The sequence below is a fragment of the Leptinotarsa decemlineata genome, unplaced genomic scaffold, assembly GCF_025532065.1.
Source record: "Leptinotarsa decemlineata unplaced genomic scaffold, Ldec_3_MD MMD2_P_RNA_scaffold_1, whole genome shotgun sequence".
NCBI lineage: Eukaryota > Metazoa > Arthropoda > Insecta > Coleoptera > Chrysomelidae > Leptinotarsa > Leptinotarsa decemlineata.
The window spans coordinates 1462704-1534792 of record NW_027412523.1 but is presented as its reverse complement, the minus strand read 5'-3'; the positions used below and the strand labels follow the sequence as shown (position 1 = coordinate 1534792).

Below are 72089 nucleotides of genomic sequence, written 5' to 3'. Positions count from 1 at the left end.
AATCTGTTATTTGAGGTAGTCGGTAGACATGCACCAGGTGTCTCGCATTACCGTTTTCTTTGATTCGGTTCGGTAGCGGAAATCCTAACAGAATTTCACGAATGTCCCAATACCGGAATAAATGACTGGCAAAGTGCCGAATATTACATTCGAGGAACGCCGTTCTTATTTAAAAAATGAAATGTGATCATACATGTAAATACAGTTTGATAAAAAGGTCTGTACTAGTGCGTTATCAATGATAGTAGAGCGAATACATGAACAATAAAACGTGTAACTTCCATTTTGAGCATTTAGAAACTTGCGTTTCTAACAATTTAACCATACCACAAAGCCCTCTACAGCTCTGAGAAATGATCCACTATGGTCCGGTCAAATCATACTAAAAAAGAAGAGTGAAGGTACATACATTTACAACAAGCTGCAAATGCGTGTAATTATTCAAAACATAGTTAAAAATAAGATTTTTAAATTCCGAATGATTGCGATGCCAGGAAAAAAATTTATTCGAGGTCAAAGGTCGAAAATCTCGAAAAAAAATTAGTTTTTCGCGATTTTCAGGAAAACTGTAAGTTTCATCATAAAATAACTACAGATAAAAATTGTAGATCACAAAATTCTCTACAAAAAATGTATCGATACTTTTTTCTTAGAGCCACCGTTTCTGAGATACGACGAGTCAAATAGTTGTAAAAATTGTAATCGTCATTATATGCATAAGTATGCCATGTATATACATCTCTGAAGTTGCAATTTAAGTAAACATATTTTTCTATTGGTATACATAAGAAATATTAAAGCTGCAGAGCAACATCTTCATCTTCCGATATTCTATTTGATGAACTTATGACAGTTCCTACCAGTCAACAGAAATTTCTTGCAAAAACTCACAACAAACCTCGGTTCATTTCAATGTTGATAGATAAGTTTATTGGCGAAAATATATTGGTTAAACAGGATAATAACAAGGCCGACGTACTGATTATTGAAACAGCTATAGAGCAATTTAATTTGACGAATACAACTATTGTTGTTGGTGAAGATGTAGACTTACTCGTACTTCTTACTGCTCGAACTCCACCTGAAAAAACTATTTTCTTTCTAAAGCCATGAAAAGCTCAAAGTCAAACCGAAATATATTCGTTAAAAAGTTAATCTTCTTTTGCAAAGAGTCAAAATCATGTACTATTTCTACACGCAATAACTGGCTGTGATACGACGTCTGCATTTTACAGGAGGGGTGAAGCAACAGTCTTTAAAATGTTTGAAAAACAAGATTTAGTTCAATGTGCTGAAGTTTTTAAAAAAAGTAATTCGACTCAACAAGAAATTATCACCAATGGGATTCAGCTTCTTTTTTCTATGTGCAAAGCTCCGAAAAAAAATAAGTATCGATATGCATGTTTCGTAAAAAACACTAAAATAAAGAAACAGGTGCAATTAGCTTGTCTTCCTTCAATCTCAGTTGCTGCTCATCAACATCTTTTCCGGGTATATTACCAAGTTCAAGTGTGGCTTGGTTATCAGCTAGACCCAAAAGACTGGGGTTGGAAGTTGATCGACAATGGATTAGAACCTATTCAGACTTTACTCCCACCTGCGCCGGAAAAACTGCTGAACACAATTTTTGCAATTGTAAAAAGGGATGCAGCGCTAAATGTGGTTGTGAAAAAGTTGGACTTTTGTGTCAAGGCCAGTCATGTTCTAATGCTGAATCACCAATAGTGGAGGATTCATTTGATACCAACGAGGAAACATGCGATACATCACTCTTGACGCAGTTTACCTACACCCAGGATGAACATCAAGAAGAAGAAGAAAATCAAGAAGAAGAAGAAGACCAAGAAGAAGAAGAAGACCAAGAAGAAGAACGACAAGAAGAAATATTTGAAGGTTATGACTCAGATGAATAAATTTTTACATTTTTTAAATTTCAATCGCTTTTATAATTTCCAACCCATAATAATATGGTTTATTATGCAAGTTTTCAATTTGACAGAATCACAACAGACATGTGGAATAGGCCTACTGGGGAAACCACGTTAAAAAAACGCGCTAAGTACAATACCTCATAGGTGGCGTGGAAACGTGTGCATATAATGACGATTACAACTTTTTGACTCGTCGTATCTCAGAAACAGTGGCTCTAAGAAAAATAAGTATCGATACATTTTTTGTAGAAAATTTTATGATCTATAATTTTTATCCGAGGTTATTTTATGATAAAACTCTCCTTTTTCCTGAAAATCGCGAAAAACCAATTTTTTTCGAGATTTTTGACCTTTGACCTCGAATAACACGACTTTCAGGAAAAAAAAAATTGTGTGGTGTTCCACAAGGATCAGTTTTAGGACTCATCTTATTCTTATTATATATCAATGACATTGCAAATTTGAGCATTTCTGAAAATTTCACTCTCTTCGCTGATGACACGACGATATTGTGGAACAACAAAAAACTCAAATGATTTACACAATGCAATATCTACTGATATGAAAAAAACCAAGGAGTGGTGTGATGCTAATTTGCTATCCTTTAATATCACTAAAACAAACATTTTATCATTCAGATGTGCTCTTGACCTGTCATTTGGTGATAACTTAGTGATCAAGAACGAGAACCAATCTAAATTTCTAGGTATTCACATTGATAATAAGCTCAAATTTATTGAACATATCAAACAACTTAAAAGTAAAATTTGTTCTGGATGTTATGCAGTGAGAGTATCTTCAATAAATTTGGGAATGAAAAGTGCCAGAATGGTGTATTACGCCCTCGTTGAATCCCATCTACGTTATGTAATACCGATTTGGGCAGTATGCAATTCATTAGCACTTCTGTTTGTATTAGTGCAGAAACGAGGTATCAGGGTGTAAGATTAAACCTCGTGATTCGTGTAGACACAAATTTGTGGAGCAAAAGATTTCAACAGTGCTTACTTTGTTCATTTTGGAATCGGGTTGCCTCATTTACAAAAATATTTCCCTATTTGAGGCTTCATGCCATTCTTATAGCAGCCGTTCCACCGCGTTGAAATTGCCAATTCCTTTAACAAATTTGGTCAGGAATTCTATTTATTACAATGTGGTCAAGATCAGAAATGAGACATGCAAATTCGATCAACAAAATGTTTAGAATAAGAGTTAAACATTTTTGTTTATATAAGGTTTTTGTTTATATTCTTCTTTGTTTGATTGTCTGGTGCAATGGGTGAGTTTTTTATGTAATATTATATATTTACTTTTTTGTAGGTATTTTTATATTCACATTTAATATTTCTATATTTACGTTTGTATTTTTTTTCACAAGCTTTGTCCACAAGATTTATTTTTAATGACAATAAAATATATCCTCATTATTATTATTATTAGTATTATTATTATAAAATACATAATTAGGTTTATTTTCTAATATGTGTGATTGATGACTTGTTTATTTTGTGGTAATTCATGATCACTTCAATGAAATGAATAAAAACACTTTCGTCTAATTACCACTAATTAATTTTATTTATACGACCGGTTTCAGATTTAACCCCATTATCAAGTATAAAACCGAAATGTGAAGTTTGAAAACTCGGTTATATCGGGAGTTTTCAGGTAAGATGTAAGGACAGGTAATGGGGAATGTTCCTCCTGACGAAAATCAAGTAGTTTTCATAAAAGAGCTCTAAAACAACGCATTTTAAACTCATCATTTCAACCTTTTTCTTTAAAAAATTATTTAAAAAGAGAAATGAAATAGTGCATTCAACATTTAAAGGGATTCGTTTCTATTTCACCATTTGGCAACATCTGTTATAGCTAATAAAGGACAATGAATCTGTTACCTGTATGAGACATACAAAGATAACATATTTCAGAGGCGTACTGTTCTGTTTACTTATGTTCCGAGTTCCGAGACATTTTGTGACATATGACATTTTGTGCACCTAACCTATCTTCCTCTATATAAATAAATAACAAAACAACTGTTGTTTATGTGGCTTGTGGAGGTGGTATTGAACTATAATTTATATTTTGCCTTAATTGTTGATTTATAAAGATAATTTTTCTTTTTTAAAGTAGAATATCTACGTATGTATAAATTATTTCAAGTTGATATAGGCGCTGTTGCCAATATGTGAATTATAAAACGAATCCCTTTGAAAATTTAAACCCAACATTTGAAACATCAATTTGAATACTTTTTGAAGTGAATTTGAAAAACTCATGAATTAAACTCCACTTTATTTTGTTCAAACTTGCATTTGCTGTAATAACCCAAATTGAGGAACATTCCCCATTATCATTAGGTACTTATGAAAGCTGTTGATATTTTATATTTCGAGAAATTGGTATCTGATTGTTTACAGTTTTCAGGTGGTACGTAAGGACGGGTAATTATCATTACTTATGAAACCTTTTGATATTTTGTATTTTGAAAAATTGGTATCTGATTGTTTACTGCAATTTGCTCAATTATTTTTAGTTCATCTTGTAAATTCTTTTCAGGCCTAAACGCGGACGTAAGAGTGGAAGTTCGGACTTCCATTTTCTAATATGATATAAATTGATTTCAAATACCTGCAAGAATTTGTAAAAAATTAAAAAAGATTAGCTGAAAAATAACAGTTGTATCAAGCAAAAAAACTGAAATTACAATGAAATAAAATACAAGCAACAATTAAAAAATCAAAAAATTAAAACTATTAACACGAGATGAAAATTAATAAGTTATTAATTTTCGTATTGTAACTTCAGTTTTTTGCTTCATATAATTGTTATTTTTCAGCTGATCTTTTTTAATTTTTTACAGATCCTTTCAGGTATTTCAAATCAATTTATATCATATTAGACAATGGCAGTTCGAACTAATGAAATGAATCATGAGACATTTATCATCTTTTGAAGTTGCCGTCCTCGGCGTTCTCGATCATCACTCATATGCCCTTCAAACAATGCCCTTACTGATACTTTCACGCTTCCTCTCTTGAAATGCCGCCCTTCAATCAACTCAACATATCCTTGAATATGAACACTTCCTCCTTGAATATGTTTCTTGATTTGACCTGTCACTGAATATTTATGTATGAAAATTGAGCCTCATTGTCCTAACGCTAGACGGAAATGCAGGGACGTAATAGGGCAAATAATGAATGCTAATGAGTTCAGTAAATCTTTCACTAAGATTGATTTTGAAGATATCTCGGCCAAAAAGTGTGAAACAAAAATACTCAGACCGTCGACTTTTGAGATGAAAACTGTTGAGAATATTATCAAACTTTTTGGGAAAGAAAGTTTTTGGCTTTCTACTACTCTATCTTGATACAAAAAAAAGGGGATGAGGGAATCTTCCAAAGAAAGGAAGGAAGTAATCAATTTGAAAATAAGTAACTCTATACATGGATGTGTAGATCATGCAAAGAAGTAACTTTCAGACACAAACTGAAAGAAAGTCCTCCTGAAACAGCTAATTTCATATAAACATTGAACTACACGAAAGAAAAAAATTCTTTCGAAACAAATACTTCTATATGAACACTGAATTATATAGAAGATGCTTTTCTCTACTCAGTTTGTATTTCAAACTGTGGAATAAAAATCAGATATCATTTACATGAGTTCTACTTTGAATGAATGGTAATAAATTGCACTTACATGAAACACTGTCACCCTCACTGGTATACACCGATGTTTCGCTTTAAGACTTCTGTATAATTCAGTGTTCATATAGAAGTATTTATTTCAAAAGAATTTTTTTCTTTCGTCTAATTCAATGTTTATATGAAAGTAGCTGTTTCAGGAGGACTTTGTTTCAGTTTGTGTCTGAAAGTTACTTCTTTGCATGATCTACACATCCATGTATAGAGTTACTTATTTTCAAATTGATTACTTCCTTCCTTTCATTAGAAGATTCCCTCATCTTTTTTTTTGCTATCAAGATGAAGTAGTAGATAGCCAAAAACTTTCTTTCCCAAAAATTAATCACTCCTAAAAATATAACCCCTTCAATTCAAATTATCAAACTTATTTCTTCCAAACTTGGAATCCTGAATTGGATTAGACATCAAGCAGAACTTTATTGAAAAGTCATCGGTTACTTTTTTCAACGCTGTTTTTTTAATTTGATGCTGCAGATCATGTTATAAAGAAAATTTGTACAAATTCTTTTCATTGTGTGGTTATCTTAATTTTCAAAAAACTGAATTCACATGTTTATTAACAATTTGGTACTTGAAATTTGATGCTTTGATTGAAAATAATTTAAAGAACTAAATAAACAGGCTTCAAAAGCAACACAAACTAAAAAATGGAAAAAAAATTAAGACTGTGTTCAACATCGATAATAAGTCCTATAGATTGGTGTAACTAATGACTATTAATAAGTCTTCAATCAAAATAACTCAATTTACAAAAAAATCAATTTTGTTTTAAAAAAGCGTGGAATGCTTTAAATTATATTATTATTATGGCTCCAACCTAACCTAACCTAACCTAACCTAAACTAACCTAACCTAACCTAATCTAACCTAACTTTACCAAGTATTTATAACAATGGATATTCAGCACCCTACTAACTATTTCAATCCCATTTGTTTCAATATAAAATATATAGGCATGCGTAGACAGTGTGGTTATCTCACTTTTTCTCACACAGAGACTGTGAGAGAAAATTATTCAATCCTGATGACCCTGATCAGAATAATGAAATAAACTTATAAAATTATTGTATTGCCACCGATTCTTGATTTTTTTGTGGGAGCTGTCTGCTTCTTATTGGTCCATATCCTAATCTGGTTTCGTACCAATGATTTTGTTACCCCCAGAGCTGGTTCAGGACCTATATATGAAGTTGATGATCCGCGTCTAGCGTATTCATCAGCTTTATCATTACCTGTGATTCCTGAATGCCCTGGCACCCAGTACAAAGTTAATTTGTTCCTGTTTGCAAGTTCATTCAGTTCTTCATGGCATTCCCAGACCAGTTTTGATGTCACCTTCGAGTTTGTTAGAGCCCCTAATGCGCTCTTGCTGTCTGTTAAAATATTGATCCACTCATTTATTTGAGGTCTCAATTTAATAAGCTTTGCACACTGCAAGATAGCATACACTTCCGCCTGAAAGACGGATGTGTATAGTCCTAGCGGATTCTTGATTAGTATACAAAGTTTAAAATACATCTTTCTGTTTAAAGTTAGTCAAAATCGAGTCCAAAGGAGTCAGTTACAAACAAACATACAAATGAAAAACCGTGTTGAAAAAGATCGCAGTTTTTGCTTTCCTCCGTTCAGCTTTTTACAATAATTTGAATGTAATATTTTGGATAATTATGTGCTCTCAATGATTCAACGGCAAAACTTTATAAATAAAAATGGTACGTGCGCTAATATTACAGCCCAGTTGTTTAATTGCCAAAATCCGGATAATCGTGTTAACCGTGAATGAGTTACCAGCTTCGAAGTCAAATTTAAGAAGATAACATTGGTGGCGGATAAAAATAACCTCTACATTAACAGGCACTGATACACAAAGTAATTATTTGTGACACATGACTATGACTATGGATACCGAGTCTAGTATAAATAATTATACATTCATTCGAATAACTTGAAGAACCAATATGTTCCGCCCGTATTAAATCACCTCTTTTACAGATGAAATAAAGATGATTTCGGAATAATGCAACGTGCATCATTGATTGCTGAATTTAAATTGAATTCCTTCAAAAATAAAAAGCAAAAATTGTTTTTTTTGAAATTTCCGTCATAGGAACTAACATTCCGAGGCAGAAATTGTATTTTTATATGAATGCAAATAATATTACTACTTTGGGTTTTATTCTATGATTGAATATATTTTAATGTTCCTGAATTGGGTTCACTCACCTGCTGGAAAATAAAGACATGTTCGAATTTCGGTTATTACAAAAAAAATCTAGTTGATCTTGACATTGCCTAGCCCGCCCCTGTATAACGTCTGTCAGGAAGTCGGACATGCATATAAAATTTCTTGGTGGGTGATCTTACACTGAAGTAGCCTTCGCTTTGCCACATATCCAGGCGCCATGGCTATATATGTTTATTTTCCTTCAACATGCAGAAACTGGCACAGGAAGGATGTCCTTTCTTTGGGACCGGCCCACACCGAAGATTTTGATGTTTCCTCAAGATGACATCGCTTTCATTTCAATAATGGTCTCTAAGGAAGTTACTTGTCATATATACGGAATAAGCAAAACTTTGGTTTCAGGAATTTCACGGATCTTGAATAAATGTCATTTTTGTGGAGTAAAATCCGTTTGACCTTCTTTGCCTATTTATATTTTCCACAGTCTGAAACAAGATGATCAACGTCCTTTTCTGGATGTAATGATGGAGAGGTCGTCAGAAAAAATTGATATGACTGTTTATTGAAAAAAAAACACTACAGTCCTCCACTACACATCAACTCATCATGCGAGTGTTGAAAAAATTATAATGAATTGTCTTTATAACAGGGCTAAAACGATTTGCAATTCAACTGCAACTCAATAAAGAAGTATCATTGATAAACCATCAACTCAACAGTAGTTGACTCAACCACCACCGACCCTTCAGAACTAACATACATTCCGGGACTATCTGAAAATATAAGATGAATTGGAAATAGATATGATGGTGAAACTTCTTACAAACCACCAAATAAACTCACACATAAAAAATCTGCAGAAGAAAAAACAAAAAAATTGGAGCAGAATCGGACCTTTTTTTGTCCCCACAATAGGTTAGGTTAGGTTAGGTTAGATACAAAGTGAGTGGGTCTATTCGACCCTCCAACGCAACCCGCAAGGGTTTTTTGTGGCTCACACTCGACTAGATAAACCCAGATTTTCAACGAAGCCGATTAGTTTGTATGGTGAGTTGTCTTACAAGTCAGATGGTAAGAGTACAGCTCTGTCGAACTGATTCGATCCCCAGCAGGACAAGAACAAATTATGTGCTCTGCTGTTTCATCATTTTCCAAACAGAGGCGACATACACTGTCTTCCGACAGTGATTCAAATGACAGTGACCTGTAAGAAGGCCTGTTAGACATCGTAGTTCATCCCTACTGTAGTCGAACAACTGTTTGGTATAAAGCTTCGAAGCGTGAATAAACGCCTTGGAGTGAGCCAATCCTGGAAGAGTCTGCCAGATATCCATAAATCTTCTTGCCATCCAGGTGTTCAATATCAGTTTGGCAAGGCCTAAAGCAATGCCAATGACAGGTTCTGGTCCGATGAAGCTACTTGCAGCAGCCTCATTGCCTTCCAGGTCAGTATGGCCAGGAATCCAGACCAGAGACAATCTGTTGAGTCTTCCTATTGAGGAGAGTCGTTTTTGGCAATTTGCTACCAATTTGGACTTTGCTCGGTAGGAACCAAGAGCTTCCAACGCCGCTTGACTGTCGGAGAATCTGTAGACTAGGGAGTAAGACACGCACTTAGGCCACATGTGACCCATTGTACATCCTCCTGAGGAGTTGTCCTCCTAGGTCGTCGTCCATCCTGTCCTTTCCAGGAAGGTGGACAGGTCGCTGGGAGACATTTCCTTTATATCGGCAGTTGTAGGCCAAGACTCGCCGAACACACACTCTCTTATTGACGATAACTCCGGGCACTCGCACAGGACATGCTTGACTGTCTCATCTTCCTGTTCACACATCCTGCATAGAGGTGTGTCCACTAGCCCCATATTATGTAGGTGTTTCCTTAGCTGACAGTGGCCAGTCAGAAATCCTACTGTAAGGCGTAGATTTTTCCTGGTCATCGCCAGATATTTCTTCGGCGCCAGCTTCCCAGGGTCGCCCAAGGTGATCCTGGCAAGATTACATCCTTTGATTTCATCCCATCTCTTTAAAGATTGAGCATGGGTGTAACATTTGACTAGTTCCGCAATTGTCGAAGTCATCAGGCCGTGGGTGCCACTTGGTCCTAAAATTCTAAGTCCAGCCGCTTCCTTGGCTAAAGAGTCGGCAATGCGATTACCTTTACACCTGTCGTGCCCACCTCAGGATAATGTTATTATCTACCGAGGCTTTGGCTAAATCTTGGTGGCACTCTAGTGCTAGCCCTGAAGTAACACGGTGTCTGTTCAAGGCTAATAGTGCTTGTCTGCTATCAGTGCAGATTGTTATGTTTTTGCCAGAAATTCTTTTCTTGGTTATTTCTTTTGTGGCGATTGAGATACCAGCCAGTTCTGTTTGGACCACGCTGGTATTTCTTCCCATTCCCCACTTAATCCTTAGGCTTAGTGATCTGGAGTACACTCCACATCCTGAGCCCTCTTTGGTTTTTGAGCCATCTGTATAAATCCGTGTTGCATTTGTAGCATTTGACTCTGTGTTCTGCTTAATTTGTATTTTGTAGGGTTTATTAAACACAAACTTGGGTTCAATTGCATCACTTGTTGCTTGCAGCAGAGGTTGCGCAGTAAGCGCTTCCCGCCATAGGCCCAGCCTTAATCGACCCATTCCTACTTCTAGGTTTACACTAGCCGTGTGCGATCGTACCATGGCCATTAACGCAACCTCCTTAACGTACAGATCCAGAGGGGTCAGACCCTTGATTAATTCCATTGCCGCGGTTAGTGTTGTTCTCATGGCTCCTGTGATGTTTAAACAAGCCAGTCGCTGTATTTGATATAATTTTTGGATGGCTGTTGCTTGTAGAACTTCCGGTCCCCATGCAATGGCTCAATACGTTAACATAGGTATTATTATTGCAGTGTAGATCCAAGCGACTACACGGGGTGAAAGACCCCATGCGCGTCCCACTGTCCTCCGACATTGCTTATAAGCCACGTATGCTCTTTTTGCTCTACTCTGTAGATGAGAGTTCCATGTTAGCTTCTTGTCGAGGATAATACCAAGGTATTTCACCTTTTCAGAGAAGTTTAGTTGGCTTTTGAAGATTTCGGGAGGTTTTAAGCCCGTTAAACTTCTTTTCCTGGTGAAAAGGACCATCTCAGTCTTCTTGGGATTGATCGACAGTGAGTGTTCTTCACACCATGTTTCTATTAATTTGAGCCCATCCTGCGCTCTATCGCACAGTGTGTTTACAAATTTGCCGGTCTGCAAGATAACTATGTCATTGTGTAGAATCCATTTTTATTAAGGTGATTAATTAGGGTATCCAGAACTATGTTCCAGAGAAGGGGTGATAAGACCCCTCCCTGTGGACATCCCCTCATGACCAGTCCTTTTACTGTGATGTCTTCTACATTAATACTTATTGCTCTGCTAGAGAGCATCTGGAGTATCCATTCTCCTACTACCAGGGGTACATTCCTGGAGTGTAGTTGCTGGGTAATTGTTGGAAAGGTTGTTTTATCAAACGCTCCCTCAATATTTTTGAATATACCTATTGTGGATTCTTTGTTGTCCAATGATCTCTCGATTCTGCCAACCACATGGTGAAGGGCCGAATCAGTAGATCTTCCCGGGGTATATGCATGCTGATTTGGATGAAGTGGGTTGTTAACAAGTACTCCATCTCTTATATACCGCTCACATAGCCTCTCCATGGTTTTTAAGAAAAACGATGTGAGACTAATTGGTCGGAATGCTTTTGGTAGGGTGTAGTCCATCCTACCTGGTTTGGGTATAAATACTACTCTTACTTCTCTCCACTTACTGGGAATATACCTCAGAGCTAGAGAGGCTCTGAATATTCCAACCAGGTGTGGCATAAGAGTGTCCAGTCCCCACTGAAGTAGGGCTGGTCTTATACCGTCAGGCCCTGGTGACTTGAAGGGGGAAAAGCCCGATATAGCCCATCTTATTTTGTCCTCATCAATTACTGTACTAGCATATTGCCAGTCATATTATGAGGGTGTTATTGGTACATCCGTCCAGTTCGCCGTTCCAGGAAAGACAGAACCTGGGAAGTGAGTTTCCATAAGAATCTCAGCACTCTCCTGGAGGTTGGCGGCTTTGTCGCCATTTTCCCTCGTCAGGATGCCGATAGTCTTATGGTGGTCATGTCCTTCTGTAGCCTAGAAGCTAGTTGTCGGAGAATATCCAATAGGACTCTGCTGTGATGATTTGGTCCGGTTCCAGAAAGTTACAGTGAATCACAGCAGCAGCTGATCACCATAAAGTAACCATGGTCTTTCTGATGGTGAGTTTTCGCCTTTGGGAAGTTCCAGGGTAGCTCAACGGTGTACAACCACTGTCCTAAACGTAAGAGGATCCACTTCTTATCACACGTGACGATCCTATCCAAAAAAGGATCCTTTTGGTTGTGCAAAATCTGAGAAGAACAGACCTCTAAACGTGACAATTTCTGTCGATCGTTCAAATTCTGGGGCACCCACTTTTGACCTTTCCAATACGTTTTAAACCATCAAAAACCGCATAGGAGCTGACGCCCAATTCTTCAACCATCCCGCGCATCGTTTGTGATGGATAAGTCTCCACCAAGGTCCTCAAATCCCTGTCCTGAATTACTGTAGGTGGACTACTTCGGGCTTGGTTAGCTTTTCGGGCTCTTTCGGTAGCGCTTTGGTTCACTTTGAAATCGTTGAGAAAAATTGGCCGAAAAAAGCTTAAATACATCATATAGTAATAGCTGAAAAGAAGCAAAACATTAAAATATGGAGGAGAATGAAATTCTCTATCGATCACTATATACCGCGATACGGTAGAAAAAGTATTTACTGAGATATAAAAACACATGATGTTGAAACGAACAAATCTTTTTAAACAATCTAATAGTTGCTGTTGAACCATCCACTTGCGTTATTGGCTGAACGTATGTCCCTCCGCCAGGAGATAGTTTGCAAAGGTAGAATTGATCTTCACATTCAAGAAACTACCCTTATGTTCTTTCATCCTTCAGGAAAATATTCTTTCTGTTCGGCCAATGTAAATTTTTGGGTAAGAACCACAAGTTAGTATATTGAAACAAGTGTTGGTGTTTTGTAAACTGTTCAGTGAAAATCTCATTATAAAGTGTTACTCGAAATTTCTTTTGTTCATTATTCTTTATAAACGTAACGAACTGTTCACATGAATATTGTTTTTGCAACTTCTCACAGAGAGCAAAATAATGTGATTCAGCAGCAATAGCATTCGCACTTGCTACCAATACTTAGTTTATAACTGTTTTTATTATTTATATTCAATGGTGGTGGATGACCTTGTTATCTTAGCAAGGTTAAAGTCGGGAAGGGTAGCTTGTAATATCCTCCAAAGCACGATGGACGTTGTTCACAGTTGGTGCCTGAGGGAGCGGATGTCTGTCGACCCCAGCAAAACTGTGATAATCCCCTTCACCAGGAGGAGAAAATTGGACGATTTAACGCCACTTTCTCTCAATGGTCATTCCATTTGGAACGAAGGTGAAATATCTTGGCATTGTTCTTGATAAAAAAAACTCACCTGAAACGGTCACTTGGAAAAAGTTTCACACAAAGCCAGACTGTCTCTATGGACATGTCGAAGGATTCGTGGTTAAACTTGGGGGGTTAGGTCCCAAACAGATCCATAGGATTTATGTGATGATTGTCAGACCAATGATCACTTATGGAGCAATTGCCTAGTGGCCGAAGACTTCACAGACTTCACATGGAGATCCTTCTAGATCTACCTCCCCTCCACATTTTCCTGGAGAGAGAGACTAGATAGACTGCATACAAAGTTGTGCACATCGCCAATTGCGCAAATCAATATAACGCAGAGTACTATGATTGACACTGTGAGTCAAGGCATTCTGGGAACGACCTTTTCCCGAGTACAGAGGACTGGATTCTCCGGGAGAAGGAAATATTGAGAGCAGATAGTTTTTGGTTTACAGATGGATTAAAAACACCCTTAGGTTCTGGTGCAGATGTTTTCAGTCGCAGACCCAGGACAGAGATATTAAACTTCCTAGGGACCTACCCGACTGTATGTCAACAATTTGATATCTTCCGTTAAGGTATGACTTCATCATGTCCAAGCAGACACCTCTCACTCCGTAGAAATATAATAATAAAATAATTTGGCCAATAAAATTTAGTGATTTACCAAGTCAAATGCTGAAGATAGATCTGTAAAAACGCTCACATATTTTTCTTGGTTATCAAAGGCGTTTTTTATACTATTTGTGAGAAAGTTTATTGCATCAGACGTCGATTTTCCTTTCCGAAATCCAAATTGATGAAGACTCAGAAGATTATTTATATCAAAGTATTTTACTAGTAGTTCGTAAATTATTGTTCGAAAATCTTTGAAAAAGTTGGCAGTATTGCTATCTGTCGAAAATTTTTTGGTTCAAATGTAACACTTTTTTAACCTGATGAATGCTCTAGACGCGGATCATCAACTTCATATATAAGTCCTGAACCAGCTCTGGTACGAAACCAGATTAGGACGTGGACCAATAAGAAGCACACAGAGTACTGGACAAAAGTACCTGGCAACAAACACAGTAGAACCTTCATTGGGGAACCATCCAAGAAAAGAACCGAAGAACTACTTCAATATAGTAGGGATCGGCTCAGAATAATTACAGGGTTACTAACCGGTCATTGTCCGCTCAGAGAACACCTGAATAAAATGGGGCTGTACAATGCAACGAAGGGATAGAAACAGCTCTACACATCTTATGCGAATGTGAGGCACTGAATCACAGGAGGCAGGCAATATATGGACGTATGAAATTACGTCCAGAAGAATATGACGAACATCCAACACGGAACCTGTACAAACTAGTACAGGGAACGAGACTGATGGAATGGGTGTCATGAGAAGATGGGAGAACAAACGCAATAAGTCCAAGAGGCTGCAGTGTTTCCTGGAGACTTGGATTAAATGGACAAGTCAGACAGCTCCCAAGGTACAAAAAAAACACTTTTTTTATGAATTGGCAGGATTCTACCAATTTTCACTTAGACAGGTATTGATAATATCTGTTAAGGGTTGAGTTATACATTCAATGGCACTTTTTATGACTAAAAATTCACACCGTTTATATCTTCCGTTTTATTATTTTTTAAAGTTATGATTATTCTCACCTCATCTGTCGTTACAGGCCTAAAGAACATCGACTTATTTGTGTTCATTTTTGTATCCATAAAAGCAATAGGGTCAACATCAGATTTGGGATAGTGCAGTAGAGTTGTGTTCATGTTATTGATGATGAAGTCATTCATTTGGTTAGCTGTTAGTTTTTCTGGTTCATTTAAGAATTTGTTTTTTCGACCTGTTTCGGAGTTAATGATTTGCTACACTGTTTTGCTGTAATTATCTGTTTTACTTAATATACTGTGGTAATGTGTTTTTTTAGCCTCCAATGATAGCTGGTTGTATTTAGTTAAATCGAAAAGGAGAAAAATTAAGAACTAAAAACATAATTAATTCATTTATGACAGAACGTTGTGAAAGGTCGTAATTTTTCATGATGAAAGGATCCTTGTCAACGTCCGTCGATACCAAACATAACTACAACAGACGCCGTTGTAACACCAATTTCCTTTCGACCCTGCGACCGCGACCCCCGAGAGGCGACGGACGAAAACCGAAATTTAATTATGTGAAACAATTAAGGACTTTATTAACCGATATTTTATAACATCCTGTTCGAGTTAATAGGCAATTTATCATAAAATGGGCTCCTTCACGACGTTTCTAATAAACGGACAAAACGCCGTGGCATGAGCCGCAGCCGGATATGCTTTATCAAAATTCAGAATGCCCTAATGGCCCTTACAGTGACGGGGCAGATAAGGTATCAATTCTCGTCGATCTCCGGTCGATGGCAATTTATTGACTTCTCTTCCCTATTTCTGTTGCAGGCAGATGGTATTCGAAACTGTTCAGTCTGTTTTTTTGAATCTCGTATGCAACATATTGGTCTTCTCCCTCGCACCTTTAGAAAAGGGTCAGATATAGGTTGGGTTGAATTTGGAGGAACAATATTTCATAAGATTAGATGCGACTTTTACTTTTGATACAGAGAAACAGTTACCTATAGGGCCCGCTTTTATATTTGTTGAGCGGGATAAGAGTTTGCTGTCAATGTCAGTGTCAAACGTCTAACTGTGGATTTGTTCCAAAACAATCACTTTTGCCAATCATTAGAAATGCAATACTCATATCGACTCATTTACTTGTGTAGTCAACCCAGGAAATGTTTTTGATTTTCATTGAAAAAAAAATCAGAATAAAATATTTCAGAATTTACTACTTCGATATAGTCCATATTATTGATATTTTACTACTATTGTAGACTAGGTAAATGAAAGAAGTTGACTGACGAGTGGAAATCGAGGAAAATTGAAATACGGCGCTTTAAGGGTCAAAATAGATATAGTCTAGTTCTAGTCCGGTAGTTGAAATTTATAGGATACAAAATTGCAATTTCAATAACACAATAAGATATAAAAGAAGGCATTTAGTTTTTCGTTAATAACTTAATGAAATGAAAATAAACAATTTTGAAAGAGGGGGAAATTTACAATAAAAAATTTCGATACAGAAATTTTGCAGTATGGCCCTCTATTATTACCTACAGTACCTAGATATAGGTATAAGGGTTAACATTATAATATATTTTCAGTTTATTGTAATTCTTTGAAAACATTAGGTGGTACGAAAACAGAAAGTTTTCTCATTCTATGATGATCTACCACGTAGTAACTAACGGCTACATCCATCAATTTATTAATTCAATCATAAAAAACTGTCCACTGTCGAAAGTGACTAATATAATTTTTTGTGGAGAAAATGCCAGAAAGATCAATGGAAAAACCTTTTACTTTTCCTTTCGACGACAGCTGCTTCATGAAAAAATAGATTATTACCATTATGACATTATAGTTATTTATTAACCGTTAACCAGCCCCCACAACAGGTGGTTAACGTAAAAGCAGACTTTAACCAGTATGATAGTAGGTACTAATATTTATTGAAATCTGTTTTCTATTAACCAGCCACTACGACTGCTGGTTAACAGAAAAACTGATTTTAATCAGTCATACTGGTTAAAATATGCTGTTGTTTTTCGTTAACCAGCTGTCGTAGGGACTGGTTAAAGGAATAACAGATTTTAAGAAATAACAGTACTGAAGTCATACTGGTTAGAATCTGTATTTTCGTTAACCAGTTGTTGTAGGGGCTGGTTAACGAAAAAACCATATTTCAACCAGATGACAGTACTGTCATTTATTGAAATCTGGTTTCCTTTACTACAACAGCTAGTTAACGAATACACAGATTTCAACCAGTATGACGACAGTACTATTATTTATTCTATAAAATTATCCAAGCATTGTTTCGTCATTTGGAATCTCAGAAATTCTATCCCTATAAATATTTTATTAAGCTACTACTATGCCTATGTTCACTCAAGTCTAAATTATTGCTTAGTCTGCTACGGTAACAGCAGCAAATTGAATGGCCTGTTGATTGCTCAAAAAAGATACTAAGAACTATGTGTTTTAAAAAATATGGTGATTCTTGTGAGCAGCTACAAATTTTAACTGTGATATCCATGTATATTTTAAATTGTGTCACTTACATTAAGAATCATTACCATGAGTTTCAGCAAAAAGATACTATCCGCATAGCTGCTGGTTATACCCTCAGGCAAAATTAATTTCAAAAATAGCTTTAAAACATGCCTACAAAAATGCCTTTTATTCACTTGATGAATATTTTCAAACTGATCTGGCTGCTTGACATCGCGATTGTTTGCTTGTTAATATTCTACTCTTTATACTATGTATTTTTTAAATTGTTTTATATGATTATCTCCTACATCTACTATTAATTTAACTTTTTTTATGTATGTTCCATATTTTATCACTTGATATTTTTCAACTCCAATCTTTACTGTGTATATGACGATTTCCATGCTTGTAAAAAGTCTCAGGAAAAATAAAGTATTGTATTGTAAATCTGTTTTTACGTCAACCATTCCCTAAGACAGCTGGTTAACGGAAAAACAGATTTGAACAGATATCAGTACTGTCATCGATTACATTAATTCGCTTATTTGATTTAGTCCCAGCCATAGGAATCTTGTTTAGATTGAAAGGGAGGAATTAATTTTTGGAAAAGAAAGGATTTAGCTTTGTACTTCTCCATCGTAACACAAAAAAATGTGGGAATCTTCCAAAGAAAGAAAGAACGCAGACAATATGAAAAATAAACTCTTTTCAAAGATGTGATGATCATGCAAAGAAGTAAATTTCAGTTAGACAGCACATTTTTAGTTGTGAAAAAAATATTGGATTCGTCGAAGTAGAAATGAAGTTTGCCCTTTCTTCTTATTTTCAGATTATGGAAAGTGAAAAACAATGTGGGATAATCAGTGTTCTTTATTTCTTTGCCATATCAGTTGAAAAATCGTAGTGAAGAGATATTTTACACGGCATATATTTTTGATAAATTTTTTCATTCTCATGTTTTTTGCAAGTAGGTAAAAAAATCCGTTCATTATGGTATCATATTAAAATATATCTTACTCACAAACTTCCAACAATTTTTTAAAACACCACTTACAGAAGAAAAAAATAAGAGAACAGTGGTCCTTTCAAAATAAACTCCTTTCCACGAACCATCTGCTACATTTTCAGACGATTGATTTTTCCATTCAACGAACCAACGAACGCCCCTGCTCCGGGGTGATATAACGGGGGTAACTACCCTCACTATATATTTGCCGGCACGCCGCAAACGTACCGCCATTCATCAGTCGGTTCTCTGACTAGACCGTTGTAGTCTTAGTGTGCGTGCGCACGTGATTCGATTGTTTATTAGCGACTGTCAGCGGACACGTGCTGTCAATCAGTGGTATACGCACGATTGATTAGGTGTATTGTTTTTTTTCGACAATTAACACGCTCCGCTCGAGTTCATTTTCTGTTGGACAATTTATACATAATAAGGTGAGTTATTTCTTTTTATATACACAATAAAAAAGGTCAATCGCGTATACCAGGTATAACGAAACTTTTCTGACGTTTGATTTCAACTTTTTCGTTATTGTATTACAACAGAGGAAAGTCTTAAACTTGAACTTTGTTATTTTATTTGAATTCATTGTTAAATTAACTGATTTAAGATGTGAAATACTATTATATTATTGACTCGATGCTAAAATTTTGAAGGTTTGTTGTAACTGTCAATTCGTGGATTAGTTTTAGCAACCCTTATCTTCAATGCTTTAGTATTTCATCAGTTTAATCAAAATTTCAGTATTTTTTTACTAATCCTAAGTTTAATTTGCAAGACAAAGTTACTTAGGGTCATTATCGAAATTTAAGTTATGTAGCTGCTTTTATAGAGATCGCCAATTCAAGAACTTCATTTGGGCTGCTTTTATAGAGATCCAAATGAAGTTCTTAAATGGTAGTGTTATGTTTCTTCAAAATTACTTGAATAATTTCAAATATGGGTAGGTATATGAAATTGTTTCATTAATTTTAATTTTATCATTGTCTTGAATGTTTTATATTTCATCAGTTTGATCGAAATTTGAGTACCTATTTCGGTAACTATTCGTTTTGAGGGCACCCAGCGATTTTGAAAAAAATTTTGAGTGGACCCTCGTATTTGATGCGTAGAGTACGAATCCGAAAGAAAAAAGCAGCGCTCTCCCTTATTTACAAAGTGACGGCCCTTCAAAGTTCAGAAAAGAGCAACTTTCCAGCTTTCTTTCTAATTTAAAAACGAATGCTTCTTCTGGTGCCATTCTTCTATTTCTAGGTTAGTTACTAGTGACATTTAAGAAAAAAGCGGTTGGTATTTGTCGCCGCCTACTATTTCAAATTCGGAGATACACCACCAAAAACCAATTTACAATCTAAAGAATGAAGGCAAAAAACATTCGAATTACTTTAGGAATATTGACAGCATCAGTCGTACCAACTATGTCATTAACCTTAAAAACGTAAAATACTGACATATATAACCAAAAAGCAGCTCCTTACATTTTTTAACATTTTTATTGGAAACATTTCTTCTACTAGTCCAAAGTTTAAATTGCATAGAAAAAGAAAATTTAAGTTATGTAGGCGCTTGACGATTCAAATAAAGTTCCTAATGGTAGTCGTTTTCTTCAAAAAATCTTGGATAATTTCAAATATGGGACACTTAGAAGGTATATGAAATTGTTTCTTCAATTTTGATTTCATAATTGAACAGTTTAATCACTGTCAAGGTTTGCCACAAGTACATCTGCTAAACATATATAATAAAGCGATAATTCTGTTGAACAGATTGGTTTCCTCAGTATAATAAAGCAACGTAAAACAAAGATTATACGAATAAACAAGACTGATGATATTACGAGAATAACTAATGAGGTATCTATTTGGTTGATTATCTTATCCCTTATCTTTACCTAGTGGTAATGCTGGACGTACAATGAGCTAAGGAGCTCCTACGAAAATATGCTCATAACCAATTCATTTGTGTCAATACACAATACTGACCGTACTTCATTTCCATTAAAAGATTTTCACAAAGCATTTGTGTTTCTAAATGACTATCGTTTACTAACGGTGACCGTTCAAATAGGTCTGATGCATTTATTAAAAGTAAAAATATCCTTGGGTCACAGAAATATTCCTGAAAACATCTCAAATCGATACTAGTCAGATTGAAGTCAACTTATCACCTACCCAAAGGTTCAATAGCCCAACTGCGTTTTCAAATACATTAACTTCACCTGTGAGGTGACTATAACCAACAATTTAATTGTGTAAGACCTCAACAATTCGTATCTCATTGTTTCATTTGAAATAAAACTGAGATTATGGCCTTGACAACAAACCAATCTATATCCTCCCGAATCGAGTCTAGTTTGAATGCCTTCTTGTTGAACTCTGTAGAAATGCTGTTTTTAGAAAATGCTGTTTTTAGAAGATGCTGGTAAGTCATGAGTTCTATTGAAAAGATTGCAGAATCAATCATTTCGTTGGAATCTGAAGGATAGTTCATTGATTTAAACAATTAAGTATATGAACGACAACCCTCACAAAGTTACTTGTGCAAGCTGAAGATTAAAGAGGTCTTACTATCCCAAGTATAGTCCCGTCGGTTGTTGAATGGCTTGCTGCAATGCTAACACATGGGTTGAAACAGAGCTTTCTCATAGTCAAATGCTCATTAATTTATTTATTTGTAATACAATACTCTACAGGCAGAGCCCAATTACAGAGCAGAATATAACAGAGTATAATAAATACATCATAAACAAGTGACTGCAAAGTCTACAAACACTACAAACAATACAAACAAGTGACTATAAAAGACTACACATTTTATATGAACTCTGTTCTTATCGCCAAACCTCTTTGTTCACATATTTTGTTTTAATTGTACTCTAATCTGTATACGTTGTGAATAAAGTTATTATTATTATAGGTGATAGGTGACAAAACAATTATTTTAGAAAGTGGGATTTTATACCTGACAATTTGCAACTAAATATATCTAAATTATCCCTAACAGAGTTTGTCACTTTACACATGGTAAGGATCGGAGAATTCTCCAGAACATTTGTGCGAGATTTTTTTATATAGTATAATATTCGGGTGCCTGGAACAGATTCTAGGAATGCAAATATTAAACTTTTCCAGTAATGCTTTTGAAAATTTTATAGATTACTACACCACTATAATATTCACGCATTTTTTCGAGACTGAAAAAGTTATGCTTTTGTAGCAATTCTGAGTGGGTTGTTTCTATTGGAGGATAAATGCTATCAGTTTTTAGGCTTAGCAGTTTTGAAAATCGTCGTTGAATTGCTTATACTGATGCACAACTGATGCGTATTCTAAGTTTGATCTTATGAAAGCATAGAATAGAGTTTTTAAGGTCGAAGTTTCTTTGAAATCACTATTGTTACGTGCAATTAATCCGTACAAAAGACAGGAGGAGGTCACAACATTATCGATATGCCTATTAAATGAATATTACTGGAGTTTTTTCCCAACACCAAATCGTTATTTTTACCCCCGACACGTGTTTCGATCACCAAGTGATCATCTTCAAGAGGAAGATAAAACCAATAACTACTCAAAACTAAAGCTACTTATACTAATCAGGTACATCATACAGGTAGGTAATCAGTAATACCACCCATACAAGTGTACCACCCTAAATTAATTTTACAATTGGCCTTTCTATTATTTACAATATCTCCTTATGTATGTTTCAATGTTACAGCTATATATAGAACAATTTTCAGCTATATAAAATTAGTTTCACAATATTGCCTATCTAAATATATTTACAATGTGTCTTTTTGTAGTAATCAGTAAACCCAACAATATTATTTCAACAAGCTATATAGTATGCTATTTGGTATTGGTCCGTTATCGTTATTCATAATATTATTATGTTTACTTATTTCCACACTCTCATAGGCATCTAGTTGCCTGTTGTTATTAACTTGTCTAACTAATCTTAAAGACAAGTTAATAACAACCTGACTTTTCTATGGCCTGTCGAAGGCCATAGAAAAGTCTGTGTAAATAACATCAGTTTGGGCCCTATTGTCAATAGATTCAGCAATATGTTGGGTTACAGTCAGAAGATTGGTGACCGTTGAACGATTTTTCATAAAACCGTGTTGGTTTGTACTTATATTGCAACTTACATGCTGATATATATATGCAATATGAAGCCAACACTTTCCTTTGATATCTTCACAATGTCGGCTAACTTACGCAACTTCACTTTTCGATCATTCAAAACGATTTTGTGGATTTTTTTATGTTTTCTGGTGTTACTGGTGTTAGCTGGACGTCTATTGCGTTCTGCATCATCGGTTTCTTAACGACTAGGTACGTTCAAAGTCAACAAACCAACGTTTAATTGTTGTTTCTTATGAAGCGGAGTCCTTATAACACAAACTTATGAGTAGAATATAATGAAATTCCAACAGCTTTCGTTCCAAGGTTAGTACTAACTGAAAAAACGGTGAAAGCAATAAGCCTAGCTGCATCTATGTGTTAGGCCCGATACTTTTGAGCCAAATATGATTCAAATTCAAAGTCTGCTTAGTTCTGGCTCTAGTTCAGATTGTATTAGGCAGTTTTTGTGACTCCCCAGTACAAGATATTGAGCTACAAAAACATCAACCTTCATTAATAAATGTATCTGTTCAGTTGAATATTTTCACTAAATTTGTATCTTTTTGTGCAAATGCAGTTAGGTAATTTCTTTTAAGTTATTTGTATTTTCCAACGGAACGTATGCGTTTATTAAAATCATTCTTGAATGTGAGTAGCAGGTAAAAGAATGGCTTGTGAATTGAAAATTGCAAATGAGACCTAACGAACCATGTACCCAGTCTTGAAACATATTTATGCTTTAGCTGTCGGTATGAATATCCAAATTCCCATGGAAAAGATAATAATACCTTACAAAGCACGGAAATGGATCTGAATATGCATAACATTTTCAAATACCTCCAGCATGAATATTCTCGATTTTCTGACGTCGCATTAACTGCATACATTTATGAGACTTTCTTATGAGGCAGCGACTGACCTATTTAGCATCCCAAATTAACCCAGTCACGTAAAAGCAGTTAATTCGCGGACAATGCGATTCGAAATCCATTGTTTTTCATCGGTAACGATGCCACAGTAAAAGGTATCATCAGTCGATGACAAAACAGGAATTTTGCACTTAAATGAACGAAACGGAAAAATGATAATGGCAATTGAAAATCGGTGATAATATGTTTCCTTTTCCTGTACTATGGTCAACAAGGCTTTTATATAGGCAAGGATACGGATATCCTGTGTATCGACGTCCTTTATACATGTTTTTATTACGAATGGGTGTAAATAACGTCCCGCGTTGGGTAGTGTTATTCGTATCAGTACTTTCGAGTTGAGATAAGGTACTGCTTGCTGCACCTCTGCGGAGATAAGAGCTGACACAGCCGGAAGTACATTCAGCGGTAAGGAGTTATCTTTTGATAGGTACAAATTTGCTTTGCTTCTGCCGATATTTTGTTAATTTTTTTGGTAAATTCGCCATTAAGGATGACAGTGTTCCATGTTAGTGAAATGTTATGTCAGAACTTTCGATAATGATAATAATAATTTTATTTTCAGTTGAAAAGCATAAATATATAAAATACACCGGAGCAGGAACTGACAAAAACGTCATAATTAATATATGAAAGAATTTCCAAGATACGAACACGGTCATAAGTTACGAATACCGTTGTAAACACATATAATTATGGCATAAATTCGTTAATACTGTAACAGTTTTTTTCAATAAGTAATGCTTTAAGTCTGGATTTCAAAATATTGATATTTGGTAGAATGGTCATAACTTTGCATCCCAAATATAAAATACTTTTTTAGTACAGGTTAGTTTTATGCAAAACGGGCACAAGAAGATTTCTTTCTGAATCTGGTAACTTTCTGATGGTCTGTTCTATCGTGTAGAATTTATATGAATGACATCTGATTCAATTCGATAACGAATGTTTGGAGTACAAAGTGAATGGGCCAAAGTGATTTTCTTATAATTCAATGTTCATATGAAAGTAGTTATTTCGGAAGGGCTTCCATTAATATTTTGGTTGGTTTCGGGGTTCTGTCGTGGTCGTCTTTGGTTATAACATCCAAACGTTTCAACTGCAAATGCGGCATTCATCTTCAGTGACCAGTGTTTCAGGATTATATACCGAAAGGTCCACAGGTTATGCCAAAACCGTGTCCTTTTTCAATGAAAACTGATTAATTTTTTGTCATTAAGATGTTACAAGAATGAAGGTTTTTTCATAATCGAATAAAAATGTTACCACAATCTTTTTTTCTAATACTAGATGAATCGAAACATTTTTTTTATTCTTCCAAATGTAACATTCGACATTCTATTCAAGATATGATTTCTCCTTGGAAAGTTTTTTAAAAAATATAAAGTTCTTCAAGTAATCAATATAAAAACAAAAGATTTCTGTAATTATAATTTGTTTACGAAACTCAATTGTAAATAATGTTATAAAACACAAAAAAAAATTATTGTCTTTATTTAAAAAACATCGTCAACTTGGTTTATTCTGGTACGGAAACATCTTTGACTCAACTTTCCTATGTTGGTTCTTAAAATTCCAAATAGAATATTCCAATGGTAGCAGTTTTACATATAACATATAATCTAAAATATAATACAATTACAATAAACCACCAAATGAAATGAATAATGTGAAACATACAATCACAAAATATCCCTCACTTTTATTCAGTTGAAAAGTTCAGGTTTATCTTCTATTCGCGATATTAACGTCCATAATACCTCTTTCGAGAAGGATATTATTGTTTACATCTCGTTACTCTTTGAATCAATACTAATTAACTTATCTATACATTTTATGGGTACCGCTTTTTTGAAGAGTTCAAACTTTGACATTGGACTCATTAGTAATCTAATCTATGTATATTTGAATATTTTTACTGCCACACCAAAACGACAACAGGATGTGAGTGTATCAAATACTGTTATGAAGTTAAACCCCGAATACTGGTCAATACTCAGTTCTAAATTCAAAAGTTGTCAGTTATAGTTTTGAGGCTCATATCCATTTGCTCATATCCATTTGCGAATGACTCGTAACGTAACCGCGGCCGTGTTACGTTACACGTTACGGATAGTACCGTTACTATGTTACGTTACGGTTTTTCTATCCGTACTACCTGTTGCATTTTTTGTTCGAATGCCTGAAACGGTTGAAACATCTAGCAATGCGCCATTATACAATGTTACGAGATATTGTCTCAGTTTTCACTAACCGTAACGCAACATTTTTGTGGTTACGTTACGGGTAATTTGTTTCTAATGGATACGCGCTTTGACAGATATAGTCACAGTATTACCCAGGGTCTGCTTTATATCTGTGGGGACGTTGAAAAAAAATATAATGGTATTATATACCGAGGCTTTGAGCAGCTTGAGTATATTAACTTCCCTTGATTTTACTGACAAATAACCAAAAGAAGGTTTTCAATTATCGATAGTCACAAAACAACTAGTTTTCGTTGAAGGTAAAAACGATTTCCACCGTATTTCAATTTAATGCAAAACACTAGACAGACACATGGTAATTGTAATTTTTCCCCCCAATTGCGATGATTTTCACATCGTACGCGTTTCACACAATCCCATTGTCGACATCTCCCCATTCCCAATGTATTATTAAAACATATTCATTTGGGTAATAATCCCTTTGTCTATTGTTACACAGATAATAAGGCATTCTGAACATGCATTCATTCATTAAGAACTTCCTCGCTCACATCAAGAGAAAAAAATGAACAATAAGACGTCATAAACATTAAACATTTCCTGAGAATTGAAGTATGGATGACTGCAAATGGTTTTATACAGTGTGTGAAAGCCAAATGGAATAAATTCATTATTTTGGTTACGGTACATATTTTAACAAAATTCCGAAACACGTCAAATTTTAATTATAATTTAATATACTTCAACGGAAAAATGCTACCCCTACCTTCAACCCCCGTAGAATGACAGGTACAACTACTAATTTTCAAATGGGAAGTATAGGCTTGTGATACATCGATTGAAAGGTCTCTTCATTTTCTATTCAAAAATGTTATCGCTTTCAAGTTCATTGCTACAATCAAGATAAAATAAATTAAATTCATGTGGTTACAGAAATTCGATAAAATACACTCAAAACTTATTGCAATACACTCAAAACTTATTTCATGTTGAGGTATTGATAATAAGGAAGTAAGCAAAAACCATAGCAATGTTCTTTTTGGATGGTATCTTTTAAAAAAACTGTAAATAATTTCCGTGGCAACGTTATTTTAAAACGCGTTGTCAACTTGTTTTGTATGTTACATTATTAGTTTCATTATTTTAATTTAAGTTTAAAGTTAGTTAACTTCAAGTCTGACAAATGGTTAGATTACCGGAAAACAGTTTTACAAATGATTGGTTACGGAGATAAAACCCGGACACAATTTGCTTCGTTTTTACGTTTTGATGGAATCAACTGCGCAGATCATTGTTCAATGAGGTCACTATTATTTTTATTTTCTACAAACAGGTTGAGAAATCAAAAAATATTTAGATAAATATTTGAAACAAGAACCTGATGGTAGACTGGAGAATACGAAACATTGAAACGAACATTTTGGGTCGCCAAATCAAAACGTTTTTGGGTGAGAAATATCTGATATTTTTTAATATTGTTGAAAAATCAATGGAAAATGAGAAATTGATTGTGTTTGACTTATGGTATTTCGGAAAACGGTTCTAATATCGTTATTTTTTTCGCCAGTGAACAGAACTGCAACTCTTTTTGCCGTTGTTTAAAAGTCACCTATAGGTTAGTTTAGGTTAGGTTAGGTTCAAAGTAAGTGGGTCTATTCTACCCTCCACCGCAACCCGCAAGGGTTTATTGTGGCTCACACCTATTCACGCCCGATCTTATTTGATCGGGATTCTGCCAGACGTCCATAAATTTTCTTGTCATCCAGGTGATCAATGTTTATTTGACAAAGAATAAAGCGATGCTAATGACAGGTTCTGGTCCGATGAAACAATTTGCAGCACCCTCCTTTGCAAGGGAGTCAGCAGCCTCATTGTCTTCCAGGTTAGTATGACCAGGAATCCAGACCAGAGACAATCTATCAAGTCTTCCTATCGAGGTGAGTCGTTTTTGGCAATTTGCTACCAATTTAGACGTTGCTCGGTAGGAGCCACGAGCTTCCAACGTCTCTTGACTGTCCGAGGAGGAGGAGAGGAGGTAGATCTAGAACGATCTCCATGGCTGCTGACGGTGTGGTACTGATAGCACCACTGATGGCCAGACAAGCCTGGTATGACAATCATCACATAAATCCAATGGATTTGTTTGGGACTTGAACCCCAAGTTTTACCACAAATCCTTCGACATGCCAATAGGGACAGTCTGTAAAAATTTTTCCAATGGAGCGTTCTAGAAAGTCACCTATACATTCGCATTGATAAAATAGACGCAGAAATACAAAGCAACAAAATTATTTTTTGTCGAATGGATGTCGTTGATTTCAAAAATCAGTTTATAGAAAACCAAAAACTATTTCTCGATCAGTTTCAGTAGTTGACAAAGTAGTCGAAACCACCGACATTATGAAATTATTTTCTGTTTCTCCGAGATACTTCAACACGAAAAACCTGGAAAATTATAAGCAATCGTAATTCCCGCGTTTCTCAACACAAAATTCCTTAGAAACGCCTCATGAATATCCCCTTTGTTAACTACTTCGGCATCTTGCTTTGTATGAAAACCACTGGCATTCAGTGTGTGAAATACCGACATCCGCAAATTGAGCTATTTCCAAATTGATGGACAGACAAGCCCTTCTTGGCAGCGGTCCAGAAAAATCCTCTCTCGTGTGTCAAATACAAATAACCGTTTATGCTCCCAACGGAAGTTATTATGAATGGGTTATCTGTATGTTGCAGCTATAAAATATCGTTTACGTCTTTTATTTTTATTTCGTCATCCGGACTGCATCCGCAGGTGTAAGTTTTTGCGAAATGAGTAGGCGATTGCGTTGCGAAAATTTAGGTATTTGTTGTGTTTCATAGCGACAATTCCCGTTGCTACAATGAACACGATAGGATCGGTTCATATCGGAGAAGTTTCCTGGTTTGTCAATCAATCTGACAGTAGCTATTTCAAGAAAAAGTAGCTCTTGAACCCACTTCTATATTGTCTGAAGATTTCTGCTTGTTGTTCTGCTTGTCATCTGATTTCTATGGTGTTGATTATCTTCGGAAAAACAAGGGATATTGAAAGCAAAGAGGTTCGAAAGAAAGAAAAACCCAATATTTGCGTTTTCCGTCAAAATTTGGCCCAACTTAAGAGGAAGATCTCCCAAAACAATATCATCACCTGCTCTCAACTGTTTTTGGGTTCCTAGACTGTCATCCTAGACTGTCAAAAATCTCCAATTTATACAATGTGCGAAACCTCTAATTCTGTTAGTCATAGATATATTCAACTGCCAGATTATACAAATCAAAAGACATTTCTTAGCTAACTGACAGTTCTGTTTTATTTATTTTCTTTTATGTAGATTCACAAATTACATTATTTAAGTACATATTTGTAAATGCCACTGTTACTCCCTGTTCTGTAATTGCGATCATCCTGTATAATAGTGTATGAAATGAGTGAATAAAATAAATAAGTAAAATAAAGAACTGAATGAAAAAATCAATTATAAATTCCACTGATAGGCCGTTTTTTTTTTCAAGTAATTGAAAATGAAAATAATAGTAATGGATGAAAGTCTTTGCAATATTATTTTTTTGTAACAATCCTGGAGGTGAATTGTAGAGTATATATTATTATTAGACCAAATGTAATAACCTTGATTTGTAAAAACTAGCATTTTATTAACAATAAATATTGCTGCCGATAAATCCTTATTTAACGAATAAAGTAAGTCCTCTTCAGTTTCAGATTAAATAATCTCTATAAATGAAAAAATCAATTATAAATTCCACCGTTTTTCTCAAGTCATTGAAAATGAAAATAATAGTTATGGATGAAAGGTCTTTGCAATCTTATTTTTTTTCAACAATCCTGGAGATGAATTGTAGAGTATATTATAATAATGATAATATTTAGTAGTTCAAATAGTTGATATATTATTATATTGTATTGTATCGAATAGAATTTGCTTCGCTCTCGATTTCACTTCTGGATTTTCCAGTTTTGATTGAATATTTTCAAATTATCCACTTTCTTCTTTTTATGTTTCACATCGTCCATTTTTCTCTAATTTGATTTGTAGTTCTTGTCTCACTTTCTCTCGACTATCCTGTGGGGTGGTATTTAACAAAATTTACGGTAAATACATAATATTCCGAATTCCAAACAATATATGCCATCGACTCTATGTATATTCATTATTAGATCAAATGTAAAACTAGCATTTTATTTACAATAAATATTGCTGCCAATAAATCCATATTGAACGAATAAAGTAAGTCGTCTTCAGTTTCAGATGAAATCATTTCTATAAATGAACATTAAAGTATCTATATCTGTGATAAAGAATTCAGTTAAAACGTCAATTTGACACTATTCGCGAATGCCAAGGAGATATATTTCAAGAACACCTACTCTTCTTGATAGAATTTTTACAGAGTTTTTACACTAACTTTTTATTAAAAACTTGTTTCGTCACATGGTAGCTTCATCAGTTACTGGCACATTAAATTGTTCTACAATGCCTTTTATATAATACGCAGTAGGTAATGACAAAAAAATTTCAAGAATAATTACGAGTACAATTTTTTGAATAATGGTGAATTAAAATGACCAGCTTTCGTAGAATTTCTACATATGCCTAGAATTCTCTAGCGGGCTAAAACTATTCATGACAAAACTTCAAAATAAAAATTATCGCTGCATTTCTGGAACTAGCGGAAACGCCATTCCGAGTAGGAAACACCCCTTCCTGTGTCTGTAACTACCCCTAACTACCCTTAGTTGCGGATCTAAAGAGCCGAAGCGACATGCTGAAACACAGATATCCTGTTGTTGTGTGATATTTTATTTATGGCATCCAATTTATTCAATTCGGATGTTGGCCGGTGGTTTCGACGAATTAAAATAATTGAGAGGAAGTTCCTTGCTGATTCCAAAGAGATATGGGGTTGTTTTTCAAATGGTTACATGGTGGAACTACTTCTTTTGTTAGGTGTCATATTTATATGAACATGGAACAGGATATGGAACATGGACTGCATTAGGCTTAACAATAATATCACTCGTAAAAAATAATAAAATGATAATTTTCCCGATTTGAAAGCAAAAACTGAATTTTCTTCAAAAATAAGACCAATGGCCATATCAAACAATTTTGCCAAGAAAAAATTCAAATCCAAGTTCCTTTTCAAAACTATTTTAGGTATTAATGAGAAATTTTTTTTAATCACTCAAAGTTTTATACAAAGTAGAAACTCTGATAAAAATAAAATCCACAGTAACAATTTTTCTGTACCACCAATAATTTGGCATACGTAAAAGTTGATTTTTTTGAATTGAAGGGGTTATATTTTTAGGAGTGATTAATTTTTGGGAAAGAAACTTTTTGGCTTTCTACTACTCCATCTTGATACAATAAAAGATGAGGGAATCTTCCAAAGAAAGGAAGGAAGTAATCAATTTGAAAAAAGGTAACTCTATACATGGATGTGTAGATCATGCAAAGAAGTAACTTTAAGACACAAACTGAAAGAAAGTCCTCCTGAAACAGCTACTTTCATATAAACATTGAATTACACGAAAGAAAAAAATTCATTCGAAACAAATACTTCTATATGAACACTGAATTATACAGAAAACACTTTTCTCTATTAAGTTTGTATTTCAAACATTCGTTGTGGAATAAAAAATGAATGGTGACAAATTGCACTTACATGGAACACTGTCATCCTCACTGGTATACATTACGATGTAATGTAATTCGAAAGAATTTTTTATTTCGTGTAACTCAATGTTTATATGAAAGTAGCTGTTTCAGGAGGACTTTCTTTCAGTTTGTGTCTGAAAGTTACTTTTTTGCATGATCTACACATCCATGTATAGAGTTACTTATTTTCAAATTGATTACTTCCTTCCTTTCATTGGAAGATTCCCTCATCCTTTTTTTTGTATCAAGATGGAGTAGTAGAAAGCCAAAAACTTTGATTTTTTTATCTCACAGTATCTGAAATGACGATTTTGTAGCTCTTCTTTCATCCGATGTTGATAATATTACTTGAAATCACGCTATATGGGAAATTTTCAAGGTGAACAGAGACAAAAATATACAGAATAGATATGAATTATTGGGAAAATAGTTTTTAAACCTTCACTTCTACATATTTTTACAAAAAGTTTTCTTCCTTCCTTGGGAAGTTCCCCCACATTGTACTCGGCTTTTTTCTGTATTTTTTCAAATTTGTACTGAACATTTAACTTCCAGTTAAGTAATAAAATATTGTACATTCGTAACATTTGAACTTAAAAAAATAGTATATAGGTCATTCTATAAATACTTCGCTATTTTTCAAATTCTAATTTTTTCAAATTCATACTGAACATATAACTTCCAGTTAAGTAATAGAACATTGGATATTCGTAACAATTGAACATTAAAAAATAGTTTTATTGGTCATTCTATAAATACTTCAATAATGTATGTTTCATTTTGAGCTTCCGTTCAATTTGTTTTTTAACGTCAAGATTATATGTTTACAAGATGAATAATTCTAATATTTTGATTATGAAATCAATAAATTCAGAAACTTGGACAACCGAGTAACAGTTTTTCTATGATATAATTATTGAACCAAATCATTTTTCATGAAAATGTTGAATAACTAATAAACTCTCACAAAATAAGGAATGTTATTGAAAGGTGCATCACAAGTAATCCAAAGTTATTGAAGTTTCAATCGATGATTAGAAAAAGATCTTAGAGCTATACGTAGTTTTAATATATCTGTAATCCCATGCAGAAAAATTGTGATAAAGAATTATTGAAAACTATGAAAATATTTGTGAGATTTACAAATGTGAGAAGCAATAAACACGTAGTTCATGCATGATTTGAATGTCACTTTACTCACTTATAGAAAAGGCTTTTTTGAAATGAGTGAAATCGCATAACTTCCCCATTCCTGATACACATATGAAACTTTTTCTCCTGTAGCATAGTTGCGGGTTTGTCCCAATTCAGTTAATTTTGACATTTATTCAATGGTAACTACAACCTCCTTTTTTTGAAAACAAATTCAAACAAAGACTGGTGTGGATCGGATTTTGCTATTCTTGAAAGTAATTTTAGGTGTATTGCTCTATTCTGGATATGGGGAAAATTATCATTTTCCGTTTTATATCTTATGTAAATTTTCCTACATCCTCTGGTTGAACCTGTCCGGAAGTCGTTATTAACAGTAAATACTTCCAAATCACGCTCATTACTTCCAACAAAGATAAATTAAGGATATAGCTGATTAACATAAGAATAAGGCAGATGCCATGACCGCCATTTTTGCTCCACTTGCCATACCAATTGTCTTCGCCACCGTTTTCTCATAACGAAAGTGATTTTCGGTAGCATTGTACTACAAATAATGTCGTCCTTCAATGGATATTCCCAGGCTGACTTCCTGTACAAAGAAAAGGAGGAGAACCTTGTGGGTTTTCGAGGTTATTAAAAAATTGTACTACTTCAAATGTTACTTTTGAAATATAGGTAACTAGTTTTTGTCCGCGGCTTTGCCCGCTTAGAATTTGGTGATGTAGCATTTGATATGTACCTGTATTCATTCATTAATTATTTTTGGACTAATTTAATTTTTGTTATATATCTCTCTATATAATATAGGCCCAAAACTGTTCCTTGTGGAACGTAAGCATTATTTTTTCGAATTTCTTAGCAAATGTTGGATATTTTCAATTCAACGATATCCAAATATGTAAGACTTCAATTTCCTGTTTTAATTTATCAAAATAATGGCGAAAGCCATTATTTTGATAAATCTAGTTGATGTCCAACTCACCATTATGAAGTTGCATAATCTCCGCCAATCGTGCATCTCGTATTTTAATAATTAATTCAGTGTAAGCAACAGTAACATTTTGATGAATGCGGAATTAGTTGCAGAAAACAATCTATCCCATTTTTAATTTTCCCAAAACGCAGTATTATGTAGTGTTTAAACGTCGTTCATATTGACTAATAGTTATTGGGTTCCACAAGTTAACATCTCAACTCGACAGAAATGTCACCTCAATGACTGACACATTCAGCAACAGTACAATAAATCAAAATAAACACGAAATTTATGTGCTGGAAACCCCAGCCGGAAGGGAACATAAATATTCCGTAAAAGTTTCTATTTTCGGAAGAACCGAAACCGTTTTATCTCCCGAGGAAAATGATAAACTAAAATTAAATGAAAAGAGGTAAAACCCCAAGCCAGCTGTCGAACGTTCGCAGCTGGAAATCCGATTTTATGGCGGCAACGCAATCTGCCATCTTCCTGTTTTTCGACAAGGGTGGCGGATCACTCGAAATAGTTTTAGAGTGTGCTAAAACCGTTAGTACCCATAATAGTCTAGTCCAAGAATATTTATTCTCGATCCCGGTTTATAATAGACCGTATCGAGTAAGGATAGCATTTGGAGCACATGTATTTTTTTTTTAAGTTGGCTACTCTGTATTTGTCATCACTGTCAGTTGTCATGGGAATCGTTCGAGACGTCACTTCAAATGACATCACTTCAGATATGAAATAAAACTCAAAAAATGTATAAGTATAGGTTAGGTTAGGTTAGGTCTGAAGTGAGTGGGTCCATTCGACTCTCCACCGCACTGAATTAAACAAATATATGAAATCATTATAGAGTGTAGAATTTCAGGGCCTGTGATTTAATCAATTATTCAATAAGTCAAATATACTTTATTATCTGAAGATAAATACATCTCATACATAAAGTATTATAAACATAAGTAGGGGAATATAAAGTCTATATAAAAAAAACATACGAAACAACACGAGAAATACACAGACGCATACTCGACTAGAAATACCAACCTAATAAATGGGGGTTAGTTACAATCTGTCACGATTCAAGAGAATCATCATGATGCTCCTGAACTGTATAACAAGTAGTATTTCCACTGCTTTTTCGCATTTGTTGAACACTGTTATTTATTTTAATTCGGGCTGGTAGGTGATTCCGTTTGATCCCACTGAATATAATTGAGTCACTAACTAGGGAGCTAGCAGGAATAAGGAATATGCAGGTCTACGTTTCTGTTGTGACTGCTGTTTAACAGATTATCTGCTGTTTTGCATTTCTACATTGTCTTCAATAATGCCTGTCACAGTTGCAGACGACGGGTCCGCAAACCTGCAGACCAACGGCTAATGAATCCAAAAACTGCAAATACTCTGTTAGATGAGAAATACTCTGTTAGATTTTACCGTTTAATCTATGTACTGTCTTTGTAACTTTGAACAGAGCATGAAAGAGAAGAAGAGATGGTAATGGGCCTGAGTCACTTTGAGGTGAAACTAACCATCTGCTGGGACGAAGTCTCAGGGTGTAAATGACGCGCAGAAATGCGTACTTTGCACCTTGTTGGCAACACTGATGACAACTGACACAAATGACACATACACAGAGTAGCCAATATAGTAAAAATAAACACGCATCAAATAAAATATTTATTTGATATGGTCATGACTGATACCATGAGGTCATTTTATTTGGAATACATTTTAAAATGTTTATGAATGAAATATTCTAAAAGTTATAAATACTTAAGTGAAAAATGTTGAATAATAAATTCAATTTTCAAGAATATTTTTTTAAAACGGGTTTTCAACTGAATATCTTATATAGTTTTTGAGATAATTGCAAAAACCAAAAACTTTTATTTTCACTTGATTGATTATAAATTTGTGCCGGCACTTATTTGGAATTTTCATTAAGTTTTTAGATGCCATTTCGAATCAAATGACACTTTGATGAAGATTCAAGTTTTTGATAAAAAGCACTTGTGAACTAGACTATAACGATGTATCCTGAGGTATTTCCTGACAAAACACACACACGGCTACATGCTTGGTACGAAAACAAGAATCGGGGAAGCGGGTTAAAATGTGCCCTTGCATTTCACAAACAAATATAACGATATTTTTGTTTATTATTTCTGTCATGAATGAATGAACTTGTGAATATTACTATATCGTTTGGAAGGAAATTATACTGAATGTCCCAACGAAATATATTCAACATCGATATCTCACATTTTCTTCTCGATCCATATAGGCGCTCCTATAGACAGAGAGGTCGAGTTGTATTTTTATAGATATTTTCTCTGCATGATTCCTTTCATGGATACGTAACGTAACGTTTTCATTTAAAATAATTCCATTAAAAAAATTACCTCCGTTAATCATCATACAGAAAAATTACGTACACATATTTTTTTGGATAGACACTCAATAATTTTAAAATATTACTTTCAGAGTTCATAACAAAACCATGCATGCAAATCCACATAGATTGTGAAAAGAACTCTTCCACCTACCTGAGAGAATGTGTGGTTTATTTGCGATGGTAATTTCACACTGTACGTTAGATTTGGAAAAGTATGTCCATCGCGTTCACCACATTTATGTCCATCAGAATTTCATTCGTGTAGTCTTATAAAATTGTCGATGCATGAACTTGAAGACGATTACTGACGAAAATAGTATATTCTTTTGATCTTATTTCAAAATCCACAACAGAAAAATATGAGTTTGTGTACTTTCTCAAAGTGAACATTTGAAACATTTATTTCAACAGTGTTTAAGACATTTCCACAATCATCGACATCAAGCTGAAAAATTAAATTTTCAAAATCTACGATATTTATTATGAAAAAAAGTTATCAAAAATGTTGTTGATAATCAACTGTACATTTAGTATTTGGTAAACCCTTAAATAATAGGGACATTATATTATTGATATATGGTCGCTATACAAATGGAAGGGAATTCCTAGTTCTGGTTTTTTGGCAACTAAAAAGTGAGGATAATTCAAAGATTACCGACCGCTGCACTTCGATATAATAACAGAGGGCAGATGCCAACTTTTAATCTGCCTCTCCAATTTTCTTGTGTCTAAAGCAGGTAACAGTCATGACAAAATCCGTTAATTCGGATCTCAGAAAACAGGCATTTGAAGTGTGCCTTTTGAAGGGTAACATGCAAAAATAGTTCAGGGGCCCACAACAAAAGCAACAGCGATTGAAAATAATAATGGAAATGTCTTTTTGAATGGGTGACATTATTTTATTGAAAGTAGTTGTTTCGGTTGGATTTTTCATTCCAATATGTATCTGATACTCTTCTGTGCGTGATCTACACGTCTTTCTGAAGAATTTTTATTGAAGTTGATTGATTTGTTTCTTTTTCCTGAAGTTTTCCACATATTTTGTTTGACGATGGTGAATTGATGTATTGCTAAAATTCTTACAGAATCAAGCGAAAAGAAAATTGAAAAAAGACGCTTGCAAGGTCATATTATTTCAGTATTTTATAGATGTGGCGACTTCGACGACATTTTTTTCAACAGGAAATAGAAAATTTTCAAAAAAGTTCAAATAATTCTACGCCAACAAAATGACTGAATATGTGGATTTGTGTTGTCGGTTCTGCCAGTGCCGGTTCGTTAGCTCGATCATCAGGAATGTAACTATAAACCTTGGACAGCTACAATTTGTCAGCAGCTTGTATTATCAAAGGTTGTCTTATGAAATAAGCTGAATTAATGGAAGCATAATTTGTTCATTCAGCTTTTCTTTATACTGGCTGCTTCGAAAAGCATTCCAAACCAAAATTCTTCTCAAAAGACGTTTCAAACTTTGGTTTGATAAGAGTAAATAGAGTAGAAATATCTAGATGGCATATCGTATAGTCTGAAGTTGTTGGAAAACACAGTGTAAGTACCGTGAAAGCTATTTTTCGGGTTTCTTTGTCGTGGTCTGTAGGTTTTTATGTCTGACGTGGTGCACGTGGTGTTAAAATTGTTGTTCCCGTTGTGCCTAACACAGAAACTACGATTTTGTATTATTATTATTGGTGTGTGGCTTGCTTTCTCTAAATTGGATTACTCGACCTCGTTTGTGTACAACTGAGAACAGGTAGATAGGTTTCAATAATGTTCATTTTCTCTTCTTTTTTATTGAAATTATACCATTGTTTTTAAGTTTCTATTGTCTCTCTATACATTGCTGGATAGTAATTTTGAGTTTTATCGATTATTTCGTAGTTTCTGCTTCGTAAACAACCCCAACTCCAACTCGGGCACTAAAAGACGAAACATCGGCCATGAAAACCTGAAAACCACGGCCAAAAACCCGAAAAATAGTTTTCACACAGTTATCCTCTGCCGTGAAAGTTTACATACAGTTAAAGTTTATATTTCCGTCTCCAACCTATCGTCAGATAAGCTGATATCTTTCTACGAGTGTATCTTGTTCAATAGACGAATGCAATAAATACTAAGTAGATTCTTCAGTGAATTGTGAGGATCAAATTCTCAGTTTCAATTCATCACACTTGAGCAGAGTATGTGTTGTGTTTAAATTGTGGAAAGTTACAAACTCAAAAACAAAAAGAATGAGTATGAAAAATATCAGTCTTGGTTATTATTCCATACGATATTTGTTACATTTTTATGAACGTTTTTATAGTCGCTTTATACAACAATCTAGTGTGATCACCCTAATCAATAAAAGTAAAAGTTTATATCCCTAAACTTATGAAGCAGTATTATGATATGGGATATCGACCTGTGGAAAATTCCACAAATCCTCGTTCAACGATCTAAAACCCACCCTGCCTTCCAAGTAAAACCGTGTAAACGGATCAATAAGTCCACTCCCTCTCCTATTGGTCTCCAGTCACTCTTTTTCCTTGATTTGTGCTTTGCTCTCACTGCCGAAGGGTGATCCTCCGTGTGATTCTGTGTTCTGAATCATTTTTTTTTGTTGCAGCCGGTACTAAAAGTCTTTCAAAATAGGGTACTACAATAGAGAACGTAAAATGGCTCTAGAAGCTTCCGCATCGCCAATCAGATTTGCACTCAGCCCGGAATGGGGTATACTTCCCGTCATGAGGGACTTACAAGATGAAGAAGATATCCTACCTAAAGGTGAGTAGTACAAGTTCTACCTAACATAATTGCAGTTTCGTCCTAATTGATTTATGTAACTAGGTTTCCTTTATTTTCAATGCACTTTCGATATATATCAGACTGTGCTATCATCTTCATGGCTCTACTCAAACTGAACGTTTTATCTTCTTGTTTGTTCTTTTATACGGTTAGATCGCCTTAGTGAATTTGTTATTGTTGTTGATGGTTCATTAATTAAGGCTTGGGCAGGTATTTGTCCTTCCACTTCATCCAAATGCCTCTTTAAATTTGCCTGTACTTGGGTTATATCATGTAATATCCTTTGTGTTGGTGTTTCTCCAGGTTCATTATTTCTAGGAATGTGTATTGTTATCGAGGAACAAATACAAATCAAAATACAACAAGACCTAACATTCAATATACTCCACAAAACAATACACATTTCTAGAAACAATGAACCTAGAGAAACACCAATACAAAGGATGTTACCTAATGTAACCCAAGTGCAGGAAGAATGGGAAGGACAGATACCTGCCCAAGCCCTAATTAATGAACCATCGACAACAATAACAAATTCACTGAGGCGATCTAACCAAATAAAAGAACAAACAAGAAGATAAAACGTTCAGTTTGCGCCAAAATTTATTTAATATTCAGATAACCCTCATCCTCTTTTGTAAAAATCAGAGTTGGTTTGGGCCCAGAAGGTTGATATTCTATGTTGTTCAGTTAATTTCAGCTAATTAAAGGGTATTATAGATTCTGAATTCAGGTGAAAAAATTAATTTAGTTTTCCGGGTACCATATGAGCGGTTTTTCCCTCATATCTAGCCTATCTGTCTATGTCCTTCGAACTCGTATTTGTTACCATAATTGAAAATTTAATCCACGTAAAATTCCAGTTGCAAATAAATAAATATAATAGTTCGATGTGAGAAAAAAATAATCAGTCGGCACTCACTAGCGGATATATGCCACTAAGAAAATAGTTCTCCTTCTGGTATTTACTTGATGTTTATCAAATCTATTCTATCATATTCTTGTATTTTTTCAATTTATCTCCAAAAAACTCCTAAAGTTATCTAAGGTTTGTCTCATCGTTCTGAATTTTCAGTAGAAAGCTAAAAAAAAATTATATTTCAAATATTAATATCTACCTAAAATACTCTTTTTACAGTCTCTTCTTACCTAATGATTGAAAATATGTTTTCTAACACCTGGGCTGGAAAGTCCCGGATCTAAGAAAGAAAACGCGATTTTTTTAAGGTTAGGACCAACTGAAAAAGCGGTGAACGCAATACGACTAGCCCCATCTATGTGTTCAGCCCGATACTTTTGAGCCCATGTAGTATACACATAAGAACACCAGTTTTAGCCATCACTTGGTGATGTTAACTTGCTTATTCCTTTACATACTACATACTTAGGTTTTCAACTGTGGAATTTTCAATTATGTTGAAAGAAAAAGCGGAGCCAAAGCTCCTGTAACGATTTCTTTCTAACCCAACTTGATGATCCAGATCGTAAAGAGAAACAAAACTACCTCACCGCAAAGACTCAATTTCCAAAAAATAATCCCTTTCAAATATTTTCATCATTTACCAATAACCAATTTTTCTTTTCCAGATCCCCGTCAGTGGACTAGGGACGACGTTGGAGAATGGGTACGATACGTGACGTCACTTCACAATATTCCCGAAGTACCCTCCTCTAGGTTCCAGATGAACGGAAAAGCGCTCTGTCTCATGTCGCCCAGTATGTTCCTGGCCAGAGTCCCACTAGGAGGAAAACTATTGTACAAAGATTTTCAGCTCAGGTTGTCTTCTGCCTTATATGCCGAAAGCAGTAGGAGATGAAAAAACCCGCGATTCATTCCAATATGGTTCGAGAAGAAACATGATTTAGTGTAATCGTAACTAGTCGATTTTTCTGTTGTCAGTGAAAATTAATGTAAGGGACATTTTACCGGGTTGCCAGAAGGTTTTGTCATCAACAATACTATTTTTTTAATAGGACATGTAAGAATGATTCTTACATGTCCCATTCATTCATTTCTTCGTTCAATTCCAATCAATGGCCAATTTATTCAATATAATAATCAACAAAAACAAAATTTCCAGTTACGTTAGTACCAAGACAGATTAAAAATCCGGTATAATCTCTTGGAAGAAAAATCTCGACCCCGGCTTTTTTGATGAAGAGATTCATAATAAATCGATTAAATGTTACATTCATACCACAGATGGTTAAGCACAAACCGACTAGCAAATAGAAATGAAACTGGGGAAAATATAACACTATTTATGTGACAAATTGGAAATGTCCAAACAAAAAGTAAGACGATAAATGCCATGTTGTAATATTATCGTTGGAACTGGGCAAAGGTCATAGTAATCGATCCCATCAGATCAAAGGAAAGAAAGGAAGAAAATGCGCAGAGTTCGATTCTTGCGCCATCTACAAACTCATGTAAGAAGATGTTCCTATCTAATTAATTATGACAAAACAAAATCAAAAAGGAATACACCCAGGTTATATTCATCTTGGTGCTCGGTTTTAACTTTGGAACAAAGGATAATGAGAACAAATGCTGAAACAATTGTTCTTCACTTTGGCGATAATTTTTTATTATCAGATTTTTATATTAGCCATTTGATTGTATTAATTTTTCTTATGGTTGTCCCTAGAACATATGAGAAATAACTTTATCTCAAATATAATTCTGGTGAACTTGGTAATTTTGTTTCCTTGTCTTGTCAAATGTCACCGAATGATGTAAAATGTGAAGTATATTTGTGTGTTTACTTGAAGCATTACTGGGAAGGATCGCAATAATATCAGTCCTGGAGAAGAGAATTTTATACTTGTATTTTGTGGATCCCCCACGTTCAATTTAGGGAAGTAATAATTTTCCAAAAAAGTTCACTTATTACATTCGTTTTCAATTGTCTTACATGCTGTAGCTATCTATTTATTTCCTACCTCAGCTGATGAGAGATGAGCTGTTTGGGAATGAAACTGTCAAACGTCAAATGAATTTAGTGATAGTATTTCAGAAAATACTTTCAATTTCATGTCATTATTTTATTTAGGTAATGGGTCAATATAAGATGAATATAATTTCTTCCCAAACAGACTTCATCTTGATGAGCAGTATCCTGTTAATTTGGGATATTTTACATTGTATTTATTTAGGTTGATAGACTGAGAGTTTAAATTTTATAATTTTATTGAGTTGTATATTTTGTTTACTAGTCATGTATATATGTTTTATTATTTAATGAAGTAACAATAAAAAGGAAGAAAACTGAATTTGAGTTGGTTATTTAAAACAAAACAAATACTTTTCATCAGTCACAATAAGGCAAATCACAGAACAAAAACAAACAACGCGCTTTTGGCAAACCAAGGTAACATCATAAAGAGATTGTAAAGACTGTCAGTTTCTCCTTCTGGTGTTAAACGTTAAAATTTGGTGTAGAAACTCTTATTTATGTCCAGAGACGCTTGATTTAGATTAAGTTCTTCAGAGCCCAGCTTACTGCAGGCATTAAAAAGGCATATTTTTGCGCTAGATTTTGCGGCTGTTGCAATCGATCATGAATTTCACCAAAAATATGCTTCCTCCTGATTGGTCTTGGGGGTTCGAAAGAAATTTCAAGTTGTTCGCATAAACTTTTGGAATAATCCTCTAGATTTTCTTGTAATAAAGTCTCTGAAGCATTTATTTTCTGGGCAAAGTGGTGTATATTCAGTGCCTAGGTTTGCAAATATTACTGAGTATCATTAACCTAACGCAGTACTGGATATCAGGAGCCCAAGTAACTTGAAAATTAAAATGACTGCATGGCGACTAATGAACTTGCATTCGTACGTGTGTTCAAACTTTTATATGGTACGATTAGTATTTTCAATGTTTCTTTGCAAGAAGAATCACCCACCGGTGCGATGACGTTAGCGTTCTAGCGTGCCAAAGGAAGTGACAGAATTTACTTCAGCTGTAGCTGCACGTAGGCAAACTAGGTTTGAGGGATGGTTAGAACAATGAACAAACTCGGTACAGGGGTATATATATTTCATCCGCTGTTGCACACCTGTGGGGCATTAAGCCATCGTAACAGCGTTATCGTGACCTTGCCCTCTACGAATATCTAAGTATTTTTTACATTTTCCAAATATATGAATTGACGCTTCCTACCGCCCCCTTTCGTGTGCCGCCTGAAGCCGTTGCCTCCACCACCCTCTCAAGCTACGCCACTGGCAATATGCATATAATGTAGAATGCCCCTGTTGTCAAAGAATACAAAGCCCATAGAAGCTCAGTACTGGCTCATACATATCAATTTTCTAATCTCATGAACGTTTTGCTTCTTTGAGGTTTGGCAGTTTTTTCATGATTATTTTTTTCTTATAATCTACTCACGTTACGGATGGAAAAACAAAGTTGAAATTCTAGATCAATTTGTTTCACTGGAGTATTGTGACATCTATTGACTAGTAGCTGAAGTTACACAACATAGAAGGAAACTTGTGAGATTTTCTGACAATAGTTTTAGTTTGGATATTACACACTAGATGGTGCACCGTGCGTACTTGAGAGGCATTGAAAAGTTTCAATTTGTTTTGTTTGCAATATTTTGAAACTGCTTTGTGCGTTGTCAATTGACAAGTAACCATTGCGAAACTCTACTAAACCTATAAGATTTTATTTTGCCGCTAACGGATGTGAATGAAACACTATGTTCTTATTATTCATTAGTTACAGGTGGAAAAACATAGTGAACAAGTTTAAATTTTGGATCAAATTGTTTCACCCAAGTATTGTGACATCTGTGAACTAGAAGCTAAACGCAACATAGAAGGAAACTTGTGAGATTTTCTGACACTACCGTTTTAGTTTGGCAATTACACACTAGATGGTAGACCGTGCGTTCTTTAGAGGCATTAAAAAGTTTTAATTTGTTTTTTGCAATATTTTAAAACCGCTTTGTGCGTTGTCGATTGACCAGTAACTATTGCGAAACTCTTGTGAACTTATAAGATTTAATTTTGAATGAATAAGATTTCTGACGGATGTGAATGAAACACAACGTTCTGAATAACTCCAGTTAGGGAAATAGTATATCCATAATTTCTAGTATTCTGCATTCTAATCTAATTTAAATAGTTGGTTATGTAAATCAGGACACCGTACGAATGATTAATCACCCTATTCGATTGTGGGAAACTGACTGAACATATCGAAAGTCAAAATATTTTTACTCAACAACCATATCATAAAATAAACGATTTATGGCTGAACAATTTTATGCTTCGAAAGTGAATGTTATCTAGCCATAAAGAATTTGATTGAGTTTTATGTTTTAACGGCAGTATTTTCAACAAATACAATAAGTGTAAGTGTAGGAATAAGAGTTTTATAGCATTCGATAGGCCATTTCAGATAACGCTTATAGCTTCAGAAGTAGCAGACTAGTTGACCATATAGGTATCAGTTGGAGCGGTTTGAGACAAAACCAACATATTTCAATTGGAGGCAACTGAATTTTGGGAAAAAATTAATAGAATTGGTATGTATGCCGGAAAAATTATGCATACGTTTTACCTGTAGAAAAAATTACTCATCCAAAATAAAGTCATTTTTTTTGGCATAACTTTTTGAATTTCTATTTCGTTTACTGAGAAATTACTAAACTTATATGGAAACATGACAGAGTTACCCCTCTAGCAAAATGTAGCAATCCTACCGAATTGTCTGATTTTCGACCCATCAGCCTACTTCCTACTAGGTATGTCGAAAGCACTGGAAATGATAATGAAGGATCAAATTTCCAACTACTCTGTGGAGAAAAATCTCATTTCTGACGTGCAATCGGGGTTTCGCCCACAATTTAGTACAACAGCACTGACCCTTATCACTGATGATATTTTCAAGTCATGCGATGGAAAAAAATTCACTTGTTTCATTTTGCTTGATTACAGCAAGGCTTTTGACACCGTAGATTCTTTTATCTTGTGTAAAAAACTTCAGTTTTTTGGTTTTTCCCGCAGCGCAGTAACTCTTTTAGACACATATTTATCAGAACGGACTAAAAATGTCATACTGGATGGTGAACAATCTACTTCATTGGTCAGGAGATATGGAGTACCACAAGGTTCAGTGTTGGGACCACTTCTTTTTGCTCTCTACATAAGTGATTTCCATAAATACATACAGATATGCAAAATTCACCACTACGCCGATGATACCCAACTATATACGTCTTTCAGTTTTCATGAAACTAAAGAGGTCGAAAAACTCATCAATAGAAATCTTAAATCGCTATTTGATATATCCTGTGCACACAATTTAAAAATCAATCCAAATAAATCGCAAGTTATGCTTTTCGGACCAAAAAATAGAAGAAGTACGGTGCGTGAATCTCTATCTATTCACATCGATAATCACGCTATCCCTTTTGTAGAGGCAATTAAAAATTTAGGTTTATGGCTTGACACCGAACTTAGATTCACAAAACATATTAATTACGTATGCAAGTCTTCTTTCAATATTTTGAGGCAGTTATATCCTAACAGACTTGTAATGTCTAAAAACTTGAAACTCAGCCTCTATGAGTCTCTGATACTCTCAAGACTGGCCTACTGTGATAGCATTTACGGACCAGCTTTACTACAAACTGATGATCGGCGTCTTCAGAAAATACAAAATAGTTGTATTCGATTTTCGTATGGAATCCGTAAATACGATCACATAAGCTCATCCTTTGAGAATTCAGGTTGGCTGAAACTTAATGCCCTGAGAGAACTGCACCTTCTCACGTTCACTCATAAAATATTGCAAACCGGAACACCACCCTATCTGCGTGATAAACTCATTTCACTATCTTTCAACAATAACAGTCGCAATCAATACCTCTTGTTTATATCCAATCATAATTCGGCTATTTTTACACGTAGTTTCTCATACATGGCAGCTAAATTGTATAACACCATTCCTGTAGACTTCAAACAGTTACCTCTCAAGAACTTTAAAAAAAGACTCAAAGCTCTAATGTCAACGAGTCAATAAGTTACCACAATACTGTCCTCATGCTTATCTAATAGGTTTCGATTTCCTAGATGTTGTTTTACCATATCGCGATTTTATCATTTTGTGTTATTTTATAGTTATTTTATTTTATAATAATTTATTATTTATTTACGATACCATGCATTCTTTTATAGTTTGAAAGGTTAGGTTTGAAAGCAGCTATAATAGCTGAACCTCGCCCATTCATCATATTTTTCTACTGTTTATTTTTATTACAATGAATAAAGACCTGTTATTATTATTATTATTATTAAACTTCTATACGGTGGTATGGATTTAATACTAGCAGCGCCATCTGTGTGATAACCCACGCACTTTTCAAAACACCTAATAGTCATATTAATACTTCACCTGCACGATTCAAAGATCTTGAGACATGCAAGATATTTATATAATATGAATCTTACGCATTGTGGTATTAAAACAAATGGCCCTGTTTTGATATATTACTGTCAGGGCCGTCGCCATGGGGGGATGGGGGGAGCCTCCCCCCTGCTTTTTCAACTTGGGAAGAAGTTGGGAAATTTTGGGCTGTGAAGATAGAAAAAAATAATGGTAGAAAAATGAATAAAAATTAAAAAAATAAAAATGAGAGAAAAGAAAGGAAGAGGTAATAAGAAAAGGGAAAGAACCAGGAGAAGGTCGAGCTTTCCCAACATGCATAACTTGGAGATCCCATACTTTGAAATTCTGAGTTGTTTGAAAACTTCGAAAAAGTTTAATTTCTTCCAAGTAAGAGAACAGTCCTGAACAGTCCACACATTTTGAAGCGACAATTTTACAAAATTCCCAACTTTTCGCTGGTTTTTCGACTTGGAAAATTTCGGGCCGTGAAGATAGAAAAAATAGTAGTAGAAAACAATAAGCATGGATGGACTTAATTCTGGACATGAATTCTACAATAAAACGTTCTCAGGAAGTTTATTCCACATAACGCAGTTCTCTAAATGAAAGAGTTCTTGAACAGTGAAGTTCGAGGTGTACTGAGTTGAACCTCAAAACGATGAGCAGCCACAGTCCGTCGTGTATTTCTGATATGTATCGTTATTGATGGAATCAAATGTGCCTAGACCACTTTTGGTCTAACTGACCACATCTGGAGCCTCCACTGTAGCGGAGGTCAGCGGAATATCTGTCAAAACATTTGAAAAATCAAACAAAAAATCAAATATCAAACAAACTGAGGATGTTCGATTTGTTAGGTTATGCCAGTTGGCAGGGTACGCGCAGACAATTGAGGTTATGAGATTTACGGCGTTATTTACAATTCCACGAGCGGGAAGATGGAATCTTGCACAACGAAAGAGTGCATTGCAGATGAAGAAGAAATCGCACGAGTGGAGCGCCGTGTTCAATGTTGCCAAGTATGCTCTTTTTGCAATAGATCTCCTGTTTTGGCTCTCGAGCTTATTCTACTATTTGAGAGTTGAAATATACTAGTGCCTAAGTTGACCATCTATAAATTTCATTAAATCACTGTGAATAGTGAAAATTATCATGTATTCTTTATAAAATACAGGTTTTTGTATCAACCAACTGGTTTTCTGACACAAAATCTATTGCTACGCATGAAAATAAACTGGCAACACTGGCCGTTTTGGTATGGATATTTTGACTTGCAAACACAATATTGAAAAGTGCATTTGACTCAGCTTATAACTCAACACAATATTTGTTAATTCTAAGGCGGTACGACTCGAGAAAAGTCGAACCTAAATAAGAGCTTGAATAAACCTGAATATGTTAACGTCATTGAATTTTCAACACTTCTTGAAACGTGATAATTATAGAAGCGATAACTCGAACGAACCTGAACAAAACTATCAATAAAGAAAGTTGGTTATGAATTGCCTCGTCTCGGAGGCTTTAGCTTTCAACACAAAAACACACTATAGCACCAATCTGAGTGTTTATCTTTGAGATTGCCTTAATTGATTGCTGAATTATTTTGCTTTACTGCTAATGCAGTCTGCATGGTTTCACGACAACTCTCTATTTTCATCAGATTGCACGCTTCTACAAAGAGTTACTGTCGAAAGCTACTGTTGAATATTGCATGGATGATTTCACAGATTGAATAAGTTTTCAATATTTTTACAACTTGAATTGTGTCAATCTACAAGGTATAGTCGAAGTAAACGATATTGTGCACATTTAAAGGTGGCGGTACTCTCAAAGGCCAAAAAAACTAAGACTTAGCAGTTCGTATTGGATACTTTTTACTAACAGAGCTTTATGATTGGCTGAGGAGTGTTACAATTAAATTTGAAGTCATGTTACAGTGACGAATATAAATCGGGGTAAATTATCGTTGTCCTGTTCAGTTCAGAACTGATCGCGATTTGAGTGTTGAAATTCGATATCAGTGCAGTTATAATTACTTAAAATTTTTGTTATCTGTTTGAAATGTGGCGTTCTTGGATAAGTACTAATCGTAATAACGAGTGTGATAACAACGCAGACTTTTTCTAGTGTAGTGATTCCAATAGCAATGGTGAACAATGCGAAAAAGAGATACCAGGGAATAAGATTCAGATGCATTTGAATATTGAAACACAGAGAGTATGTTTCAATGTATATAAGAATCTACATGTCAAGTTTGGTTTCGAGAGAAACAAACTATTACAAGCAACATCAGATTTTACCGAAATTCTTTCCTAAACTGTACGTGAAATAGTACATAACGTGAGCTGCTGTGATAAACCTCTTCAGAATTGGATAAAAAAAATAGGATTTAGATTTGAAATAATGAACAAACGTCTAGCATTTATGGTTCAAGAATGTGTACGCCTAACATGCCTGCCAACAAAGGATCGCGACTAATCATTGTTTGTTGCAGAGAAAGTAAAGTATGGGTTCCGAATTCTTTGAAATTATGTGGAAAAAAAACTTGAGGACTGCATGTTGACTGTCATAAGAACATGGAAGCTAATATTTTCGAGGAATGGTGTAGGTTGAACTCAACTTATATGGATTTTGTAATGACTATTAGGATCCTTGAGAACTTACTACAAAAATAATTAATGATCCTTCGTTGTTTGAAAGCGATCTTTGTTTTGATTTGATTTTCTTGCCTTCAAACATGAAGGCATATTCTTTTTATTTGTGCATCTCACACCCAAGCAGAATTTCAATTTCAAATACGTCTGGAACAATAATTCAGTTCAATATAGTTTGCACAAGATGTAGGTGTACAGGTATGATTTATATCTTGCAGATGTATTATTCTGATTGAGTTGGAAATTTTATGGAATATTCTCGTAATTGTCATCGGCCACACAAGAACCATTAAAACGCCATAAATATTCACAATGGCCAGACACTTTCTTCTTGCGGCGTTCGGAATCGTCGATTTCTTTTCTTCTTCAAGGTTGGTTACGTCGTTCTGCATGATAGGGTCACTGGAATATATATACGAATGAAAACATTCATTGGATTTGTTTGTATTTCATTAAAACTCTGAACTCTCTTCAATGTATTTTCTACCAGTTGTTACCCGCGGCTTCGCCCGTGTAGTTCGTAAGTTTCGTGACAGACCATTTTAAATAAATACACTATTTTTTTATCAACCCAAAACTTCAAGTTTTCAACTTCAAAACTGGCGAAATCCAATATAATCTTTAAACTTTTATATTTCCCCCTTGCGGGTGGAAATTCCTGATTCCCTTTCTTGATGCTTATTTACGCAATACAAAGAACCTACCTGCATATTTCAAGATTTTAGGTTCAGCAGTTTTGGCTGTACGTTAATATAAGAGCGGGCAAGAGATAGTAGCTTATAATTAACTTTAAAAATACGGTAACTAAAAAATATGCCAACTGCACTAAGTAATGAATAGCTTAGAGAATCCCTACTAATATTATAAATGCGAATGTAAGTTTCTTTGTTACAATTTCACGCGAAAACTACTCAACCGATCATTATGAAATTTTGTACACATGTTCTTGGAGGTATTAGAAATAACATAGGATACTTTTTACAAAAAATTAGTCAAAATTAAGTTACATTAGGTTATGTTATGTTATGTTATGTTATGTTATGTTATGTTATGTTATGCTATGTTATGTTATGTTATGTTATGTTATGTTATGTTATGTTATGTTATGTTATGTTATGTTATGTTATGTTATGTTATGTTATGTTATGTTATGTTATGTTATGTTATGTTATGTTATGTTATGTTATGTTATGTTATGTTATGTTATGTTATGTTATGTTATGTTATGTTAGGTTAGGTTATGTTGGGTCAGGTCAGGTTGGGTCAGGTTCAGGTTGGGTCAGGTTCAGGTTGGGTCGATAATTTTTAATAATTGACATTCCCAGCCAAGCATTTAAATATATTGATTCATTTTTATTGTACTGACTCATATTTAATGGCATAAATGCGAGCAAAGCCGTGGGTAAAAGCTAGTCAAATTATATTTCTCATAAAGAAATTCGCAAAAGTAACCCGCGATGGCTCTTCATTGCTTAGACCGCCCCTCTACCCTTGCGCATCATCCCCCGTCGTCTTACAGTAGACGCGACGCGTAATGGCTTACTGCGTTGCGTCAAGTTGATTTTATCGTGATTACTTTCGAACGATTTGTTCAAATTACTTAGTGTAAAAGACTAAGTTTATCTCTATTAAAAACTTGAAACGACAATATCAGTTTTTATATGATTTTGAGAGATATTCTAAAATGTGCATTGTAAAAAGGTATGTATCTTTAAAATATACTTTCTACTGTTTTTTAAAATCAATTTACTGTTTTTTCACCTTTAATTCAATAATAAGTATCGAAAACGACCTGCTTATCTTGGAATCAATTTGCTCGATAAAAAAAAAATTATTCTTGTGCATCTCCCCCTTCCTCATATAATACTCGTAGCCACAATAGTAACATAGATCTGCCTATTCCTGCGAGCGAGTACAATTTACGAACTGAAATAAAACCTATTTCGTTTGTGATGATCAAGTCGTAAAGTGTACTTCATGAAGAATGAAAGTTTGTGAAAGTTTATTTTCTGCAATTAATTGCTTTATTCTACTTCTCTTTGGAAGATTCCCACATTTTTTTATGAAGATGGAGAAGTAGAAAGCTGAAAAGTAATCGCCCCTAAAAATATATTCTTTTCAATTCGAACTCAGGTTATCTGATAAATTGGTTGAGGCGGGTTATCTGGCTAGGTCACTTGATCCATCATATCTTCTGCATTTGTACCTGCCTGATTCCCTTATCTGTAGACTAGGGAGGGTGACTCTAAGCCCACAGTATTTAGGCCACATGTGACTCATTGTACATCCTCCCGAGTAGTTGTCCTCCTAGGTCATCGTCCATCCTGTCCTTTCCAGGAAGGTGGACAGATCATGGGAGACATCTCCTTTATATCGGCAGGTGTAGGCCAAGACTCGTCGAACATACACTCTCTTATTGACGATATCTCTGGGCACTCGCATAGAACATGCCCGACAGTTTCATCTTTCTGTTCACACATCCTGCGTAGAGGTGTGTTCACTAGCCCCATATCATGGATATGGGGTAGTGAATGGATATTTCTTCGGCGCCATCTTCCCAGGGTCCCCCAGGGTGATTCTGGCAAGATTGCATCCTTTGATTCCATCCCATCTCTTTAGGGATTGAGCATGGTGCCATTGGATTCTAAAATTCTTAGTCCAGCCGCTTCCTTGGCTAAAAATCAGCAATGCGATTATCTTTACTCCTGTCATGCCGTTTAACCTACCTCAGGATAATGTTATTATCTACCGACGCTTTGGCTAAATCTTGGTGGCACTCTACTACTAGCCCTAAGGTAACACGTTGTCTGTTCAAGGTTAATAGGGTTTGTCTGCTGTCAGTGCAGATTGTTATGTTTTTGCCAGAAATTATTTTCCTGATTACTTTTTTATGGCGATTGAGATGCCAGCCAGTTCTGTTTGAACCACACTGGTATTTTATTCCAATCCTCACTTAATCCTTGGGCTTAGTAATCTGGAGTACACTCCACATCCTGATCCTTCTTTGGTTTTTGAGACGTCTGTATATATGCCTATTGCATTTGTATCATCTGACTCTATGTTCTGTTTTATTTGCATTTTGTAGGGTTCATATAAACAGAAACCTGGGTTCAATTGCATCACTGGTTGCCTACAGCAGTAGGCAACCAGTTGCACAGTTGCAGCAGTTGCACTCGTTTCTGCAGTTGCTTCTCGCCATAGGCTCAGCCAAAATTGACTTATTCCTACTTCGAGGTTTACACCAGCCGTGCGCAATCGTACCATGACCATTAACGCAAACCTCCTTAACTTACAGGTCCAGAGGGGTCAGACCCGTAATTAATTCCAGTGCCGCGGTTGGTGTTGTTCTCATGGCTCCTGTGATGTTTGATATAATTTTTATATGGCCGTTGGTTGTAGAACTTTCGGTCCCCATGCAATGGCTCCGTACGTTAACATAGGTCTTATTATTGCAGTGTAGATCCAGGTGACCACACGGGGTGAAAGACCCCATGCGCGTCCCACTGTCCTCCGACATTGCTCATAAGCCAAATATGCTCTTTTTGCTCTACACTGTAGGTGAAAGTTCCATGTTAGCTTCCTGTCGAGGATAGTAGCAAGGTATTTCACCTCTTCAGAGAAGTTTAGTTTGCTTTTGAAGATTTTGGGAGGTTTCCAGCCCGATAAACTTCTTTTCCTGGTGAAAAGGACCATCTCAGTCTTCTTGGGATTGATCAACAGTGAGTGTCTGATTCCCCTATTTTCTACACGCTTTTTTATATTTATGCTTCATTCATTATGACTGATTTATCGAATGTTTTTGTTTTTGTTCAATATTAAATTGCCTTCCTCGTTTTTCGCAAGGCCCCACGTTGGGCGCCAAATTATGAGGATGACAAAATTGGCTCCTTTATCAATATTTGGAATTCATATATAAATTATGATTGAAATCTTCCATATCAGTATCATTGAAGTTTATAGAATGATAGTTTTTCAGGTGATATGAAAGAATACATTTTCTTTAGAACACTTACTCTTTTTTTGGGAAAGAAAGATTTTGGCTTTCTACTACTCCATCTGATACAAAAAAAGGGATGAGAGAATCTTCCAAAGAAAGGAAGGAAGTAATCAATTTGAAACTCTATACATGAATGTGTAGATCATGCAAAGAAGTAACTTTCAGACACAAACAGAAACAGCTACTTTCATATAAACATTGAATTACACGAAAGAAAATAATTCTTTCGAAACAAATACTTCTATATGAACACTGAATTATGGAATTGTGGAATAAGAATCAGATATCATTCACATGAGTTCTACTTTGAATGAATGGTAATAAATTGTACTCACATGGAACACTGTCACCCTCACTGGTACACACCGATGTTTCTTTCCCAAAAAATTAATCACTCCTAAAAATATAACCCCTTCAATTCAAATACTTTGTTTTGTTTTTATCAAAGTTTAGTCACAAAAACATTCTTGTTCTGAATGTTTTATAATAACTCAAGAACTGAAACATCGCTCCATTCAGATATGAAATTGGAAAATGAATAGGTATATTTTTCTCAAAAAAATTCGCCATTTCTTAAATCACATGGTATAAACACCGAATAGCTTTGAGTTGGTCCATCACATCGTTGAAAATATAATCGAGAGAGCTTATTGAATGTGCCCTTTGCCTAGAAAGTAAGTCAAACTCTCATCATTGAAGTATGTCACTTGGTTCAATTAAATGCAGCCAGCCATCCCATTACGCCTTGAATGCGAAGAAATATATAACAGTTGCAAATTTCTCAATGTTATCGGGCATCTTAGCGCCTGACCTGAGGTACAAGAAACTTTTTATGTCGGACATAAATACATCTATAATGGCAACTAAAGCAAGACAACAGCGGTTACATAACAAATGTAAGGCTAATGCACTAAACGGCGTGGGTTTCAGACATCTATTACGACCGCTTTGACAACTGACATTAAATCATATTATCTTGGTAATGGACACCGTTTTAAATGGATGTGATGTACGGGGTGGGTTAGAAGAAGTAGGTCGCCTCGAATATACCCCTATCCAGTTAAACAGCATTGAAAATTCATGACAGATGACAGCTGGTTGTTTCAATTTGTTTTTGTTGCATTAAAACAACTTAGAAAAAAAGAGAAACGTGTGGCTTTATGCCACATGGAATGGAATTGAATGGAATAGAATAGAATAGAATATGATTTTATTTCATGGAGATAGTGCAGGCTGTATGGAAAAAGTCAAACATAGGGTGCAATACAAAATGCATATACCAGCAATAAACGAATGGCAAACACAATGAATTTCATTAGTTCGGACTTCCGTTGTCTGATATTATATAAAATCATTTTAAATTCCTGAAAGAACTAACAAAAAAAGAATAAAAAAGAATAGCTGAAAATAACAATAATATTAAGCAAAAAAACCTAAAATGAAGTAACAGTGAAATAAAATACAAGTAAAAATAGAACAATTGAACAAAAAAAAATACAGAATGAAAAGCCAAGCCAAGTTACTTCAGGACGTTTCTATTGTTAGTATCCAAAATCGTCTTTGGGTGATGACTGGACTAATTCCTTCGAGAGATGACTATTTATGGGTCATGAGTACTTTCAATTATCTCCGCTTTAATTTTTCCGCTTCACCGGTTTAGTGGGGGATGACCGTTTTGGCCATTCCTTCCTTGATTATGGGTTTCCATATGTTGCGTATCTCTACGCTAGCTTGGCTGAATACATTGTTGGCCAACATGAATGCGGCTTCTTTGAATTTCCTCCCAAACCAATGTTCCTCTTTATGTATGATTTCAGCTTGGGACCACTCGATGATATGTTGATGGGTTCAAACATGCTCTTCTATTCCTGATTTGCTGGTGTCCCCTCGCTCTGTGCGTTTCTTGTGCTCGGCAATGCGAACATTCAATAGCCTCTTAGTTTCACCGATAAAGGATTTTCCGCACTCACAGGATATCCGGTAAATGCAATTCTTGGAATCGCAGTCCGCGTTTGGTGGCCTGGTTTTCGTGAGGCTGCTACGGATAGTGTCACCGAATCTGAAGCAGCTTCTGATGTTGTACTTGGAACCAATTCTTCTTATCCTCTCCGAAAATCCTCTGATATAGGAAAGTGCAAGCATTTTCCTACATCAGAGCTTCTCTTCCTTGCGAGGCTCCTGCTGTCTTTTAGCCAAGGTTAGCTATCACTTTGGAGTAGCCATTCCGTTGAAGATCATTTTTGATGATGTCTAGTTCCTTCTCTAGACAGAGCAAGAAAGCACTTTCTAATAGAGTCTTGATGATTCTTTTTTTAGTTGATTGATGGTGGTTGGATTCGTGGTTCAGAAACTGTCCCGTGTGAGTGGGTTTTCGGTATACAGATGTTTCCCACTTAGTGTCGTCGGTCCTCTCCACCAAAACGTCTAAGAATGACAATTCGTTGTGGATTTCCTTCTCCATTGTGAAAGTGATGGAAAGTCTCACGCTGTTCGGAGCAGGAAGGAGTCTAGTTCTGCATTCCCATGGTTTCATACCATGAAGGTGTCGTCAACATATCTCAACCAGACACGAGGTTTCTTGTGGGCTTCTTCAATGGCCAGAGTTTCAAACCACTTCATATATATGTTGGCTATGACTGGTGAGAGTGGCGATCCCATTGGCAGTCCCTCATCTTGTGGCATCCCATTGCCAGTCCTTCAGTTGTGAATAACAGTTTCGTACACATCATCCTAGTATAGAAGTATATAGAAGTAATTATTTTTCCCCCTATTATTTCTGTATATTTTTTCTGTATTGAGAAATTAAATGCTGAAAGTTTTATTTAAGAAAAAACAGAAAATTTGCTGTCGCTCATTGTATTAAAGAAATCAACAGAAGTAATATCAATGACAACACAATTAATAGAGTCAGAAATCGGCATTTCCCATCAATTCTCTAGAGTTATCGGGTCTTCTAGATCTGTAGAATGTATCTAATTAGTAGTACCTAAACGTTTTGGAATGGACGACACTGTTAGTTTTCTCTGCACTGGTGTTTTTGTTGAATCTAGTTGTCGTAGAACAAAAAGTAGATAGTTGGCGACTGTCACTTTTTCACGAATTATTATACAATCATCCTAGTTCACTGTGTTTCAACATGGTTTATTCTACTGAAGAAAGAATAGCAATTGTTGCAACCTATTATCAAAATAATGAATGTGCTAAAGTTGCAAGAATTTATAATAGGAATCATCCAGACCACAACGTGAGCCATGAACACATTGAACAGAAGATCTACAACAGAGACTTGTCAGGGAATGATAGAGAATGATATTACTTTATAGTTGATTTCCTCAATAAGCGACAGCGAATTTTCTGTTTTATCTTAAATAAAATGTTCAACGTTCAATTTCTCAGTAATGAATGAACCAAATTCGAAAAAAAATACCGAAGTAATTAAGAGACAAAAGATCTTGAATGATGTATCATTCGACCCCCGTGCCATTGAAAAAAAATAGAGGGGTAGTTGCTGACCGCAGAGGGGTGAAGTTTCGGGTATGATTTCCATTTCATAATCAGTCCGAATAGGAATGAAAATCCACGTATTCTTCGAAATTTTCGATTACACATCCGGTTTTGACTCGAAGAGGGATCAAGTTTTATTTGGAACGCCCTATACATATAGTAACAATCTGAAAAGATGCAAAAAATTCAAATTTGGAAAAAATTTGCAGCATAAATGTATAGATTAGAAAATTCTCTATCGATCAACATACCCCATGACCGTGTAGAACAAATTTTATATGATATTTTATATAACATTGAAACGGACAAAACTCTTGAAACTCTTGTGAAGCGATATTAGATTCAGTCCAATAACAATTTCTTCAAGACATCGTTCATTTGATAAACTTGATGAATGTTCATGCAGCATACCTGTTCTTAATAATCTTCATATATTTTTCATTCACTTTCATATGGTTGCAATAACTGTAGCTTACAATTTTTCCTCTCCATTTGCTTTGGAAGTTTCGCAAATTTTTTTGAAGGCATAATATAAGTGTTTCAAAAATTATTCATTTTGAAAAGGGGGAAACAGTACTGAATACCTCTGAGCTGCAACATTATTAGATTATAACTTTACAGAATCTGACTGTGAATACAACTGACTCATTTCGCCACGCAGTACGTATTTATGAGAACAAATGATTACGTAGATTGAAAATAAAACAATGAAAATGAAGGTCCTTAGTGTCGTTGTTTGGAAACTGCGTATTGCCGGATGTTGATTCAGCATAAGTTAGCATTGACGCTGATCTTGTTTATCCACTGGGTATGAATAGAGAAGGTAAATAAACAACAAATTACATGAATATATTCTGATAACGTTCCTTTTGAGAGGCACCAACCGCAAAATTTGTTACACAACTTTCGGTGTCATTTTTTCTTCTCCGTTCTCGTGTCTGACAATGCCTGCCCCGGCACTGACATAGTCTCCACCGCTGTGGTATGCCAATCACGAACCTTTAAAACGACATTCTAGTTTTTGTCGTTCTTTCCGATCGTGTTTTCTTGCTTGTCTGTCATATTCTTAGAGGAAGTTTCGAAGCCCGCAAACTCACAAGATATATCCGTACCAGAGAAGAAACTGTGTCACGAGAGGCGGTATGGTACGATACACATATACGAGTGGAGAGTGGAAAATAAGTAAGATCATTTGGTATGATATTGCAGTTGTCAGCAAATATATTATTACGCATCAGGGTTCCTTGTGAAGTAACGAACAATAATAATAATAACAACAATAATAATGTATTTCCCAAGAGACAATATATTGAATTAGAATTATCAAGTTCAGAAAAAATACATACAATGTAGATTTAGCAAGTTCACATTCAGATGAGTTGTCGTCCTAGGTAATCGTCCATCCTGTCCTTTCCAGGAAGGTGGACAGGTCACTAGCAGACATCTCCTTTATATCGGCAGGTTTAGGCCAAGATTGCCGAACAAACACTCTCTCTTCTTCTTCTTCCTGTTCACACATCCTGCATAGAGGTGTGCCCACTAGCCCCATAATATGTGTTTCCTTAGTTGAGAGTGATCAGTCAGAAATCCTACTGATAAGCGTAGATTTTTCCTCACCAGATATTTTTTCGGCGCCAGCTTCTCAGAGTCGCCCAGGGTGAACCTGGCAAGATTACATCCTTTGATTTCATCCCATCTCTTTAAGAATTGAGCATAGGTGTAACATTTGACTAGTTCCGCAATTGTCGAAGTCATCAGGCCGTAGGTGTCACTGGGTCCTAAAATTCTTAGTTCAGCCGCTTCCTTGACTAAAGAGTTGGCAATGCGATTATCTTCACTACTGTCGTGCTCTTCAAAGCACCTCAGGATAATGTTTTTTTTGTCAGTGGAGAGGAAATTTTCAAAACCTAAAACAACCTGAAACCTCTCCTCACTGAGCTCCAAGTACTGGAACCGCTTTCGCATTACTTCGGTACTTGGGCTGTTGTCTCTCTAGTAATGCTTTATATAACCATCTATGTGTCTTCTCTTGACATATATATATATATATATATATATATATATATATATATATATATATATATATATATATATATATTTCATCGTTGTCGGAAGAGTAGCAACTGAAGACCATAAACTTGTTTGTGGTAATATATTTAAAGCCTTGTCCGTGTCGCTGATCTTTGATAGGTATGTAACTGTTAGGAATTCTGATAGTCGTTTTGAAGTCTTCTCCATAAACCCACTCCTTCCTACCACGGATAGCATTGATATTTGGTTCGATTATGATTAGAATTTCTGCTCCAGTGTTTTTGGCTGTGTAATCGCTAGATCATGCGCTTGTCGACTCCTGTTGGTGTTAATTTGTAGGATTCTTATCCTGATCGAGATGAATTTCTGATGACTCCGACCTCTTCATCTTTGAAATTATTTGGCATCTGCGAAATCCCGTCTGGTAGCCTTCCAGATTGCATAAAAGGCAGTGTGGTTCGTTTTCACACTCTACCGCCTTATGACCTTCCTGCCCACATTTCACACAAAGTTGTTCCCTATTCGGCCCAATGCACTGCTCCTTGAGATGTCCACACCCACAACACCTGAAACATCCCTTATCATTTTTCCTCTCAGAGAATCTACAGGTAGTCCACCCAATTTTTGCTGATTTGGCTTCCAGTAGTTTTTCAGCGTCATTTTCGTGTAATATGATTGTAGCGTTTTGCTTACTGCCATAGGCTGGTCGAAGCGCTCTCACTTCAAACTCTTCCGTTTTTTTTTGAATAATCTTTGAAATTACTTCACGAGTTTCATCTTCGGTAATCACCTCATCCATTCCCCTAACATGGATAGTCTTGTTGTTTTTGAGTAGGTAAGTCGTAGCTTCCGGTACTTTTTTTCCAGTTTCTTTTTAACTGCTTCAGCTTTGCTCCATCCATTCTGAACTGCTGGGATGACTTCATATTTTCTACTCTTCCTGGTTTGCCTGATTTCAGCACCCATTTCGTTGGGGTCGACTGTCTTTTTTTATTTTTCGAAGCAGATCAGCGTATGATTTTTTTTTCCATATGTACCAATAATATAACCAATAATGTTTTTAGGATGATGTTATTATCTACCAATGGTTTGGCTAAATCTTGGTGGCACTCTAGTACTAGCCCTGAGGTAACACGTTGTCTGTTCAAGGCTAATAGGGCTTGTCTGCTATCAGTGCAGATTGTTATGTTTTTGCCATGACTTCCTTTCCTGGTTATTCCTTTTGTGGCGATTGAGATACCAGCCAGTTCTGTTTCCATTCCCCACTTAATCCTTAGGCTAAGTGATCTGGAGTAAACTTCAAATCCTGAGCCTTCTTTCGTTTCTGAGTCGTGTAAACATATAAGAAATGTTATATGTGTGGGATATAACATAGATATTGATAACAATATTCTTATGAGATAGGTATTTTTCGAAAAGAATGCATCTGTTGAATTAAAGCATCTTGTGACAAGAAATATTTTGAGTTACTTTTTGAAAGTCAGAACAGTTCATAAATTTATTTAAAATTCATTGAAGGCATGTGAACCATTATTAATAGGAAAGCAGAAATGTACTCTATTTTTACAATATGGTAAATGAAAATATGAAGACACAATTCAAAAATATATAACGATGGAACTGTGTTGAGATTTCATATTTTATGAAAAAGCTGTCACAGCTCTCGGTACTAAGCACATTCATGATGCACCTTTTTTTTGTGAGACGTGGTTGACCATTCCCAGAAACAAACACCATTATGCATACGTTTCTTCACTTGCTCGTAACATACCATCAGCAATTGAGTATGTGTAAGAGCCGTTGTCAAATTGTTCAGAAGATAGCACTGCAAATGAAGCGAATAATGACTTTGTTCAAAAAAAAATAACTACTATTTCCTTAGTCAGTGCGACCTTATCTTCTATGTAAAACAAAAATCATAATGAATTTACTAGAAATATATGCACAATGAGTACGGCAACTCTTCCACGGTATGCACAAAAAATCAATCTCTCCTAAAAATATAATTATTTCAATTTATCTAACTGAAATTCCTTCTATTCTATGACTACATCTTCAATTCTGTGATATGACATTTTTCTAAAGATGTTTTCGAAGCTACAGCAAAACTAATTATTGAAAATCCATGAATTCCTGAATGAACTGACGAAATATGTGAGGCCTATTACGATGAAGGGGAATTGAACAACCTAAAAACATCTCACCATAGATTCACTCATTGTTTATCGTTGAAAACGAAAGTTATCTTTATGAGTTTTCATAGTATATCCATTTGAAATATCCGATTCTTCGCAGGAGTGGACTTGAACCGTAATGAACGTATATGTTTCTGAAATCTCCTGTTATTTGTTGCATTGTAAAACTCGGTAAATTTTCGTTATGTGGACACCCGGCGATTTTGAAAAAATTTTTGACTGTACTTACGTATTTTGATGCGTAGATTACGAATCGGAAAGAAAAAAGCGGCGCTCTCCCTTATTTTAAAAGTTACGGCCCTTCAAAGTTCAGAAAAGGGCAACTTTTCAGCCTTCTTTTTCACTAAATAAACTATTTAAAAACACAAGCATTTATTCACTAGATCACCTTTACACCTTATTCCTCCTTCTTTAACACTTTTCACTTCAATAATTAACATTTTTCTTGATGATGACCGATCTTCTAGAGAGCTGGAGATGAAAAAACGTGACAGTAGTGAGGGGAAGGTAGCAAAAAAAAGATATCAGAGCTCCAACTCTGAAGAAGAGAAGAGAGTGAAGAAGAAGCGCAGGTCAGTCAGTTCAGAAAAAGATAAAAGTCAAAGAAGGATTCTAGTGACAGTGACGTTCCTGCTAAGAAAAAGAAGAAACAAGATCGTTCTGATGAAACTGATAGATAAAAATAAAAAAACATAAGAAGAACAATAGCTCCTCGGATAGCGATGAAGATATTTCAAAAAAGAAGAGGCACAAAAAAAAGGCAAAGTCGGGAAGCAGTTCCGATGATGAAAAGGATACAAAGAAAAGAAGAAGAAGAAACACTCGAAGAAACATAAAAAACACAAAAAACAAAATCAGGAACCTATAAACGGCCAGTTACAAAGATCTGTAAATTGATGAGTGGTACAGGTTCATAACGATAGTGAATTGAAGAATAATATGTCAAATACAGTGATTTCATCACGAGGGAGAGAATGTTGTTGCTTTTAATCAATTTTGTTCACTTTTGTTCACTTAGTATGTAAAAATAATTGATCATGGATTTGTTTATAATAAAAGACGATTTTGACATTGACAATAATTTGAAAAGTTGAAAAAATAAAGATATTGACTTGAAACGTTTGATTCCTGGTTTATTTCGACTTTCACAGGAATTCACAGTGGGACTGACTAGTTCGAACATAAAGAAAACTAAAATTTTTTCGAAAATTTCTGGTGGCCGGTTTTTTCATGACATATTTTTTGGGAAGCCTAGCTTACAATTATAGTCACATTATAAGGAATTACTAAAACATTTCGATAAATTAAAAAAAATAGTTATAGTCTAATAAAAGGAAGATTCTCTGATAGTATAATAATACTCCTTTCAAATTGAAATACTCTCCTCTCACGACTGATTAATTTTGAGAAAATTATCTGGGTATGCATATCGGGGCGATCCGGTCCTGCATCTGCACTTAAATGGGCCGCTATGCAAGGTCTGCCGGATTCAACGTGCTCGTTTTGATTGATACCAACTGGAATTCATTTGCTCCTAGTTATCATAATTAATTAGCAGGTTTTCGACTGGTCAAGAACCCATTGTCGGGTTTTCGGCCAATGAAGACGGAGACAATCAAATTTAATGTGCCAATTTTCATCCAAACAAAGTCAAGTGCCACTATTCATCACAGTAGAAACGGTAAAAACGATTTTGTTGCCGCCAGTTGCCAAGTTCTGACATACGCTTTAGTAGGGTCCAGTTTGTGCAAAAAGTCGGTGTTACTCTGGTTTTGCCGAGAAAAAGTTGTTGGTCGTCGCTTTTTTCTGTGGACATTCAACTGAAAATTGAGTCATCCAGACGATGGCTGTTGCCAGTGTTTCGACAAAAAGATTGTTGAAAAATATTGAAATGAATATGTTTTCTTCCCGACGAAAATTGAATTTGGTGAAAATCTTATGAATTTTTTCGTTGCGAATTTCGGTGACTAATTCTGTTTAATTTTTTTCCTACTCAGCATGGTTTCGTACAACAAAGATCGTGTATGACAAATTTTGCATGTTTAAATCAATATCTCTGTACGTACCTGGACAAGCAAAAACAAGTCGATGTTGTTTATTTAGACTTACAAAAAGCCTTCGATCAAATAGACCATTATGTTCTCATCAGCAAATTGACAAAATTAGGACTCTCTAACCAACTGCTTACTCTAATTGAATAATATCTAGTCAACAGAAACAATTCGTCGAATATGACGATGGGCCGATGTTTCAAATCGGCCCAGTAAGTAGTTACATCTGGGGTACCACAAGGTTCTAATCTTGGACCTCTTTTATTTTTTATTTTTATTAATGACTTGGCAATCTCTTCGAATATTCCTAGCCTATTATTTGCAGACGACCTGAAACTATATTATAAAATCGACGACATTACTGACTTTCAGCGTGTACAACATGAATTAGATGTAATCAAACTTTGGTGTAATAATAATCGTCTACAAATGAACGTATCCAAATGTAAAATAATATCATTTACAACAAAAAAGCGAACTTTAATGTTCGATTGGTATAACATACGACAGTAAATTAACATTTACAACACAAATAAGGTATATGACTGCTGATGCAAATAGGATGATTGGATTCATTTACATAAATGGTAAAAACTTCAAAAGTATTGCCTCCTTAAAATTGCTATATTTTGCGTATGCCAGATCTAAGTTAGAGTATTGCTCTGTGGTATGGAATCCAGTTTACGACTTCCAAAAAAACATCAACTGAGAGCGTGCAAAGGAAGTTCCTAAAATACTTATGTCTAAAAGTTGATGGTCAATACCCCACGAGAGGCATCGATCATAACATTTTGTTGACACGATTTGATATGACAACTTTGGAAAATAGGAGAGTTATCCCTGGTATAAAATTCCTACATAAATTGCTAAACAACAATATTGATAGTACGGTTTTTTTACCCGAGATCAATTTCTTAGTATCAAGAAGTGAAGGTCGACACAATCTGAAATTCTATTGCGAAGCATCACGCAAAAATGTTATGCTACGATCACTATTGAATTTTATGTGCAGTAGCTTCAATAAAATCTGTGAACACTGCGATATTCATTTCGATTCTCTGAACGCCTTGGTATCATGTATCCACAATCACTTTTAATAATACTATAAATAATATTTGTGTCAGTACTGCTACATTGTATGATTTGTAATTTTTTTGTGTTATATACTCAATTTTTCATTCCTCTTTTGAAAATCTACGTATACGAATATTTTATTTATACTTTCAGCATTTAATATTATTTCATTAATATTCATTTCATATATAGTATGTAATAATAGCATTTCCTGTAACTGGATACTCCTGTTGGAAATAAATTGTTTTTTTTTTTAATTTATTTTTCAGAATGAAAACAAAACAGAATTATGCAGGAGGCACAGGCTTTTTTGGAATACATTTTACAAGCGCCTCTTTACATTCATAAAGACCTACATATAATCCAATCTTTTGGTCAAGATTACCCAGCCAGATCAAGAAATTTGTTTTGAAAACCCAACGTCGTCAAGGTTTTCCTCAGAATTGATCTATCCAATAATTGTCCCAGCGAATAAAAAACAGACATGTTGTTTTTTCTGTTTCTCTCTATTTTTTTACAGTCGTTGCTCCCCACCCTATTCACTTTTTCATACTGTTTTTGTTAAAAATAACGAATACATTTTTCACAAAGGTTACCTACTCTTCGGGAGACCTTTTGGCTTTTCCTTTCACATGCACTGTAGTTGACTTCAGTGAAAATTATTATAGAACGAACGACCTCGTTGACATCCAGCCTGGTTACTGGCGTAAGGGGCCAGTCCTTTCAATTTGTGTTTCACTCCAATATGTATACAACCGTTACTTCATTTCAAACTAAATTTCTGTCTTGTACTCCACTACGACCACAACATCCACGTGTCATCTTTGAAGGCGGTCGTTATCGGCAGAACCGTCCTCTGTCGCGGTTAGAGATGAACCCATCTGAGGTCTATAACGCCCTTGTTCTGATCAATTTCCAATATCGCAATTGCTTTGATCACCGAGGGGTGATCACTTGTTGACCTCTGACTGGGTGGAGCGAGGTTTGGGGTGAGTTCCTACGCTGCCATAGTTTGGGGGTGAGTATCGCAGGACAGGAGATGAACTCTGATTAGTCGTGCCCAACGTAGTGACCAATCTGCGGTGTCATCGAGTAAAATGGCAAGAGTACCCAGTAATGGTAAATGGCACCGGAAAGATAAAATTATTCATATCTAGGGTTTTGTCCTACACGGAAAACTGACAAGACTTGGCCGGTCCTCGACTCCACACCAACCAATGTACACATTGAACGGGAATACAGGTGTTGTGGAAGAGCCACATGACATTGTGACCCACAGCGGGCAAGAATGTGAATTCCTGCCTATTGTATTTCAACGAGCGTGTTCGTAAAGAACATCCTGTGTATCTATTTCTTAGTCCGAAGAGTAACTGACGAATGTGTTGAAGAGGAATAATGAAAATCTCCCAGATCTAAATTGAAAGACGGATGTCGGCGCCCTGACGAGTCTTATCACCAAAGAGACGAAACGTGTGACTTTCCGATCACTGCGTATATGGTATGAGTTTCCGTAGTTGTATTTTCATTTCAGAAACGGCGAGACCTACAAGCTCAGTTGTAGTAGAAGAATCATCATCATCATCATCATGAACTTAATTTTTTCAAATACGGACCTATAGTTGATGATACAATCTAATAGACAAAAACTCTCTGATTCATTTTAGATCACATTAGGTTGTTTCAAAAGTTATTTTTCAATTAGCTCCTTCTTATCAAATTTTTGAAAATAATTTTCACGTCTGATGCTTTGTTTCGATTTTCCCCAAATCAAGTCGATGGGATTGAAAATACAAAAATAGGGGGGAAGTCTCAGTATGCTGTGTCCATACTTTTCAGCAATACTCTCAAGGGCAAACACTTTTTCAAATGTTTTTGTCTGTAAAACTTCAAGTACCTAGTTGGTTTTTGGTATAGTAATCTTCAAAATACAAATTGTTATTCATTAAAAAACTCGAATTTCTTTTCGGTACTTTGATGAGCTGTCGCGAATGATAGAAAGCGTTGTCAAGAGCTATTACGCATCCAAATTTGGGATCAATGTGTTTTCAAAGCATTTCTCGAAATCATTAGCTTCCATGTTCTTATGATAGTCAACATTGCATTATTTCAAAGAATTCGGAACTCATCCTTTACTTGCTCCGCATTGCACAATGATTAGTCGCGATCCTTTGTTTGCAGACATGTTCGGCGTACAAATTATCGAACCATCAATCCACCCTCTCGTAACTGTATCGTGAGTCTCATACCAAGAAAATTTGCCATTGTTCTTGGTTATATTTAGTTAGTTGTTCTAAGTATTTGTTACGCAATTCCACTATTGCCCTACTTTCCATAACTGCTTGACGTCTGTTTATTATTTCAAATCTAAATCCTAATTTCTTTATCCAATTCTAAAGAGTTCTGTCACAGCAGCTCACGTTATGGCCGGAAGTATTCAATTTCTTCCTTATGATTTCAGTTGAAGGAATCCCATTGCTTTTGTACCAGTCGTATATTGTTTTTTTCAATGTTTTCAATTAGATGTACATCTAAAGATTTTGGTAATCTTGTATTACATGGCGTCTTGCGTTGTTATCACACTCGTTATTACTATTAGCGTCCAAGGACGCTACATTTTAAACATATAACAAACATTTTAAGTGATTATAACTGCACCAATATCGAATTTCAACACTCAAATCGCGATCAGTTCCTGAATTGAACACGTCAGCAATAAACAACCCCGCATTCCCGATTTCTCTTCGTCACCGTAACATAACTTCAAATTTAATTTTATGAGTCTCAAGTCAATCATAAAACTCGGTTAGTAAAAATTGTCCAATACGAACCGCCATGTCTACAGTTCACGTGGACTACTTCGCTGCCGGTTCATTTCTATGTATTGGTTTTTTTGGCCTTTGAGAGTGCCGCAAACTTTAAGAGTGCACAATATCGTTTACTTCGACTATACCGAAAATTGCGTTAGCAGCAGTCGGCATTGGTCGACAAAAAAAGTACAATCCTGCTCCAAGACATGATATTCAGTAAGTTGAAATAATATTTTTTCATGAGGTCCAAAGTTGGTATGTCTTGCGCTAGCCAGATTACCCATTTTAGGGCGTATTTTTAACCCTCGGGAAAAATTATAAAAATTAGTGTTACAGTTCCTGGAGGTGAGACATTTTTTGGTAACTTTTCTCCTCTTTTTGAATGTTTTTTTCAAATTTGTGAAATGTCAAACCGTTATTGAAATATTCGCGAGAAACCAAACCCCATTTTTTTCAGTTAATTGTTTATACCTTCGGCAATTTCTGCAAGGCGCACTTGAGTTTTCTCAAAAATCATCTACACGCTATTCCGAATCGAATCATACTTTTCGGAGGCGGAGAAAAAAGTTTAACCTCAAAGGCAGTAGACTACGAACCACACCATTTTTATATGGAAACGCATACACACGACGCTTTTATTGAGGAGTAACTCGAGACGAACAATATCACTGCTTTAAATAAGTTATTTCAATTAAACATAAATCAAAATGTGGGTGGTAGAAATCGTAATCGAATATCGGATTACCATACCTCACACAAACTATTACATATTTAATCAATAAATCATGCAACGTTGGCAGTTGTGTTTCAATTTGCCGGTATCAAATTTCATTTCAGCTTTCAGAATTATTGGAAAATTTTTACCAGTAAGTCATGCAATGAATTATTAATGCAGTGAGTCATGTGCTAAGGTGTTTGTTCTGTTAGAAACACTAATTGAAAAGCGCTACAGGGGCGGTGGTTATTAGGTCGAGAAGGGGTGTGGCATTTGTTGTGCAAGATTACCAACATACGATACATAGTTTTTCCTGAGAGCCAAATGTTCATCGAAATCGATTAAAATTAGGGATTCATTAGTTTGCCAGTTGAATGAATTTTAATGACGATAACACTAGCAGCTTCAGATGTCGCTAAGAAATGGAAAAGACAGTTACCCCTCCAAGAAAAGGAATTCATATACTTTTTATAGTAAAAAAAAATAGGTGGACAGACAAATAGAATCCCTTACTGACTAATTTATATAATGAATATATATTTCTTTGTACAATTCGGTTCGGAATAGCGCAAAAGTTATAAACAATTTACTGAAAAAAATGGGGTTTGGTTTTTTGCAAAAATCTCAAGAATTTTTTTGACATTTCTCAAATTCGAAGAAAGATTCAAAAAGAGAAAGAAGTTTCACGAAAAAGTTTCGTCTCCCGGAACTGTAGAACCAATATTTATAATTTTCCAAGAGGGTTGAAAATACGTCCTAAAATGGAGACTCTTGCTTGACCAACTTTGGACGTTCAATGGAAAATTGTTAATTCAACTTATTGAATATCAAAATTAGGAATTGAGGAAAATCCAGGCACCTTGTGGTCAAAAACATTTCATCATGATTTTCCAGTTAATTATACATTAGTTGATTAACAACTTTTTTCTACTCAAACACGAACATTGCAAAAGATTTTTTGAAAGGTTTCATTATATACTCCGTTGAAAAAAAATCTGGCATCTTCCAATTTGTTATGAACAATTTACTTGGGTTGAAACATGAAGCTGTATGAAAATGATTCTTTCCAATTTTTATCTATCGTTCAAAAAATTGTCTCGAACAAATGTGTTGTTTTTTCAAATCATAATTTATCTAGCTCTTTTATAAGTAAAAAATATGTTTATCTTTCATTCGAAGAACAATTTGTTATAGACAATGAATTTTTTCTCTACTTATAGTTTTTCACTTTCTATGTAACAAAAACAACCATCTATCATTTTTTGAGAAAAAATATTATTTATATTTTATATCGAATTTCAAAAATTCTCCCCTAGTTTTTTTATATTTGAACTTATTATAACCTATACACTAATAGAGATACGATGAAAAAACCCAAGATTTATGTATTCCCTATTAATTGAAGAACAAATTTAGTCCAACATTCAAACTCTTACGAAATTATTCATTCCATTTATAATATTTGTTCACTTGCATCAAAGATCAGGTTTTCATGAAAAATTTTTAGTTATCTCATAAACAACGCATTTGTTCAAAACGGTTTTTCAAATAATAGTACATAAAAATAAAAAAAATAATTTTAAGTAGCTTCAGATGTTAAAAAAGGATCGATAGTAATATTGAAAAAAAAATGATTATTGAAGATTTTATATCTTCAACCCAAAGAAATTGTTCATAACAAATTGAAACATAACAGTTTTAAAAATGTCTCAAAAAAAATCCCAGATTTGATTATTAATTATCGCACTTGTAATGGCTCTGTTAAAGTAGATACAAATTATCAACTAACTAATGCATAATTAACTGAAAAATCACGATAAAAATTTTTTGACCACGAAGTATTGTTCATTTTTTCATTTAGTATGTTCCTGAATATTTTCAATTCTTAATTTTGATATTTAACAAGTTGTTATATTTTTTTATACATTTTTTTTGGGATCGATATTTTTTTATTCATACCCGATACGAAGGGTAATTTCTTTTTCATTGAACAATTCGTTTAGTTTCAATTTTACGAAAAAAAATTGTGATGAAAAATGTTTGAAATCAAATTTCATACCATTTTGTTTCTGATCCATTTTTCTGTAGGATCGATAATTTTTTATTTATATCTGAAAAAAGGAAGGGGTAAAATCTTGTCATTGTATCATCACGTTATTTGCCTACAATTCCTACAATTTTGGTCTTCATCAATTTTGTCGTGTACGTTTTGATTTCCAAGCAAAGCCTTTGGTATTAAGTAGTGGAAAGTAAAAGTTCCCCTCGATTTATCGATAAAAAAATCTCTGAATTGAGATGGATTTGCAATTATTTCAACCAATAAGTTACCTACCTGCTTTTTATCTGCTCATTTACTAGACTCCGCTTGGTCTTTCGTCCATTTCCTGTCAAAGAAAACATCTCGATTAGTGGTTTGTCAGTAATTGCCTATCTTAATCACACATTAATCTGATCTATATATGGCTGTAATCGATTGGCCAATTAATTTACGATACCAGTACCGGGGAAGATCATATATATCACTTCGGTTTTCAATATGGTATGCCGAGTTGTGCCAAATAAAGATTTTTTTGAATAACCTGGGACAGAAAATCGTTCTTTCACAAAAATGAAGTCAAAATACTCCTAAAAAATATAAGCTATCATGAACATTATACGGTTCAACGGAAATAAATCAACTCAGAATAAACGTTTCAATATTCAGATTAAGATCAAAATTTGTTCACGATGCACAAAAACTGAAAAACATTTTTGTAATTCTAGATTTAGAGAAATCGGGAAACTTTTATGAATTTGCATACATAACCTAAAATTTCATGACACTATCATCACAATTCAAATCTACCTTTCATTTCATATATTCACAAGTATAAGATGATTCAATAAGAACTAGCCTTACGAATTGTCAGCTGTCACTTGTCAACGTCAAGTGTTGTCCATAAGCCTGGAGAATAAAGCATGGACGTAGAAAAATAAATGGACTCGGCAAACCAATACCTTCAACATAGAATGTTTTGAAGCCGCTCGGTTCGGTGGCTAGCGGGTTACGGGGAAGGAGGAATCTTGCGATAGACTGTGACATACCCTACAACGACAGTGGCGCACGCAATTAATTCAATATGGGCAATGTAAACGAAAATATGCAAAATGTTATATACTTATGAAAACTTCAGAGATCTATTCATCAATTATTGTTAGAGATTATAGATATTTCCGATATCAATTACAGGAAAACTTCATTGTATTCGAAATGAATATAATTACTCGAAAAAGTCGGTTCTTTTAAAAAACTGTTGAAAATTGATAAATAAAAAAAGAGGAAAAAGGAACAATGTTTTGAATTGAGTATTTTGATCTATTCTAGTTCTATCATATTGAAGGTACAAAATGACAATCACAAAACGGTATTTCTTTATAATTTTAAGAGTAGATGGGTTACTAAAGTAATTAGTAAGAAGATAATATTCACCTTTTGATTGAATTTACAATTTGACTGTCAAATTTTCTTTAACCCACCATTATTTTGTCGTAGCAGACTTTCTCTCTCTAACAACGAAAATCATAAAAAGTGTCATTGCCTATCTTTGAAATCAAAACTCATTGTTAGATTTTACATCAACTGTTATTTTTGTGCTATCACCAGATATATTTTGCAACTATATCAACTTCATAAGGCTTTCGAAAAAGCTTGAATTTGGCCTCCTGCACGAAGAGGAAGTCTTTGTTTGCATCTCAGATGGTATCTTTTTCTTGTTCTGAGGTGGGATTGTAAATTAAACAACTCGAGTTTAAAGAATGACTGTAATGAAACAAATAAAACAATACAAAATAAACAACAATAACAACAATAAAAAAATTATTACAATTTGAAAAGGAACCAAATATAAATATATCCATGAATCCATACCGAATAATATTATATGAAAAATAGTGTCGGTTCACAATTGAAACTAGTCAATTCAAAATTGACCTTTTACAATTATATAGTATTATATAATCATATTGAAACAACTACCCAATAATTTTGATAAATAACCCACTCGATAATATGAATGGAAACATTTTTCAGAAATAGTTGTTTGAAATAAGAAACTTCGAAGAAGATTAATACACAAACACCAAACTGGAATCTCTCACTCTACATACGTTTCGCTAACCAAGTTAGCGCTAACTTGGTTAGTGAAACGGGCGTCGAGTGCGAGTGATTCCAGTGTGGTGTTTGGGTTTTTATCTTCTCCGAAGTTTCTAAGAGTTTTATTGATTTCGAAACAAAACAGTTTTTGTCAATATACTCCTAACTCGTTTTGTTGATGAATCTAATTTAGAGGATGTTTCATGATGAATCCTAATGTTGAAATATTTATTTAAAATCAGTTTCAATAGCTGCAATGAATAACCACCAATGGCATCTTCATCATACAAGTGATCACCAAAATAATCATATACTTTTGGTGGCATGTTTTTCAGAGTATTATTCACCAAAACATTCATTAGGTTTTTTATTCTATTACTGAATATGTTGTTAGTTTTATGGAAAAATGAAAATTTTTGCTCTTTATTCATTAATACATGTAGATAAAAATTATTAGAATGTGTATATCTCTCTCTCACTAAATATGTCAATATAAAGAGAGATATCCAAAATTCCTGCAGAATATCGAAAGTCCTTACAAATTCCTTGCATATCTTTATACTGCATTTTAGTTTCTGAATAATCGGATTACTTGCAAATGCAGTAATTACTGGCAAATTGGCATCACTGCAAGGCAGGTAGTAGGCTTCCAAACGACAAATTCGACAGTGTTGCCACGAGTTCACTTGTAACGAACTGTGCCGATTTATATGGTAATGACAAATATTTTCGAAGTGAATGTGGCACTAGTTTAGGTTCTGAAATGTTTGATGTCTATTTTAACCTCACGATAGAGGTCATAACTTCATGTT

General features: G+C 34.9%; 1 protein-coding gene across 2 annotated transcripts; it reads left to right on the top strand.

Moving 5' to 3' along the window:
- The first annotated feature begins 18678 nt into the window (after positions 1-18678).
- edl (ETS-domain lacking) lies at positions 18679-41994 on the top strand. 2 transcript variants are annotated; one of them, XM_023163894.2, is made up of 3 exons: positions 18679-18874; positions 38543-38700; positions 40309-41994. In XM_023163894.2, exons 2-3 carry the CDS (start codon positions 38592-38594, stop codon positions 40536-40538), a joined length of 339 nt encoding a protein of 112 aa, XP_023019662.1. In that variant the 5' UTR covers positions 18679-18874; positions 38543-38591; the 3' UTR covers positions 40539-41994. The 2 variants fall into 2 exon arrangements, with proteins under 2 accessions (XP_023019662.1, XP_023019663.1); XM_023163895.2 differs by lacking the exon at positions 18679-18874 and adding an exon at positions 23641-23907.
- The last annotated feature ends 30095 nt before the right edge of the window (positions 41995-72089 follow it).

Excerpts from the sequence above, each read along its gene's own strand:
- edl (XM_023163894.2), top strand. The coding sequence starts at position 38,592 with ATGGCTCTAGAAGCTTCCGCATCGCCAATCAGATTTGCACTCAGCCCG. Across the intron at positions 38,701-40,308 it reads AGAAGATATCCTACCTAAAG|ATCCCCGTCAGTGGACTAGG; the intron begins GTGAGTAGTACA and ends TTTCTTTTCCAG.